The 72089-nt window shown below is 44.1% G+C and overlaps 2 protein-coding genes across 2 annotated transcripts; both read right to left on the bottom strand.

Annotated features, from left to right (window-relative positions):
- Nucleotides 1–4257: 4257 nt before the first annotated feature.
- LOC142750309 (histone H2A-like) lies at nucleotides 4258–4647 on the bottom strand. The gene has a single exon (XM_075859305.1). The coding sequence runs from the start codon at nucleotides 4645–4647 to the stop codon at nucleotides 4258–4260; it is 390 nt and encodes a 129-aa protein (XP_075715420.1).
- A 41795-nt stretch (nucleotides 4648–46442) lies between these two features.
- On the bottom strand, nucleotides 46443–46832 carry LOC142750308 (histone H2A-like). The gene has a single exon (XM_075859304.1). It carries the CDS (start codon nucleotides 46830–46832, stop codon nucleotides 46443–46445), a length of 390 nt encoding a protein of 129 aa, XP_075715419.1.
- Nucleotides 46833–72089: the final 25257 nt, after the last annotated feature.

Genomic DNA, 72089 nt, shown 5'->3' with positions numbered 1-72089 from the left:
TGAGACACGATATACCTGAATACGACTCCAGGAAAGATTGCCACATCTTGATGTTGTCTTTCAATACTTTAGGTAGTCTTATAAAATGATGTGGCAGCTTTGCACCCGCCGTTGCCATGGCCAACCTCCTGGAGAAAACTCTGCCCATAGCGAAAATTCTGCATGCAAAAGCCAATTGACCCAACAAAGACTGTAAGTCGTGCAACGTGATCTTTTTCGCTCGAATACATACGCTGATGGCCAGTCGCAATTTTGTAAGTTTATCTTCTGGGAGACTAAGAACCATCTTGGACGTATCAATTTTTATCCCCAAAAAGGAAAGGCAACAAATAGGGCCTTCCGTTTTGTCCTCCGCCAGGGGAACTCCGAACATGGACATTAGATACCGGAATGAGTTTAAAGTGTATAAACATGATGCCTCGCCTTGTGGACCAATGAACAAAAAATCATCCAAATAATGTATTATCGATGTGTTGCCCGTCTCCAAACGCAACACCCATTCCAAAAATGAGCTGAACATTTCAAAGTAGCGGCAGGAGATAGAGCAACCCATCGGCAAACACATATCCACGTAATACAAACCATTCAATTGACATCCCAACATGTGATAACAGTCAGGGTGAACAGGAAGGAGACGGAAAGCTGATTCAATGTCCGACTTGGCCAGCCAGAACAATGGTCCTGCTTTCGAAACTAAATGCATGGCCCTGTCGAAAGAGGTGTACGATACTGCCGACTCTTCCTTAGATATTCCATCATTGACTGATTCACCTGGAGGGAAAGACAAATGGTGTATGAGGCGAAACTTACCCGGTTCCTTTTTTGGCACGATACCCAACGGGGATATTCTTAGATTAACCAGTGAACGGGCCCGCCATGCACCCCAAGCTCACCTCTTTATCAATTTTTTCCTGAGCAATTTCTGGTTGGGATAACATGGATTTTAAATTAGACGCAAACGTAGCTGCTGTCTGGTACACATGCGGTATATGAAAACCATGTGTGAAACCGCTAATGAGCCGTTCTGCTTCCTGCCTCCTGGGGTACCTGTCTAACCAAGGGCGCATCTTTTGGACGTTCACCGGTGTCCTCCGGCTTACCTGCGACCACTGGTCTCGTGGGATTCTTACCTCTCTTGTAGCATCGCAAGGCCGAATGGGAACCCCCACAAATGGAGCATTCATGCTTGAACTTACATGAAGCGAAAAATCGACAATGCCCTTCATTGAGGAGCCAGCATGCCCCCGTTCTGCGACCCATAGCTGCTGACTGTGAGGGCGCAGGGGGGAGGTAAGAAAGGAATTCTGAGGTCTTTGCGTCATCATCAACTGTATCCACACATCCGTGGCCTTAGACGACCAACCTATGTCAGGCCGAATTGCTAAACGCCGCCTGAATTCCTCATCATACCTCCACCAAGCTGTTCCCCCGTGCAACTTGTGTGCTGAATAAATGGTATCCAAATATGTGAATAGCTCAAAGGCCTTTTCTGGTTTACCTTGACTCGTAATACTCGCCAACACAGCGAACGCCTGTAACCAATTACCGAAAGTTTTTGCCACTTTGGGCTTTTTATCATCGTTTTTTTAAAATCTCCTCTCTTTATCCACGGTTAGCTGCTCTGGTGACACTAACGCCCATCTAACGCCCATATATCAACATATTCACATTTTAGTATTTTTTCTCTCACTTCATTTGTTATGTGTGTTCCCAGAGGAGCAACCCCACAGAAATAAGAATCTCTGAGCAACATGCCCGTATTATCCACTGCCTGCACAGGCTGCAGTTCCGCCGCTCCTGGGACCTTAACCGGGATCTCATTCCCGCCCATTTTTTCCAATACGTTTTTTAACATACCAAAAATCTCATTACCAGTGTTCGCATTCTGGTTCCATGCCTGTACGCATGACAACTCACCACTCTGCTGAAAACCCGGCTGTACTTCTGGAGTCTGCGTCGTGGGCGGCGGAGAAACAACTGTTGTTGACTCTGCCGTTGCACTGGCCGTGGGTCGTCTTCGGTCAACGGATCTGCTTCTCCGCGTTGTCTGCTGACGCGCGACCTCCTACTGCGCCTGTCCATGGAATCCTTCGTGGACGCTGATGACGTGCGATACGCCGACCGGCTCCTCTGTGAGCCTCGGGAGTGATGCCTAACTCGTCTACTACCAGAGCGCTGCTTATGCCTACTCCTTCTCTCCCTATCATTAATGCGCCTGTGAGAACTACGCCTCCTCTGCTTTCTTCTCCCTGCGCTGTCCGAATCTGACTCTGAGCATGTGTCCGTTCCACGGCCCCCTCTCCTGCACCTGCGGGATCTGCCGGCGATAACACATCTACCCACTTGCTCACTGGCCCTATCCTGCGGCGTACCTGGTATACACTCAAAAAAGTCATCCTCACTCTCATCTACCATCTGACTCGTCCCTGCTATGCTGGGAGTAGAACCACCTTCCCCCTCCTTCTCTCTCACTTCTACTGTGTCTTTTTTACTAACGTTGGCAGGTTTCCTGCCAAACCACCTCGCAAGCCTGCCAGGTGGTCTCGGATCGGCCTGCTGCTGCACCGCGTCCTGTATCCTTCCGCCACTAGTTCCCGCCGTGCCGACTACACGCGGGGGCGTGCGTGGCTTCGCCATTAATGGCTGCCCGCCCTGTTGTTCCAAGGGGAGGGGGGCCTGGCGGCCATCTAAGGCTCGCCTGTCCTGCGTCCTCCGTGAGACCCCTGCCCTACTCTGCTCGTTCACCACGGCCTTCTCCTGCACCGTGTGATGAGAAGGAGCCCTCCCCCGCTTTTTGGGCCTAGTGGGGGAAGGACTCAGCCTTGTAGGCGGACGGCACCTCCTTGCAGGCCGCCCTCCGCTGGCTAACGGCTCTGACACCGTGCCATCCAACTGCTCCGACCCACCTCGTAGGAGCGGGGTAAGCCACGCTGAACCCTCCTTCTCTAACTTCTTTTTCAGAAGCGCCAGCAGCGCCTGCTCCGCCAAGATATCCGTGCCGACTCCTCAGTGTAGGACGCTTGAGGTAACGTTACTGCACTCTGCATATGAAGCGGGAAAGAGGCTATAACCAGGAAGTATCTCCCTTTTTATAAACTTAAACCCTCCCCCCCCACGTGGTCTGTCTGACCACTCAAAATAACCGCACCTCAGCGTGCCTTACGAGATCTTTTAAAGGGGACCTGACACACAGTCAGTGGCTCCCACGCTTAGGCAGCCTGTGAACCTTAAGTACTTCCATGGTGGACTGGAAGTAAGTGCAAGTACATCCACCTCATGGCCCAAGCTGTGGACAGAGATAGGATTATCTGCCTATAGACGTGGTATGGATCCTCCGTATGGTCTCTATCTGGCTTGGTATTTGCTGGACTGAAAAAGTTTGGCTATCACTGACCTAATGGAACAGTGGGGTAGACTTAATCATATTTAAATATACTTACATATTTAAAATAAGTTTAATATTACATATGAACTCTTAAAGGAATATCCCAGGAAATACTGAGGCATTGGGTTATACCAAGTGCAGAGCCGGAGGGGGACGTGCATGACACAGGAATAGAAAGACCTCTCAATAGAAAATCCCTGTGCCATGCACCCATAATAACACAAGTTTGTACATTTTGCCGGAGTGTTCCTTTAAGACTGATGATAGATAACTTCTCACCCAGAGGCTGTGTGGTACTAACAGGGAGGAGGGGGCTGTGTGGCACTACCTGGGGGGAGGGGGCTGTGTGGCACTACCTGGGAAGAGGGAGCAGTGTGGCACTACCTTGGAAGGGGGCTGTGTGGCACTATCTACAGAGGGCACTAAGTTTATGGGGGTACAAACTGGGGCTTAACTTTTCTATGGGGAAAAAAACAGGGCCTAACATCTATATGGGGTCACAAAGTGATGTTTTCTGCCATATTACTGCCCCCGTGAGTTCACCCGCAAAGGGGCCTACTAAGACTGTGTCGCCCAAGGGCCCACATAAAGCTGGAGCCAGCCCTGCACACACATAACATACATATTAAAACACACACATAGGTACACACACATAATAACACATACATAAAAAACACACACACACACACACACATACACACATACATACACATACAAATACACATTATAACAAACATAAAAAGACACACATGATAAAACACACACACACACACAATAGTCTTAATAACACACACACATAATAACACAGGTATCTGCTCTTTGGTACATGTGGGTGGCCCTTAAAAGGGCCTTTGGGTCAATAAGAGAGGCTTTTAGATGCCTGGAGAGCGTTGGTTTATCTGGACGTACCAGCGGGGCTCGGCCTGGATCTTAGGCACGATGCCCCCCTGCGCTACGATGACATTTTTAAGCAGCTCGTCCAGCTCTACATCTCGATGCATTGCCAGCTGTAGGTGACGAGGTGTAATGCGGCAGCTATTACGACGTAGGGCTGCGATGCCGGCGCCAACCAGGATCTCTGCAGTCATATACTCCATCACAGCGGCCAGGAACACTGGAGAATCAGAACTGAAGCGTCTGCCATAATTCCGTTTCCTCAGAAAGCGGTGTATACGGCCAACTGGAAACTTCAGGCCAGCCCTGGATGTTCTGCTCCTGGCTGTGGCTCTTCTCTTTCCTCTCAGACTTTCTCTTTCTGACATATTCACAAGGAACAAAAGGACTACTGCATAAAACAATAATCCAGAATGAGCAGAGCAGACGGCGGCTGCTATTTATACCCAGTGCTGCTCTCTGGTGCAATTCCAAGTCATTACCTCATAGTCAGCCTGACTATTACCTCAGGGGTAGTTCTAATTGGCTCTTCTGGGTGGTGCTGCTTTCTGATTGGTGGAATTCCAAGTCAAATTTATAATATTACAGTTAGAAAGAGATGTTTAATTTGCTTCATTTAAATGACCAGTAGTGCTGCCCTCTGATTGGTGGAAATTCAATTTAGCTTCAGGACATCACAAACAGCAGGAGATGTCCAGTTTTTTACCTCCTGATCCTTCAGTCTTGTATATTATCCACCATCCTGCTCCTTAACTTTAACTTTTCTTAGTAAAACAAAATAATTCACAAAAATCCTATAAATCAAACTAGAGCCGCCACGTACAATCGGATATGGATTTCTATTAAAATCCAAACCAGTAAATACAAAGTGTTTTACTTCATGGGATTCAGACACATTCAGTATAAATAATACACAGACAGGAATGGGGATAAATAAGAAAATATACATCACATTGTCCTGCAGTCTTCTTGATTTCTATAAATCGAGACATTTATCTCTTTCCCTCCATGTCCCTCACTATCATGGTTTCTGTTTCAATATGTCTTTATTAAACAGTTGATACATCAGAAAGTATATGTGTATAACAGTTCTACTCGCAGGTAGAAGTAAATAGTTAGTCTCAAATAATAATTAACCTATAAGTTTTAACATTTTGAGAAAATGGGATTCAAAATAATATGGATAATAAAAGAAAGGTAAATAAAATAAATGTTCATCATAAAGAAAAAATAAAATGTATACAATAGACAACGTATGAGCTCCCACTAGAAAGGGAGAGGTACGGCATATACAGAATTATTCCAACACATCCAATCTTTACAGAACCGGTCATGTCTTTGTATGCTACAGGCATAAATACATTCATATTGATAGTTTGTATTGACTTTTTTAATGATGTCTGTGATGGTCGGGATGTTACATGTTTTCCATCTGAACGCTACAGCTGATGTGGCAGATATTAAAATATGACATATTACAATTTGGAATTGTTTGGGAATAACATGAATTCCAAGCCGTAGTAACCCAAGTTCCGGCGTGAGGTTGATATTTTGAGTTGTAATCTCATTTAGTAGTGCGCTAATTGATTGCTAAAAGGTTAATAATAAAGGACATTCCCAAAATATGTGAAGTATGGATCCCAAATGGTTACAACCTCTCCAACATTGGGGCGATGCATCACTATATATTCTGAAAAGTTTATACGGAGTGAGATACCATCTATAGAATATTTTATAATATAATTTTTGATGATTAGTACAGGAAGAGGATTTAAGAGAGATGGAGAACGCTCTTAACCACTGGTCTCTTGAAAATTGGCCGTTCAGATCTCTATGCCATTTAGATATGTGTTTGATTTTCAAAGGTAAGTGATTGGGAACCAATCTGATAAAACGTGTGAATACCTTTAATTGTTTTTAATTGGTTATTTAAGTACGTAGAAGCCGGCATAGGTAGGGAGAGTAATGGATATGGAATCTCTCTCATAATCGTTCTTATCTGCAGAAATTTGTAGAATTGAGGTTTTTTTTGCATAAATTTTTTTTATTGAACATACAACATACCAAAAATAAAAGAAAAAGTGGCATCGCCCACCTCTTGTATAAGTGACCAGTGTTACAGAGTATGTCATTTAGGTTTTATCACATTGTTACTTGCGATTCATACAATATTTCCAAACGTTTACATTTCCTAATTAACTTTTGCAAAATGACAAACAGTTAACCTTTCAACTTTGGCAGACAATGTGCAAATCGTTTCAATTTCAAGTTTATATATCTTTCCCTTCTTCTCTCTTGCCAGTGAGCTATCTTCTCTTTTCTATTTAGACTCTCAGTTCTCCCGTCCTCAGCCTCCCTAACGTCCCTTTAATTTCTTCTGTGAGATACCATTTTGTGTATTGAAATCCCGCTACTACCTCCTCAATTTCTGCATCAGATAACTGCAAAAGGAACGGCCTCCACTTTTTAAAAAACCCTGCTGTCTTTTTCTCTTTAAATGTAATTGCATCATTTCTATCTGATCGGAGGCAAATCTTCAATTGCTGAACCAACTGGTCCAGCGTGGGTACACTGGCTTCCAGCCATTTCTTCAAGATACACCTCTTGGCCACCACCAATATCACATGTGCCAATGGCGGTACATATGTAAGATTCACTTCTTCCCCTGCCTCCAGTTAGGCTACCGAATGAAAGAGAAGTAACATGGGTGTCTTCGTTAGGGTCCGCTCCCAGAGTTTATGGATATACTTGAGTGTTATATCCCAAAACTCTTGTGCATAAGAACACTCCCAAATGCCATGGTACAGATCAGTGTGTTGTTGATTGCATTTAGGACATGCATGTAGTCTGTGTGGATTGTTAGCACTGACTGGTATGTTAAAAGCGTAAATAGCCGCATGCATCAATCTGAATTGGGTCTCCCTCCATATCTCATTGATTACATGTTTTCTCACCGCTTTCCATCCTTCCAACATACATGTGTTAATGTTTGGTATCTTGAGAGTGCGTCTCCAGTATGCAAACAGATCCTTTGAGTTGAGACTTACATATAAATCTTTAATTGTTTTATATAGAACTGATAATGTGTTCCTATGCTGTCTTTCGCCTACCATCTCATCAAATCTGTTGTCGATCACTTCTCCTTCCAGATCTCCCACTCTGGTATTACAAAAAGATTTGATCTGCAGGTATTGTAGATAGTGTGTTGGTAATATATCGAATTCCTCTACTAGTCCGAGAAGCGTTTTTAGCCTAGGTTCTGAGGCATGTATGATGTGTCCCACTGTTGCAATGCCCTGCTGCTTCCACCTGTTATACAGTCTACTGGACTGCCCCTCCGGAAATTCTATATGTGTCCATAAAGGTAAGTATTTGGATAGTCTAAAGGATAGGCCCTGCTTTTTCCTCACTTCCTTCCAGCACATAATAGTCTTTCAATACTACTGAACCTTTGACGTGCTGTGGGAGAGCACCCAATTTGGTATGTAGAAGAGCCACAAGGTCATATGTTCCCGCTAGTTCAGATTCAATTGTATAGTTAGAATAGTGATTGGTGTGGTGTATCCAGTCTAGGACATGTCTAAAAAGACTTGCGATGTTGTAACCTCTCAAATGAGGAAGGTTTACCCCCCCCCTGCCAATGATAGCCCTGCAACTTAACCAATGAAATGCGTGAGCGTTTCCCTGACCAAATAAATTTGGATATGGCCGTGTTAAAAGCTTTAACCTCCGTATGTTTCAATAGTAACGGCAAAGTCTGCAGTGGGTATAGTAACCTTGCAAATGAAATCATTTTAACCAGATGACATCTACCCAACATCGAGATTGGCAAGGAAGCCCATCTGGCAAGTTCTGATTTTATTTTATGAAATAGTGGTTCGTAATTTAGACGATATAAAGATCCCGCAGTGCTCCCTATCTGGATCCCTAAATAAGTTATGTGGGTTTTTGCAATCTTAATTCCCGTCTTTTTGATTTCTAACTCCCTCGAATGATTATGGGGTGTTAAACCCAACAACTCACTTTTGTTTGGATTAATTTTTAGTCCCGCAAACTTCCCGTATTCCCGAAACACTTCAAAAATGTTCTGTAAGTGTTGGTCTGGTTGCTTGAGAAACAGTAAGATATCATCTGCGAACACTGCAGTTTTTACTTCAGTTTTTCCTACTTGTATGCCTTCAAACTTATTTCCATGTTCTAATGCCTGAATCAAGGGCTCTAACGCTAAATCGAACAATAACGGTGACAGGGGGCAGCCCTGCCTCGTTCCTTTATGTAGTTTGAACACTGGCGATCTGACTCCCGGTGTACATACCGCTGCTGTGGGGTTATTATACAGAGTGTTAAGGTATGTTCTAAATCCCCCCTTGATGCGAAATTTATCCATGACCATATTCAACCATCGCCATTCCACATTGTCAAATGCCTTTTGAGCATCTAGTTGTATTAGTGCTGCTTTTTGGAATGACAATGGTCGGGCCTTAATCGCATCCATCACTCCCAGTACTTTTCTGATATTAGTAACAGCCGCTCTGCCTTTGATGAAGCCAACCTGTGATGGTCCTATCAGAAGCGGCATCAGTAATGCGAGCCTGGCTGCCATAATCTTTGATATTAATTTGATATCTTGATTTATGAGTGAAATGGGCCTATATGCGCTTGGTTGCAGTAGATCTTTTCCTGCTTTCGGAATCACCTTTATGTATGCCGTGTTGGCTGCGTGTGGAATGTTTGCACCATTCAATAACGAATTAAAATATGCCAATAGTGTCGGGGCTATCTGTTCCTGCAATATTTTATAAAATTCTGCCGGGTAACCGTCCGGTCCCGGCGCCTTCCCATTTGACAGAGCCGCGATAGCCGATTGCAACTCTTCTAACTCTATTGCCGTATTTAGGTTTTCTAGCTGCTCCGCTGATAATGTAGGCAGATTGATTTGTGTTAAGAACCGTGCCCCTGATGTATCGTCTATTGCGTTAGTAGGTTCATATAGACTTTGGTAAAAGGAATGAAAAATTTCATTTATCCTTCTGGGGTCAGAGTGCGTAACTCCCCTGTGGTCTGTCATTCGTGTTATATGCGTATGTGGTCGGAATCCTCTAGACAACCCCGCAAGAAATTTCCCTGCTTTGTTGCCAAATCGGAAAAGCTTATCCTCATAGATAGATCTGCCCAGTCTTTGCTTTTTTTCCAACCATGAATCGAAATGTTGTTTGGCCTCTATCCACTTATTCTGATTTTCAGAAGTCGGATCTGTAAGAAAAGTAGAGTAGGCCTCCCGTAGAATGTCGCTACCTTCTCTATATTTTTGGAATATTTGCTTTTTCTTGTATGTCACGTATGATATCAGTCTCTCCCTTATTACCGCCTTGGCCGCTTCCCAATACAACACTTGATCAGTTCTGTGCGCTGCGTTATCAGTGTCATATTCTAGCCACCATCCTTTTAGCATTGTTTGAAAATCTTCTTCCCTCGCTAACGCTGATGGAAATCTCCACTGAAAATCCCCCCCTTTAGGCTGGGCGTCTCTCAGTACTAATCTCACCGGTGCATGATCCGATATTACCATATTGGTGATGTCAATTTGTTCTATTCTCTGCAGTAAACTTGAACTCAGGAATATATAGTCTATCCTAGACCATGATTGATGGGCTGGCGAGAAATATGTAAAGTCCCTATCGTCTGGATGTGAGTATCGCCATCCATCACTCAACTGTGTGTCATGTGAGAGATCTGGTAAAACGTCGTCAGTGGCTACGTTTGTAGTGGGAGCTTTTCGTTTTCTATCTTCCGCCGCATACATGACTGAGTTGAAGTCACCCCCTACTATCTTCTGAATGCAGGTGTCTGCTAGGATTGAAGTCTGTAAATTTTGAAAATATGTGCGATTGCTGACGTTAGGTGCATATACATTATATACACTCAGTTCGCCCATTTGCGTGTCTAGCAGTACATGCAATAATCTTCCTTCAGTATCTGAGGATTTCGAGCGTAACGTAGACGTGAAGTTTTTGTGAACTAGCAGTATTACCCCATTTTTCCTGCCTTTTGCTGGAGATCCATGAACTTCTCCCACCCAATATTTGCGCATACGAAAAAAATCTTTCTCCTCCAGGTGTGTCTCCTGGAGAAGAGCCAGGTCCGCTTTCAACTTGCTGAGGTGTCTCAATACCAGAGATCTTTTATGTGGGGACTGGAGACCCTTAACGTTCCATGTCACTACTCTCATAAAACAACAGAATGCATTGTGTTACAGTAGTTGATTTTACACCATATATAAAGTCAAAACTGTATTGTATCTCACAGCCTAGCACCCTAGTAGAGAGATGTAAGTGTTCAGTTAAACTTTCATATGTTCTGCGTACATTTCTGTCCTTAACCCAACACCCCCAACTATGGTGAAATCTCTTCACCTTCCCTGGTTCAACCCGTAACCCCTTCCCCCCAACCTTTACTTTTTTGACTTCTCTTTTTTCTGACATGTGGCCTTCTCAGACCTGCCGTCAGATGTATCTAACATATAACGAATTTAAACCTTAACAAGATACCTTTGAAAAAGCAATCACTCCTTACTTGGGCTAACATTTGTGTATAAAACAAACCCTTTTTATATCTCGCGTCTTCCCCCTCTTATCAGGATATATCTGTCCAATCACCAGGAACAATTAGCACCAGTCCCGTGCCATACTCACGGCTCAATTCTTTCTTCTTGACCCAAAATAATCTGGTCTCCTCTGGATCTCTACCCATGCCTCGGAGTTTGTTGTAGTCTCTTTTCTTTGGGTGGCGATCCACTTGCATGGGCTCCATGCTGTTGTGAGTTTCTTTCTAAGGTTTCTTCTGTATGTGTAAGGGTAGTAGAATCTTTGAGCAGGTCTCTGAATACCGCTTCCGCTTCTTGATGTTCAGTGTAGGTTTGCATTGTGCCGCTTGGTGTGGTGACTTTCAGTATTGCCGGATATTGAAGTTGAAATTTTATTCCTTGGTTATGGAATGCCGTACAGATCTTGCTAAAAAGTTTACGCTTCTTCGATACTTCTGCCGAGTAATCCCCGAACAACGTCACAGTGGCGCCATTCAACTTTGTCGGTCCCCGTCGTGTTTTGTATGAACGCAATAGCGCCTCTTTATCTGAATAGTCCAGATACCGCACAATCACTTGTCTTGCTCTTTTTTGTGAACTCTGAGCTTGTTGTGAGTTCTGTGTGTCCGGGCCCACTCTGTGTGCCCTTTCCACCTTACACGGTCCTTCCATGTTCAGTATTTTCGGTATCTCATATTCGCAGATGCGCCTTAACTGTGAAACCGGCACTGTCTCCGGGATACCAACGACTCTGATGTTGTTTCGTCGTGACCTATTTTCAAGATCATCAATTTTGGATAGCATCCGCTGTTTCTCTGTCAGTAGCTCCTGTAACTTTCCATGTGTGTCAGCAGCATCATCTTCCAACATAGATATGCGTTGTTCCGCTTCATCTAGCCGAGCTCCATGTTGGGCAATATAATTTTGTATCGACTGCAACGAGGCAGATATCGTGGACGCTAAGGTGTCCTGTATGTCTGGCGTTATCCGCTTTGCTACCTCAATGGCTAATTTCTTGTAATTGAGCATCGTTGCTCCAGGTGACGATTCCTCTCCTTCCCCTTCAGACTCTATTTCATCATGATCTGATGCTGGTCTGCTAACCGTCTGCTTCTCCTGTTTCTCCTTTCTTTTGATCGGCGGCATGTTTTGTGCTCTGTCGTGGGGTATATGATCTGCAGCTATTATTCTAGTCTTTCTTGTCTCCACGCTGTCCAGCTCAGGGCGGGGCTAGAGGGGAGTAATGGCGATTCCCGTCTCTCCACCCGCTACCCCAGGATTTGGCGCCAAAAATAGTCTCCGGTGCGGTGTCTGGTCTGCGGGGACCCTCAAATCCCGTGCTACCACCCCGGGATTTCTGGATTTTCTCCCCCGGTTTATATAAGTGCCGTCACCGCTCCCCTCTCTCAATTCCGTGCCACGCTGCGATGCCCGACTCCAAAGTCGTCCCACGAGCTGACGGGCTTATATCTACCGCCTCGCCGGGGTCTTCTCTGCTGCCTTGCCAGTTAGGTACCTCTTATCTTGTATTTTCTGTAATATGTTGGATATGATTGTCGCTTTTTAGACACGGCAGGTCCGGAGAGCTCTCTTCTCCCTCCTTAACAGTCAGCGCCGGAACCGGAAGTCTAGAATTGAGTTTTATCTAGTTTGTATCTGAATGATAAGTCAGAGAAGCAACATAGGTTATTTTCCACATATAGATCATCTATATATGTTAAGCCTGCATTTATCCAGCTGTTTGTCTAGATCTGGAAGAAAGTCATTCAAGATTTGGAATGGGATTTTCTCTATTTTGGTAGGCATATCAAGATGCTTATTTGTAGTAAAATTGTTCCAAATTTGTAAAGTAGCGCGTACTGTAGATGTGGAGCCGTGTTCTGGCCTATATTTAATGGCTTTTGAGTACAATATATTTTTTAAGTTATCTACTCCTAGGGAAGCTTTTTTTATGTCTACCCATTTCTTATCAGAATGAGGGTCTAGTATGGCAGCATGGTGATATAACTTCAGATTCGGAACACTAAAACCTCCATCAGATTTATGTTGTGACATCGTTTTTAAAGCTATCCTTGGTTTTTTGCCCGACCAGATAAACTTAGACATTTGTTTATGTAGTTGGTTTATTATATGGAGGGGGATAAGAATGGGAATTGTTTGTAATTTATATAGTATAACAGGTAAGGTCATCATTTTATATAACGCAATTCTACCACACCAGGATGGTTCAGATTTACTCATATGATCTAAATCTTTCTGAAGTTGAACGATTAGAGGCCTAAAGAAAGTTCTTATCAATCAAGGCCTTGATTGACGAGGTTAGTAATATACCTAGATATGGGATAGATTGATCGTGCCATTTAAATGGAAAGGAATGGGTTATAATGTCCTTCATTTGCGGTTGTATGTTTAAACCTAGAAGTAATGATTTATTATCATTGACTTTATAGTAAGATATGGAGTTAAATATCTTGATTGTTTCTGATGCAGTTTGGAGGGAAGATAATGGATTTCTCAAGGCTATTATAATGTCATCTGCAAATAAGCCTATTTTATGAGAATTATTAATTTGTACACCTTGTATTTGAGTGTGTGATCTTATGAGTTCTGCAAAGGGTTCTATTACTAATACAAATATTAAAGGGGAAAGACGGCATCCTTGTCTTGTGCCATTGGATATGTCAAATGGTTTGGATAACATTCCATTTGTGAGTACCCTAGCTGAGGGGTTATAGTATAGTGCTTTAATTGCTTGTAAGATCAGGCCATGAAACCTAAACCTTTCTAGAGTCTGAAAAGTATATGTCCAGTTTATTCTATCAAATGCCTTCTCTGCATCTAAAGATAAGAGCAGAGAGGACGTTCTATTCCTCTCCACCCAATCTATTATCTCAATAAATCGCCTTGTAGCATCAGAGGCTTGTCTGTTTTTAATGAAGCCTACTTGGTCTGGGTTTATCAGACCAGGCAGTATAGTTTCCAATCTATGTGATAGAATTTTTGCATAGAGTTTAATGTCTCCATTTAGCAGAGAGATGGGTCTATAATTGGTGGTTAAAGTCGGGTCTTTATTAGGTTTAGGTATGGTTGTAATTGTAGCTAAAAGCATTTTTTTAGGAAATGATCCTAACTGCATTGCTTCATTAAACAAGGTTTCCATGTGAGGGGAAAGGATGTCTTTGAAGGTCGTATAGTATTCACTTATATAGCCATCTGGGCCTGGGGCTTTAGATCCTTTGAGTGTTGTGACAGCTCTAAGAATTTCTAAGTTTGTGATTGGTTTGTTTAGGTTATTCAGTTGATCGTTGGATAAAGTAGGAAGATTGACTTTGTCAAGAAATTTTTGAATATTTTCAGTAGTTGGTTGTGAAATTGTAGGGTCAGATTTTAAGTTCTATAATGAAGAGTAATACTCTCCAAAATTATCTGCTATTTCTTTTGGATTAAGAATTTTCTTAGATGTGGTCGGTGAGATCAGATGGGCAATTTTATTTTTCATCTGTATATTTTTAACTCTTTTGGCCATGAAAGCATTGGCTTTATTGTTTAGGCTATAGTATTTCATACGGAGTTTAGTTAAGTTATGTTCATATTTGTATAGTAGTAAGGATCTGAGTTTGTCTCTGGTATGAGTTAATTTTTGGTGGGTAAGAAATGATGGGTTATTTTTTTGTTGTGTTTCTAGACTTCTCAGTTCTGTGGTAATGTCATCCAATTGTTTTTTCCTCTTTTTATTGTGGAATGCTGATATTTTAATAAAAATACCTCGTATGTACGCCTTATGAGCGTTCCAGAGAGTAAATACACTGATATCAGGTGTGGCATTGAGTTCGAAGTAGTCCTTGATCTCTTTATGAATGAGTTTCTGGGTTTCGGTATGGGCTAGTAGAAAGTTGTTTAGTCTCCATACATTCTCTATTTGTGGAATATGAGGTTCATTCATTTTTATAACTAAAGGTGAATGATCAGACCAAGTTATGTCACCTATCTTGACCTCAGTGCATAGCTGTAGAGAATTTTTATCTGTGAGACAATAGTCTATTCTTGTGTATGTTCTATGTGGAGAAGAATAATATGTGTAGTCCTTTTCGTTGGCATGAAGACATCGCCAAGTATCATACAAGTCGTTACTATGTAACCATGACAATAATGTTGAGGGCGGTCTCTTGTGCTTAGCTGTTGTATCCATTAATGGATCTGAAATTAGATTTAAATCACCGCATAGAATTAAACTGCCTTTTTGTATTTTTTTAATTTTCCTAAGTACTTTATTAAGAAAATTGATTTGCTTGCTGTTAGGAGCATATATATTACAAATTGTGTATACTCTGTTATTTAGTTTGCATACCAGCACAAGGAACCTCCCTTTTGGGTCAGCTAATACATTTAATTCTTCAAATATTAACCCCTTAACGCTCCAGGACATACTATTATGTCATGGTAAGTGCATCGTTCATAATAGTATGTCATGGAGTAAACACGGCGCCGTTCGCGCGGGGCGCGTTCATGAGCTGTGATAGCTGCTGTTTCCGACAGCAGACTATCACTGCTCAATGTGCCGGGACCGATCGCGGAGCTCCCCCGCCGATTAACCCCTCAGAAGCCGCGTTCAATAGCGATCGCGGCTTCTTAGGGGTTAATCCGCCATCGCCGGCCTGCTACACGATAGCGGCCGGCGATGGTGACTATGGCAACCGGACACCAAACAATGGCGTCCGGCTATGCCATAGACGGAAACCTATGCTTGCTGTCAGTGAGTAGCTGACAGTTCTAATACACTGCACTACGCATGTAGTGCAGTGTATTAGAATAGCGATCAGGGCCTCCTGCCCTCAAGTCCCCTAGTGGGACAAAGTAATAAAGTTAAAAAAAAGTTAAAAAAAGTTGTGTAAAAATAAGAAAATAAAAGTTTTAAAAGTATTAAAAGTAAAAATCCCCCTTTTTCCCTTATCAGTCATTTATTATTAATAAAAATATATAAACAAACAAATAAACTATACATAATTGGTATTGCCGCGTCCGTAACGGCCTGAACTACAAAATTATTTTGTTATTTATCCCGCACGGTGAACGCCGTAAAAAAAATAAATAATAAACCGTACCACAATAACAATTGTTTGGTCACTTCACCTCCCAAAAAATTGAATAAAAAGAGATCAAAAAGTCGGATGTACCTAAAAATGGTACTGATGGAAACTACAGTTCGTTACGCAAAAAATAAGTCCTCGCACGGCTTTATTGATTGAAAAATAAAAACGTTCTGGCTCTTAGAATAAGGTAACACAAAAAGTGAATGATTGTTTACAAAACGTATTTTATTGTGCAAACGCCATAAGACATAAAAAAAAACTATAAACATCTGGTATCGCCGTAATCGTATCGCCCCGCAGAATAAAGTGAATATGTCATTTATAGCGCACTGTGAACGCTGTAAAAAAAATAGAATAAAAAAACAATAGTAGAATTGCTGTTTTTTAGTCACCGCGCCACCTAAAAATAGAATAAAAACTGATCAAAAAGCCGCATGCACCCCATGAAAACTGCAATGGATTCCTCAAGGGGTCTAGTTTCCAAATTGGGGTCACTTTTGGGGGGTTTCCAATGTTTTGGCACCACAAGACCTCTTCAAACCGGACATGGTGCCTAATAAAAAAGAGGCCTCAAAATCCACTAGGTGCTCCTTTGCTTCGGAGGCCGGCGCTTCAGTCCATTACCGCACTAGGGCCACATGTGGGATATTTCTCAAAACTGCAGAATCTGGGCAATACGTATTGAGTTGCGTTTCTCTGATAAATCCTTTTGTGTTATAAAAAAAATGGTATAAAGAGGATTTTCTGACAAAAAAAAAATATGTAAATTTCACCTCTACTTTGCCCTAAATTTCTGTGAAACACCTAAAGGGTTCATAAACTTTCTAAATGCTGTTGTGAATACTTTGAGGGGTCTAGTTTCTAAAATGGGGTATTTGATAGGGGTTTCTAATATATGGGCCCCTCAAAGCAACTTCAGAACTGAACTGGAACCTAAAAAAAGAAATAAATGAGACAATACTTCGCTTCTTACATTATACTGATAATAAGCCGTGCCCACCCCGAGATGACCCAAGTTTTGACCGTTTGTATAAACGGAGACCCCTATTAGACCGTTTCAGTGCCCGGTTTTCCCAAGCATACATCCCCGAGAAGTGTATTTCTATTGATGAGTCCCTGGTACATTTTAAAGGGAGGGTTCAATTCCGCCAGTACCTGCCGGGTAAGAGGGCAAGGTATGGCGTGAAGATGTATAAGCTGTGCGAGAGTGCATCAGGGTATACCTACAGATTTAGGATATATGAAGGAAAGGCCACCCCCAAACCAGACTGCATCCTGGACTACAATAGGTACATGGGAGGGATGGACTTGTCAAATCAAGTCCTGAAGCCCTACAGCGCCATGCGGTGTGGTATAAGAAGCTGCCCGGGCACATCATACAGATGGCTTTGTACAATGCGTACGTGCTACGTCGATGTGCAGGCCAGAGAGGAACTTTCCTGGAATTTCAAGATCTAATCTTTAGGGACCAGGAAGGGGGGGCACCCAGTACTTCTGGAAGCGAGGCCACACGCATCGTACCAGGGCAACACTTTCCAGGAGAAGTTCCCCAAACCGGTGGAAAGGGAAAGAGTCAAAAGAGGTGCAGAGTCTGCTATAAGAGGGGGATAAGGAAGGACACAATATACCAATGTGACACGTGTCCCAAAAAACCAGGGCTCTGTATAAAAGATTGTTTTAAAATGTATCATACATCCCTTGATTTTTAATTTACCCTGATGCACTCCGCACAGCTTACCCCCCTCATCTTTCCCTTCTGAGCCCTGCCGTATGCCCAGGCAGCTGATAACAGCCACATGTAGGGTATTGCCGTACCCAGGAGAACTCACATTACAATTTAAGGGGTGTATATCTCAGGTGGCGCATGCTGGGCACACTACATCAGACACTGACATGCCATATATATATATAAAATTGCAAATCTCACTCTGCACCATCTGCTGCGCATTATCTTTTACACAGTACCTGTGGGGTCAAAATGCTCACTACACCTCTAGATGAATGTCTTAAGGGGTGTAGTTTTTAAAATGGGGTCACTTCTTGGGGGTTTCAACTCTACTGGTACCTCAGGGGCTTCTGCATACATGACATAGCACCAGAAAAGCTCCAGTAGGCCAAATGGTGGTCCTTTCCTTCTGAGCCCTCCCATGGGCCCAAACGGCACTTTATCACCACAAATGGGGTATTGCCACACTAAGGACAAATCGGGCAACAAAATGGGGTATGTTGTTCCTTGTGAAAATAAGAAATTTTGATCAAAAATGACATCTTATTGGAAAAAATATAATTTTTTTCATTTCACAGCCCAATTCAAATAGGTGGTGTGAAAAAACTGTGTGGTCAAAATGATAACAAAAACCATAAATGAATTCCTTGAGGGGTGTAGTTTCCAAAATGGGGTCACTTCTGGTGGGTTTCCATTGTTTTGATACCTCAACACCTCTTCAAACCTGGCATGCTGCCTAAAATATATTCTAATAAAAAAGAGGCCTCAAAATGCACTAGGTGCTTCTTTGCTTCTGGGGCTTGTGTTTTAGTCCACGAGCGCAGTAGAGCCACATGTGGGACATTTCTAAAAACTGCAGAATCTGGACAATACATATTTAGTAGTATTTCTCTGGTAAAACCTTCTCTGTTACAGATTTTTTTTTCCACTTTGCTTTAATTCCTGTGAAATGCCTGAAGGGTTAAAAAACTTTCTATATGCTGTTTTGAATACTTTGAGGGGTCTAGTTTTTAAAATGGGGTGTTTTATGGGGGTTTCTAATACATAGGCCCCTCAAATCCACTTCAGAACTGAACTGGTACCTTCAAAAAAAGGCTTTTGAAATTTTCTTAAGAATATGAGAAATTGCTGTTTATGTTCTAAGCCTTGCAACGTCCAAGAAAAATAAAATAATGTTCAAAAAACTATGCCAATCTAAAGTAGACATATGGGAAATATGAACTAGTAACTATTTTGGGTGGTATAACCGTCTGTTTTTCAAGCAGATACATTTAAATTCTGAAAAATGCTATTTTTTGTAAATTTTCTCTAAATTTTGCAATTTTTCACAAATAAAGACTGAATATATCGACCAAATTTTACCACGAGCATGAAGCCCAAAGTGTCACGAGAAAACATTCTCAGAATCGCTTGGATAGGTTTAAGCATTCCGACGTTATTACCACATAAAGTGAAATATGTCAGATTTGAAAAATGGGCTCTGAGCCTTAAGGGGTTAAAGTACATTTAAAAGCAATCAATACTCCTGCCTTTTTCTGTGTGGTATGGGCATGGTATACATGTGGGAAATTGAGATGTTTGATTCTGTGGGCATCTGCTTCTAAAAGATGAGTCTCTTGAGCACATATAATGTCAACATTTTCTAACTTGCTTTCAGACCAAAGCGAGGATCTTTTGAAGGGGTGATTAAGACCCTTCGTGTTGAGTGATAAGATTTTAATAGTCATTTGTTTTGGAATACTTGACAGCTTTGTGTAGTGTAATATACTTGCAGTTTAGAGGAGTCTGCATCGGATTTGACCAATAGGATTTCATGTTGTATTGAGATGTGATGTTTGATTGACAGTTGGATGGAATATTACGTTCTGTTTTCCTGTGGTGTTCTTGTAGTATGGTGACCTGTTGAAAATAATCAAAACAACAAAAACAAAGAACAAGAAAGTTCAAACCATAAATGTCACAGTGTACAGCCAACATGGCTGAAATGATCGTGGGGTAAGAATTCCAGAGATGGGTGTAGGCCCCCAGCCCCACCTATATACGAAGTCTCAGTCAGGGTCTTTTGAATGTGGCGGTCTTTCATCTCGTTTAGGCCTTGCTTCTTGTATTTCCGGCTTGTCTTGTAGAGGTGATAGTTTAATGTTCCATTTTTTGAGCAGGTTCAGGCCATCTTCTACGTTCCGAATAACAAATGTGTTGTTTCCTTTGGTTATTATGACTTTAGTTGGAAAACCCCATTTATAGAGGATTTTATGTTCTCTCAGAAGCATAGTTAGCGGTTGCATCTTCTTCCTTTCTTGGATAGTGGCTTGTGATAGGTCTGTAAATAGAGAGATTGTTTGGAATGGATCTGGAAGAGGAGAGCATTTCCGTGCTGCCATTAGGATTTTCTCTTTTATGTGAAAGAAGTGTATTCTTGCCAAGACATCTCTGGGGATTTTTTCAGGTAATCCTTTGGGTTTAGGTAGCCTATGGGCTCTGTCGATGGTAAGATCTGACTTAGAGAGGTCCGGTTGTAGAATCAGCATTAACCGGTGAAGATATGAAACCAGTTCTGCTTGGGTGACAGATTCAGGTATTCCTCTGAATTTGATATTGTTTCGGCGTGACCGATCTTCCATATCTGCTAGTTTCATACGCATTGTAGTAAGTTCTTCTTCTAGATTATTATGTGCATCTACTAGGGAGTTATGTGCTGTGGTATATTCTCCCATTTTGTCTTCTATATGGTTAACTCTGTCTCCAAGGTCATCTATATGTGATGATATTTTATGTGCCATTTTAGACATATCCGATTGAATGGAGCTTTTTAGAGCTGTTAACATGTCTTTCATTAAGTTTACAGAAATTGCTTCTGTAGATGAGGGGATATGTGCAAAAACCGTTGCGCTAGGTGTAAAATCGACATCTGAAATGTCATCTGTTTCATATTCCCCATTTGAGTGCAATCTCTGCTTTTGTTTTGCAGGACTCCTGGTGGTTGGTGAGTCTAATGAGTCCTCTTCTGAAAACTGTTCTTTATATTTGGAGCTTGAGCAGTTATTTGCGCTGTTTAATTTGTAGTTTTTTATTTGGTTAATATCATGAGCATCTTCTCCTTCAGCGTGGACAGGAGATATTGTTCCTAAAGAGCGAGGAGATTGAGAATTTACCACATCTCTGTGTTTGGATTTGGCGCCATTTTCTTTTTTGTCTTTACCCATAAAGAAGTCTGCTAGGCGTTTTGGCGGTTCTTTGTTTCGCTTGCCTCTAGTCATATTCAAAAATGTAGCAGATGGCTGTAATAGTGGTTAATATGGTATGTGGCGCTGAGACTCTTCAGGTATTTAATTCCGTGCAGCATGCGGTCTCTTCCTCCGTGCGTGTCTTTTGTATAGTCACCACTTCAGTTACATTTATCTGAGGCGATACGTTTATATGTTTCTGTTTTAGGTCGCAGCTTCAGCACACCAAGTAGGTCTTAAAGTATAAAGTCTCCGAAACAAGAAATAAATATATCTTTGTGTTCTTAAGACCCTGGAGTGTGATGCTTGGTTTTGTTTAAACAAGGCAGACAGCAAGTACTGGGATGGCAGCTGATTAATATGGTATATGGAGCGGAGTTACACTCATTATTCAGCTCCTTGCAGCATGTGGTCTCTGCTTCAGTCTTAACCTTTGTATAGTCACCCCCTCAGTTGATTTTATCTGAGGTGGTCTGTGCACATGTTTTACTACAGGTCCAGGCTTCAGCCTGTCAGGTAGGCTTAAAATATATGTCTCTCAAACAAAGAAATAAAAGTACCTTTTGGTTCTGAAGATGATCTGGAGTGTGATGTGAAGTCTTGTTGAAGCAGGGGAGGCTGCCTGCACAAGGATGGTATCAGATTAGTCTTCTGGTATGTGGAGCTGAGTCTTATCTGGTTTTCAGCTCCCTGCACCATGTGGTCTCTGGGGATTCCAGGTCACAGTGCTGTTATCTGCTTGATTTCTCCTCCAGTAGTGAATGATTAACAGAGAGAATCTGTCTTCTGAGTTTAGGATGATTTGCTGATAAGATTTAACACCCTGAGAATGCTTTATCTGTCGCTTTAGTTGTAGGTGGAAGTGGAGCTAGCTCAACACACAGCCATCTCTGCTGCCATCAGGACACGCCCCCCCCCCACTATCATGGTTTCAGGGGCGCAATGAGGCCTCAGCAGACTGACAGATTTACCATCATTTATGACTGAAATTCATGCAAATTATGGTGCGACGTAACACCTGCTATTACACCACTTATTGTGCAAAAGTATAAAAAAAAATCTCCAAATGAAACGACCCATATAATAATGTTAACGTGTTATTGATACCGCATGGTGACAAGTAAATGGCGTAAATTTTGGGGAATGGGAAAAAAAGCAGTTCCAAAAAAACTATTCTGCCGTTTATTTTTTACCGTGCGGCATGAATAACATGTTGACTTCATTATATGGTTGTTACGATTGTGTATTTTTGTAATACTTTTGCACAATGGGGGACTTCACAATGTGATCTATTGATCGCGTCCATAATGCTTTGGCATACCTAATAGGCATATAGTCATGGCAGGCCTGGGGGCCATTGTTAGAGCCCCGGCTGCATGGAAACAAGGGAGTGACAGAGGGAGCCCCAGTCACTACTGAAAATGGCAGGAATCAGAACTCTCTCTATTTTACAGCCCACACACTGCAATATGGATTAATAATACGTCCAAGTGCAGGAAGGGGTTAAATGGATATAAGCTCTCCTGACATGTCTGTTTTGACACGATCCAATGGCAAGAGGAATCAAAATACCCAGTTCTCAATTATTCATACATTTTCAGGAAGAATTACAGAGGCACGGCACAGTACAGAGTTCTAAGCAAAGATGCTCCCGAATTGTTATTTTATTGCTAATGCCAGTATTTACTAAAACAAACATCTCCGGACACTTTTAGGTCTAAAATTCTGGCGGATTAATTTTTTACTATATCTGTATGGCAGTAAAAGCTCCGTTTTCATGATACAGAGCTCCGTAGATATGGATTTAAAAGACAACATGCTGGCTGTATGCAGCTGCCACTAGGGGGAGCTTAGGAGATTAAGCACCCCCTAGTGGTGCCTCAAGGCAACCAGAATGGCATAGTTCAAGGGTTGACATTCACTTTAAGGGCACCCTACAGCTTTAATTTTTAGCATTTATTTGACAGAATAGTAAAATGTTAGGGGGGATTCACACGAACGTGATTTGGCAGCGTGTAGGCCGCGTGGTTTTCGCACGGCACGCAATGCCCTATAGAAGTCAATGGGGCAGGACACACAGTCCGTGTATTTTGCGCAGCGTTTGTTCGCTGCGCAAAATACGCGACAGGTTCAATAACTCTGCGTATTTCACGCATCACGCACCCATTGAAGTCAATGGGTGCGTGAAAACCAGGCAGGTCGCACGGAAGCACTTCCGTGCGAACAGACTGAAACAGCGCACGAGCTGTCAAAAGGATGAATGGAAACAGAAAAGCACCACGTGCTTTTCTGTTTCCAAGCATCCAAACGGAGGGGCTTTGCGAGGAGCGAACCCCGACAACCGAAGCTACCTTCACCGGGTTCGGCCAAACTCGTTTTGGCCGAACCCGGCAAAAAAATTTCCGGTCCGCGACGTCGGGAGACATTCACTGTGCATGGTGCTGAAAGAGTTAAACTGTTTCAGCACCATGGACAGTGACTTTCGATCCCAAAATACATGAACCTGTAAAAAAAACCGAAGTTCTAACTTACCGATTACTCCTGTCTCCTTCCTGCAGTCCGACCTCCCGGGATGACACTTCAGTTCAAGTGACAGCTCCAGCCAATCACAGGCCAAGCACAGGCTGCAGCCAATCACAGGCTGCAGCGGTCACTTGGACTGCCGCGTCATCCAGGGAGGTGGGGCCCGATGTCGAGAGGCGCGTCACCAAGGACGCGTCACCAAGGCAACGGCCGGGAAGTTCTCGGTAAGTAGGAACTTTATCTTTTTTTTTTTACAGGTTTTTCGCTGTTCTGTTCGGCATTCACTGTCGAGGGTGCTGAAAGATTTAGCTCTTTCAGCACCTTGGACAGTGACGGGCGTTGACAAGCCTCATCTCTATGATGCCGGCTGCGCGAAAATCACGCAGCCGCGCATCAGACACGCATGACACACGCAGCTGTCAAATGGTTTTTGCGCTCGCAAAACGCCGCGTTGTTTGCGCGCGCAAAAACGCAATGTTCGTGTGAATCTGCCCTTATATAAGTTTGTTACGGACACTGCTTAAAAATTCAGACTGCCTCCTCCCTCGTTTCCCTGCATGCTCCTTCATTACAATGTTCAGAGTCTCTGTCTGGAGAAGGGAACAAGTCCTGGATCCTCTCCAAAAGTATCTCTGTACAGCAGTGCGAAGAAGGAAACCTAGCGATGCTGCTATTAAAGGGTAAACTCATGAAGTAAAAAATTTTTCAAATTAAAGTTGGATCGGTGATCATCTTATTGCCCGAAGTCCAACTTCAGAGACCCCTTCATATCTGCTGTTATTACCAGGAAGCCTGTGCCTAAGGCGACAGGAAGGAGGGGGCGACATCTCTATTCAAAGGAACGGAGATAAATCGGAAGTTATACATCACACTGTCCTGCAGTCCTCTTGATTTCTAAAAATGCAGACATTTATTTCTTTCCCTACAACACAGCTTTTTATGCTTTACTATTGGTGTTGCATCATAATACTAGCCTGTTGCACCATCTTTTTGGCAAAAAAACATTTAACACACATTTATCATTGAAATACGCTAAAAACAGATGTATGCGACTTGCCAAGCAATGGGGGCTTGCTTATCGGGACAGGGGGCGTCTTGAGATGAGCCAAATTGCACCAAAATTGTGGCGCAACAAAGTGGTCTACAGTGTCAGCCAAGCGGTGGTATAACGTTAGACAGAAGTGCGTGACATTTATCATCCAGCATGAGCCGCTATGATAAATTTGGTGCATCTAGTCTAATTGTTAGCTGTCTGAATTTAATGGGGTTCTTCAGGGGACCCGAAAAAAACCAAGATGGTATTCGTAAATCTGCCCCTTTGTGTTTCAATTCTTCACCATTTTCATTGTTAGCTGTCAGTGAATGGGAACACTCTTGTTTACATTCAAAGGCTGCAAACTCGTACATACCTTGTCCTGCTCGCAGCTGAGAAGTGGATACAATTGAGTTCAGTGTAGACAATGCTCTATGAGCTAAATACATCAGTAGCACAAATCTCTCTGGTAGTTTGCTACAATGTATCGGTCTCGGGTCCAGGCTGGATACAATTGTGTTAGTAAATGTGTCCAATTAAGATTTTAGCACACATATGGTTGAAGTGGTGAGGGAGATAATATAATTACTTATTTTTTTGTAGGGGAATGGGAAAAAAAAAATATTCCTCCATATTTCAGGCTGTAATACTGCGCTCTGTTGCTACGAGTGTGACGTCATTGTACAGTATGGAGCAGTGTAAGGAATGATGGGGATGCCGTGCTCACTAGAGCGCCACGGCCTCTTCAAACAGCTGATAGACGAAGGTGTTGAGAATAAGACCCCCACCGATCAGATATTGATGGTCTAACCTGGAGATATGTATAGGTTAACCGGATCCCATAATAGCCTATAGGTGACAGATGCCACGAGTAGACATTTGTCACAGGCATCCATCATCCATGGGCTATTATGGCATCCGTTTTACGTCATGAAAAGTAATTAAAAAGCCAATGACGTATATGTTGAACGAACGCTTGTAAAATATACCACAGAATGCGTTTGTTTTTTACTTATTTTCTTTTTGCTTGTACTACGGAATAGGATTGGAGTCAACCCTTGGAAGATGAGCACCCTTTAGGAGTATAACTCCAGCTTTGTCACAGCGCCACCTTACACCTTGTTTTCTATATACCATAGAGTGTCACACGTCACCCCGAGGCTCCATGTTAAACAATGTATACCACGCAGTATGCAACTTTTTGCAGGATCCCATTGTATGGCATAGCATAGTCTGCTACACATTTCCATACCTAAAAAAAAGTATACCGACGTATACCAACCCAAAAGGACATGCTCTTGGCTTCAATTAGCTAATGGAGAACTATGGACATGTTTAATGTGTACGACAAGAAGCCTTCCTAGCAATACACGAAAAATGTACATCACAAACGTGCCAAAAACTGGCCTTGACTGTTAGGGCAAATTTATGAAAACTGGCATCCTCTTATTCTTAAAAAAAAAAAAGGGCGACGTCCTCCATATCCTCCAACTGAATTTAATGGGAAAAAAACTGCAACAAAACTGAAGCGATTCCGCAGCATAAATTAACATGCTGGGGATTAAAATAACTGCCCCGCAGGTCAATATATGGACGGTTTTGCATCCGATTTTTTTTCCGCATCATGTGGATGAGATTTGTTCAAGTCTCGTGATCTTTGCAGCTACTATAAATGCTGCGGACTTTCCACACAGAATTCCATTGCGGAAATTCCTCAGCGTTTACGCTACGTGGAAACCCAGCCTAACAGGCGATTTGAAAATGGGTTCCCGTCCACAGGTGCTGATCTCCATAACCTCAAGGGGGGGCAACGCTGGTTTCAGACAGTTTTAAAAAAGGCGCCATGTATTCCTAGAGATCTGTGTATATAGCATCCTCATGGCAGTCTATGGTCTCTCTCAGCGTAGGCCTATTTTCTGGGATGATCATCTGGATTTCCCAATCCAGTCAAAATTATTTTCTTATACGTCATAGATTATTATACATGTAAGAAGATGACATTGGTAAAGTCTTGATCTTGAGTTATCACTGAATAAAAGAACTCTATAGAATGCTGAAACCACTGACACAGCTGAGAGATTTCGGTCGCTGGAAACCAGACCCAAAATTCTTAGTACAGAAATCTCGGAGTAGTGTGAATGGGTTGGAGTTCTCTAAAGACCCTCTTTTTCTGGAAATCACTGCTGACCAAATCACAGACTTTACTGATGTCATTCTCTCTCATTTATCTATGACCAGAAGATTATTTTGACAGGATTTACCTTTTAAAGAGGACCGGTCACCTCTCCTGATATGTCAGTTTTAGTGAATACTTGTATTCCCAATAAAACCCCAATTCTGGAGCGTCTTTTCTTAGAACTGCGATGTGTCGTTCCGCTGTTACTCCTAGAAGTTTATTAACCCCTTCCCGCTCCTTGACGTACTATTACGTCATGGCAGCTGTATAGTTCGCGCTCCATGCCGTAATAGTACGTCTCGGGAGTAACGGCCGTTTCGGCCGTCCTCCCGACACATACAGGAGCTGTGACGCTGCTGTCTCGTACAGCAGCTGTCACAGCTCCTACAGCGGGGACCGATCGCTGTGTCCCCGCTGATTAACCCCTTAAAAGCCGCGTTCTATAGAGATCGCGGCTTTTTAGGGGTTAAGCTGCCATCGCCGGCCTGCTACGCGATAGCGGCCGGCGATGGTGACTATGGCAACCGGACACCAAACAATGGCGTCCGGCTATGCCATAGACGGAAGCCTAGTGGGTCCTGACAACGTCAGGACCCACTATGCTTGCTGTCAGTGAGTAGCTGACAGTTCTAATACACTGCACTACGCATGTAGTGCAGTGTATTAGAATAGCGATCAGAGCCTCCTGCCCTCATGTCCCCTAGTGGGACAAAGTAATAAAGTGAAAAAAAAGTTAAAAAAAGATGTGTAAAAATTAGAAAATAAAAGATTTAAAAGTAATAAAAGTAAAAATCCCCCCTTTTCCCTTATCAGTCCTTTATTATTAATAAAAATATATAAACAAACAAATAAACTATACATAATTGGTATCGCCGCGTCCGTAACGGCCTGAACTACAAAATTATTTCATTATTTATCCCGCACGGTGAACGCCGTAAAATAAAATAATAATAAACCGAACCACAATCACAATTCTTTGGTCACTTCACCTCCCAAAAAATGGAATAAAAAGAGATCAAAAAGTCGCATGTACCTAAAAATGGTACTGATCAAAACTACAGTTCGTTACGCAAAAAATAAGTCCTCGCACGGCTTTATTGATTGAAAAATAAAAACGTTATGGCTCTTAGAATAAGGTAACACAAAAAGTGAATGATTGTTTACAAAACGTATTTTATTGTGCAAACGCCATAAGACATAAAAAAAAACTATAAACATCTGGTATCGCCGTAATCGTATCGCCCCGCAGAATAAAGTGAATATGTCATTTATAGCGCACGGTGAACGCTGTAAAAAAAAACGAAAAAAAAACAATAGTAGAATTGCTGTTTTTTAGTCACCACGCCACCTAAAAATAGAATAAAAACTGATCAAAAAGCCGCATGCACCCCAAGAAAACTACAATGGATTCCTCAAGGGGTCTAGTTTCCAAATTGGGGTCACTTTTGGGGGGTTCCCAATGTTTTGGCACCACAAGACCTCTTCAAACCGGACATGGTGCCTAATAAAAAAGAGGCCTCAAAATCCACTAGGTGCTCCTTTGCTTCGGAGGCCGATGCTTCCGTCCATTACCGCCCAAGGGCCACATGTGGGATATTTCTCTAAACTGCAGAATCTGGGCAATACGTATTAAGTTGTGTTTCTCTGATAAATCCTTTTGTGTTATAAAAAAAATGGTATAAAGAGGATTTTCTGACAAAAAAAAAATGTAAATTTCACCTCTACTTTGCTCTAAATTTTTGTGAAACACCTAAAGGGTTCATAAACTTTCTACATGCTGTTGTGAATACTTTGAGGGGTCTAGTTTCTAAAATGGGGTATTTGATAGGGGTTTCTAATATATGGGCCCCTCAAAGCAACTTCAGAACTGAACTGGAACCTAAAAAAATAAATAAATGAGGCAATACTTCGCTTCTTACATTATACTGATAATGAGCCGTGCCCACCCCGAAATTACCCCAGTTTTGACCGTTTGTCTAAACGGAGACCCTTATTAGACCGTTCCAGTGCCCGGTTTTCCCAAGCATACACCCCCGAGAAGTGTATTTCTATTGATGAGTCCCTGGTACATTTTAAAGGGAGGGTTCAATTCCGCGAGTACCTGCCGGGTAAGAGGGCAAGGTATGGCGTGAAGATGTATAAGCTGTGAGAGTGCATCAGGGTATACCTACAGGTTTAGGATATATGAAGGAAAGGCCACCCCCAAACCAGACTGCATCCTGGACTACAATAGGTACATGGGAGTGATGGACTTGTAAGATCAAGCCCTGAAGCCCTACAGCGCCATGCGGTGTGGTATAAGAAGCTGGCCGGGAACATCATATAGATGGCTTTGTACAATGCGTACGTGCTACGTCGATGTGCAGGCCAGACGGGAACTTTCCTGGAATTTCAAGAGGTGATTATCAAGAACCTAATCTTTAGGGACCAAGAAGGGGGGGCACCCAGTACTTCTGGAAGCGAGCCCACACGCATCGTACCAGGGCAACACTTTCCAGGGGAAGTTCCCCAAACTGGCAAGAAGGGAAAAAGTCAAAAGAGGTGCAAAGTCTGCTATAAGAGGGCGATAAGGGATGACACAATATATCAATGTGACACGTGTCCCGAATAACCAGAGCTCTGTATGAGTGTTTTAAAATTTATCATACATCCCTTGGTTTATAATTTACCCCAATTTTACTTACCCTGATGCACTCCGCACAGCTTATCCCCCCTAGTCTTTCCCCTCTGGGCCCTGCTGTGTGTCCAGGCAGCTGATAACAGCCCCATGTAGGGTATTGCCATACCCGGGAGAACCCACATTACAGTTTATGGGGTGTAGGTCTCCGGTCAAAATGGCCACTACACCTCTAGATGAATGCCTTAAGGGTGTAGTTTTTAAAACGGGGTCACTTCTTGCGGGTTTCAACTGTACTGGTACCTCAGGGGCTTCTGCATACATGACTTCGCACTAGAAAATCCCGAGTAGGCCAAATGGTGGTCCTTTCCTTCTGAGCCCTCCCATGGGCCCAAACGGCAGTTTATCACAACAAATGGGGTATTGCGGCACTCAGAACAAATTGCGCAACAGAATGGGGTATTTTGTTTCTTGTGAAAATAAGAAATTTTCAGCCAAAACTACATATTATTTGACAAAAATAATTTTGTTTTCATTCCCAGCCCAATTCAAATAAGTTCTGTGAAGAAACTATGGGGTCTAAATGGTCACATTACCCATAAATGAATTCCTTGAGGGGTGTAGTTTCCAAAATGGGGTCACTTCTGGTGGGTTTCCATTGCTTTGATACCTCTGGGGCTCTGCAAATGCGACATGGCACCCAAAAACCAATCCAGCAAAATCTGTACTCCAAAGAACACACAGCGCTCCTTCCCTTCTGAGGCCTCCCATGGGCCCAAACGGCAGTTTATTGCCACAAATGGGGTATTGATGCACTCAGGAGAAATTGGGCAACAAAATTGAGTATTTTGTTCCCTGTGAAAATAAGAAATTTTGGTAAAAAATTACATCTTATTGGAAAAAATGACATTTTTTTAATGTCACAGCCCAATTGAAATAGGTGCTGTGAAAAAACTGTGCGGTCAAAATGCTAACAACAACCATAAATGAATTCCTTGAGGGGTGTAGTTTCCAAAATGGGGTCACTTTTGGTGGGTTTCCATTGCTTTGATACCTCTGAGGCTCTGCAAATGCGACATGGCACCCGAAAACCAATCCAACAAAATCTGGACTCCAACAAACATATAGCGCTCCTTTCCTTCTGAGCCCTCCCATGGGCCCAAACGGCAGTTTATCACCACAAATGGGGTACTGCCACACTAAGGACAAATTGGGCAACAAAATGGGGTATTTTGTTCCCTGTGAAAATAAGAAATTTTGATCACAAATGACATTTTATTGGAAAAAAATACATTTTTTTCATCTCAGAGCCCAATTCAAATACGTGCTGTGAAAAAAATGTGCGGTCAAAATGGTAACAACAACCCTAAATGAATTCCTTGAGGGGTGTAGTTTACAAAATGGGGTCACTATTGGGGGATTCCTACTGTTTTGACACCTCAACACCTCTTCAAACCTGGCATGCTGCCTAAAATATATTCTAATAAAAAAGAGGACTCAAAATGCACTAGGTGCTTCTTTGCTTCTAGGGCTTGTCTTTTAGTCCAAGAGCGCAGTAGGGCCACATGTGGGACATTTCTAAAAAACGGCAGAATCTGGACAATACATATATAGTAGTGTTTCTCTGGTAAAACCTTCTTTGTTACAGAAAAAAAATTGAATAAAATTGAAATTCAGCAAGAAAAATGAAATTTGCAAATTTCACCTCCACTTTGCTTTAATTCCTGTGAAATGCCTGAAGGGTTAAAAAAACTTTCTAACTGCTGTTTTGAATACTTTGAGGGGTCTAGTTTTTAAAATGGGGTGTTTTATCAGGGTTTCTAATACATAGGCCCCACAAAGCCACTTCAGAACTCAAGAGGTACCTTAAAAAAAAGGCTTTTGAAATTTTCTTAAAAATATGAGAAATTGCTGTTTATGTTCTAAGCCTTGTAACGTCCAAGAAAAATAAAAGAATGTTCAAAAAACGATGCCAATCTAAAGTAGACATATGGGAAATGTGAACTAGTAACTATTTGGGGTGGTAAAACCGTCTGTTTTACAAGCAGATGCATTTAAATTCTGAAAAATGCAATTTTTTCAAAATTTTCTCTAAATTTTGCAATTTTTCACCAATAAACACTGAATATATCGACCAAATTTTACCACGAACATGAAGCCCAATGTGTCACGAGAAAACAATCTCAGAATCGCTTGGGTAGGTTTAAGCATTCCGACGTTATTACCACATAAAGTGAAATATGTCAGATTTGAAAAATGGGCTCTGAGCCTTAAGGCCAAAACTAGGCTGCGTCCTTAAGGGGTTAATAAATTGACAAGTGGGTGTTACCAGTCCGCTTGTCAAAGGGGCCTGTCTCTTCTCATGAGATCATTGCATAGAGAATTTTACAGAACCTGTTGAGTTCAATAGTTGTACAAATCCAAATGCTTCACCTAATAGTGGCGGCAGACTGTGAAGTCCGAGTAAGAACTAAATGTGGCCGTAGTAAAACTGTCTCAGCTGAGTACTGTAACGGTTTAGAAACTTTTTAGTGTTCACGGACCCGATATGGTTAGACCCGGAGTCTCTGTGGGTCCGTTTTACCCCGTGTGCCACCATACATGTACATGAGGCCCTAGTCTTCATAAAATGTAAAACTCTATGAGGTCTTATGAGTACAAATACAAAGGGTCAAGTGACAACCACATGTGAAGGTATTGAGATACCTTGAGATTACGATTCTTAGGGGCCTATCCTCCAGCTATAAAGAACAACTACATGTCCACTATTAATTGCATTCAAAGTTTATTTTTCATAAACAATTGGTTATTACAATCATCTCCAACCATAGATGAATTTTGTTCTACCAAACATTGTGTGTGCATTAGTTGTTACATAGAAAATAGTGAGCTTCATAGTTTCAATAGTTGGCCCATTCGATTTGTACTTGTGGGGGAACTTAAAGGCCATGGTGGATAAGAAAAAGATATATAAAACATGCAAGTACTTCCATGGTGGACTGGAAAAATATAAGAAACGTGCAAGTACATCCACCTCATGGGCCAAGCTGTGGACAGAGATAGGATTGATTATCTGCCCATAGACGTGGTATGGATCCTCCGTATGGTCTCTATCTGGCTTGGTATTTGCTGGACTGAAAAAGTTTGGGAATCACTGACCTAATGGAACAGTGGGGTAGACTTAATCATATTTAAATATACTTACATATTTTAAATAAGTTTAATATTACATATGAACTGTTAAAGGAATATCCCAGGAAATACTGAGGCATTGGGTAATACCAAGTCCAGAGCCAGAGGGGGATGTGCATGACACAGGAATAGAAAGACCTCTCAATAGAAAATCCCTGTGCCATGCACCCGTAATAACACAAGTTTGTACATTTTGCCAGAGTGTTCCTTTAAGGCTGATGATAGATAACTTCTTACCCAGAGGCTGTGTGGTACTAACAGGGAGGAGGGGGCTGTGTGGCACTACCTGGGAGGAGGGGGCTGTGTGGCACTACCTGGGAAGAGGGGGCAGTGTGGCACAACCTTGGAGGGGGCTGTGTGGCACTATGTACAGAGGGCACTAAGTTTATGGGGGTACAAACTGGGGGCCTAACTTTTCTATGGGGAAAAAAACAGGGCCTAACATCTATATGGGGTTACAAAGTGATGTTTTCTGCCATATTACTGCCCCGGTGAGTCCACCCGCAAAGGGGCCTACTAAGACTGTGTCGCCCAAGGGCCCACATAAAGCTGGAGCCAGCCCTGCACACACATAACATACATATTATTACACACACATAACACACACATAATAACACATACATAAAAAAACACACACACACACACATACACACACATACAAATACACATAATAACAAACATAAAAAGACACACACAAAAATACACACATGATAACACACACACACACACACACACACACAATAGTCTTAATAACACACACATAATAACACAGGTATTTGCTCTTTGGTACATGTGGGTGGCCCTTAAAAGGGCCTTTGGGTCAATAAGAGAGGCTTTTAGATGCCTGGAGAGCGTTGGTTTATCTGGACGTACCAGCGGGGCTCGGCCTGGATCTTGGGCATGATGCCCCCCTGCACTACGATGACATTTCTAAGCAGCTCGTCCAGCTCCACATCTCGATGCATTGCCAGCTGTAGGTGACGAGGTGTAATGCGGCAGCTACCAGGATCTCCGCGGTCATATACTCCATCACAGCGGCCAGGAACACTGGAGCATCAGAACTGAAGCGTCTGCCATAATTCCGTTTCCTCAGAAAGCGGTGTATACGGCCAACTGGAAACTTCAGGCCAGCCCTGGATGTTCTGCTCCTGGCTGTGGCTCTTCTCTTTCCTCTCAGACTTTCTCTTTCTGACATGTTCTCAAGAAACAAAAGGACTACTGCATAAAACAATAATCCAGAATGAACAGAGCAGGCGGCGGCTGCTATTTATACCCAGTGCTGCTCTCTGGTGCAATTCCAAGTCATGACCTCACAACCAGCCTGACTATTACCTCAGGGGTAGTTCTAATTGGCTCTTCTGGGTGGTACTGCTTTCTGATTGGTGGAATTCCAAGTCAGATTTATAATATTACAGTTAGAAAGAGATGTTTAATTTGCTTCATTTAAATGACCAGTAGTGCTGCCCTCTGATTGGTGGAAATTCAATTCAGCTTCAGGACATCACAAACAGCAGGAGATGTTCAGTTTTTTACCTCCTGACCCTTCAGTCCTGTATATTATCCACCATCCTGCTCCTTAACTTTAACTTTTCTTAGTAAATCAAAAGCTATAACTGGACACCAGAATTCACTAAAATCCTATAAATAAAACTAGAGCCGCCACGTACAATCGGATATGGATCTCTATTCAAATCCAAACCAGTAAATACAAAGTGTTTTACTTCATGGGATTCAGACACATTCAGTATAAAGAATACACAGACAGGAATGGGGATAAATAAGAAAATATACATCACATTGTCCTGCAGTCTTCTTGATTTCTATAAATGGAGACATTTATCTCTTTCCCTCCATGTCCCTCACTATCATGGTTTCATGGGCGCGATGAGGCCTCAGCAGACTGACAGATTTACCATAATTTATGACTGAAATTCACGCAAATTATAGTGCAACGTAACACCTGCTATTACACCACTTATTGTGCAAAAGTATACAAAAAAATCCTCAAACAAAACGACCCGTATAATAATGTTAACGTGTTATTGATACCGCATGGTGACAAGTAAATGGCGTAAATTTTGGGGGAATGGGAAAAAAAGCAGTTCCAAAAAAAGTATTCTGCCGTTTGTTTTTTACCGTGCGGCATGAATAACATGTTAACTTCATTATATGGTTGTTACGATTGTGTATTTTTGTAATACTTTTGCACAATGGGGAACTTCACAATGTGATCTATTGATCGCTTCCATAATGCTTTGGCATACCTAATAGGCATATAGTCATGGCAGGCCTGGGGGCCATTGTTAGAGCCCCGGCTGCATGGAAGCAAGGGAGTGACAGAGGGAGCCCCAGTCACTATTGAAAATGGCAGGAATCAGAACTCTCTCTATTTTACAGCCCACACACTGCAATATGGATTAATAATACGTCCAAGTGAAGGAAGGGGTTAAATAGACTTATAAGCTCTCCTGACATGTCTGTTTTGACACGCCCCAATGGTAAGGGGAATCAAAATACCCAGTTTTCAATTATTCATACATTTCCAGGAAGAATTACAGAGGTACGGCACAGTACAGAATTCTAAGCAAAGATGCTCCCGAATTGTTATTTTATTGCTAATGCCAGTATTTACTAAAACAAACATCTCCGGACACGTTTAGGTCTAAAATTCTGTGCAGATTTATTTTTTACTATATCTTTATGGCGGTCAGAGCTCCGTTTTCATGACACAGAGCTCCGTAGATATGGATTTAAAGGGAATGTGTCGCTAGAAATTTATTTTTATTTTTTCAGTGAAACAGTTAGTATTTAAGTGATTAAACATTGTTTTAATTTTTTTAATTATAAATTAAATTCTAATTTATAACATTTCCATGTGCTGGTCACTAGAGGGAGCAATTCCCAAAATTGCAGCATTGTAATGTGGTAAATCAACCTCATTGCTTTATGCTGCAAATTTGGTGTAGACACACACGCTCTAGGGAGCTCACACAATCCCCCCTCCCTTATCCTGGCTAGTGCCAGGAGAAGGAGGTGGTTGAATCTTCTAATCCTCCTACACTGTGCATTCGCTCAGAAAATGGCGGCACACAGTGTAGGAGGATTATATACAGTGTTAATCAGACATTATAACACGAACATAATACACACATCACATACACAAACATAACTTACCTGCTCCTGCCGCCGCTGCTGCCTTCGATCCTACTCCTCGCGTCTTCGCTGCCTGGAACATATGTCCGGAAGCCGCGACCAGAAGAAGTAATCTTACTTCCGGCCGCGGCATCCGGTCCACATGAAAATGGCGCCGGATGTCGCTCTGCCGAAGACCTTCCTTTTGGACTGTGTGGGAGCGGCGCATGCGCCGTTCCCACACAGACGGTGTACACTATAGTGAATGGAACGGCTCCCGTTTACATTCTCTATGGGGATGTATGTGCCGTATTCCATCTCTGTATGTGTCGTTAATCGGCACATACAGAGATGAAAAAAAAATGGCAGCCCCCATAGTGAAGTAAAAGTAAGAAAAAAGAAAAAAGTACAACACAAAAACACAAATAAATAAAATGTATTTTAATAACATACTAAAAGCAAATTTATATAAAAAAAAAAAAATTTGCGACACCTTCCCTTTAAAATACAACATGCTGGCTGTATGCAGCTGCCACTAGGCGGAGCTTAGGAGCTTCCTGCATACTGTGTTATTATGGAGTTCTATGTATAACAGGATGCAAGCTCCCCATAGTGGTGCCTCAAGGCAACCAGAATGGCATAATTTACTTTCCTTCACCGCTATTAAGATATAATTAGAAAATATTTCGAAAATAAATGGCCTTTAAGGGTTGACATTCACTTTAAGGGCAGCCTACAACTTTTAATTGTTATAATTTATTTTACAGAATAGTAAAAGGTTATATAAGTTTGTAACGGACACTGATTAAAAATTCAGACTGCCTCCTCCCTCGTTTCCCTGCATGCTCCTTCATTACAATGTTCAGAGTCTCTGTCTGAGGAAGGGAACAAGTCCTGGATCCTGTCCAAAAGTTTCTCTGTACAGCAGTGCGAAGAAGGAAACCTAGCGATGCTGCTATTAAAGGGTAAACTCATGAAGTCAACAAATTTTCAAATTAAAGTTGGATCGGTGATCATCTTATTGCCCGAAGTCCAACTTCAGAGACCCCTTCATATCTGCTGTTATTACCAGGAAGCCTGTGCCTAAGGCGACAGGAAGGAGGGGGCGACATCTCTATTCAAAGGAACGGAGTTAAATCGGAAGTTATACATCACACTGTCCTGCAGTCCTCTTGATTTCTAAAAATGCAGACATTTATTTCTTTCCCTACAACACAGCTTTTTATGCTTTACTATTGGTGTTGCATCATAATACTAGCCTGTTGCGCCAACTTTTTTGGGAAAAAAAACACATTTAAGACACATTTATCATTGAAATACGCTAAAAACAGATGTATGCGACTTGCCCAGCAATGGGGGCTTGCTTATCGGGACAGGGGGCGTCTTGAGATGAGCCAAATTGCACCAAAATTGTGGCGCAACAAAGTGGTCTACAGTGTCAGCCAAGCGGTGGTATAAAGTTAGACAGAAGTGCGTGACATTTATCATCCAGCATGAGCCGCTATGATAAATTTGGTGCATCTAGTCTAATTGATAGCTGTCTGAATTTAATGGGGTTCTTCAGGGGACCCGAAAAAAACCCAGATGGTATTAGTAAATCTGCCCCTTTGTGTTTCAATTCTTCACCGTTTTCATTGTCAGTGAATGGGAACACTTTTGTTTACATTCAAAGGCTGCAAACTCGTACATACACTGGCGTAGCTATAGGGGTCGCAGCGGTCGCAATTGCGACCGGGCCCCGAAGCCAGGGGGGCCCACGGCCCCCCGCACCACATCAATAAAAAGTTACTATAGTAACTCGGGCCGCGGGCCCCTGTTACTATAGTAACATACTTTACTTACCTTCCTGGTTCCGGATCGCAGCGGAGGTCCTGACGTCAGGCGCTGTGCGCAGCGCTTGACGTCACAGCACTATGCCGCCGCGCACAGCATCGAGACGACAGAACTCCCGCCGCGGCCGAAGAGGAAGGTAAGGTTATCCCTGACTGGCGGGGTCTGACTCCCGGGACCCGCCAATCAGCTGTTTTGAAGGGGCCGCAGCACTCGTACGAGAGCTGCTCCCCTTCATTCCTGTCACTTCATTCCGGTCACACTGTGAATCGGTGTCGGCGATTCACAGTGTGGGCGAGTAGTGAAATGAAGGGGAAGCAGCTCTCGTACGAGTGCTGCGGCCCCTTCAAAACAGCTGATTTGCGGGTCCCGGGCGACACATCAGCTATTGATGGCCTATCCTGTGGATAGGCCATCAATGTTTAGGGACTGCACAACCCCTAAGCCTACGATGTAGCAGGCTTAGGGGGCCCATGAGACAGGATCACAGATTGTGTGATCCTGTCTGCTGGGCTCTGTATCTAAGCCAATCACATGGTAGGCTTAGATACATGGCCCATGCGTGATCCTGTCTGCTGGGCCCTGTATCTAAGCCTACCACACTGTAGGTTTAGATACAGGGCCCCAGCACACAGTAATCTTATACTGTATAAGATTACTGTCTGCTGGACCCTGTATCTAAGCCTACCTTGTGGTAGGCTTAGATACAGGGTCCCACAGACAGTATCACACATGGGCCCTGTATCTAAGCCTTAGGGTATGTGCACAGACACTAATTACGTCCGTAATTGACGGACGTATTTCGGCCGCAAGTTTCCGGACCGAACACAGTGCAGGGAGCCGGGCTCCTAGCATTATAGTTATGTACGATGCTAGGAGTCCCTGCCTCGCTGCAGGACAACTGTCCCGTACTGTAATCATGTTTTCAGTACGGGACAGTTGTCCGGCAGCGAGGCAGGGACTCCTAGCGTCGTACATAAGTATGATGCTAGGAGCCTGGCTCCCTGCACTGTGTTCGGTCCGGTACTTGCGGCCGAAATACGTCGTCCATTACGGACGTAATTAGTGTGTGTGCACATACCCTAACACATGTGTTACTAATCATTTTTTGTGTGTTTTCTTACAGGTTCGGTCGTTGGACTACGGCGGATTCCAGGACTACTTCGATGACAGCTTTTTTTTTTATTAATAAAATGGTTAATGAGGGTTGTGTGGGTTTTTTTTTTATTTAAATAAAATATTTTTTCTATGTCTTTGTGGGTTTTTTTAAACTATATTACTACCGCCTTAGTAATGGCCGCCGGCTGATTGACAGCATCCATTGCTAAGGCGGGACTTAGTGTTAGCGGATGCAGAGGCTAACACTAACCCCCTTTATTACCCCGGTACCCACCGCCACTAGGGGTGCTGGGAAGAGCCGGGTACGATTCAGTACCTGACCATCTGTAGTGATGGTCGGCCACTGGGGTGGCCGCAGGCTGGTATTATCAGGAGGGGAAAGGCCAAAAACAGTGGCCCTTCCCATCCTGGTAATGCTGCCTGCTGCTGCTTTATTGTATCTGGCTGGTTATGAAAACTGTTTTTGGCCTTCCCCAGCCTAATACTACCAGCCTGCGGCCACCCCGGTGCCTGCCCGTCACTACAGATGGTCGGGTACTGGTTTGTACCCGGCTCTTCCCAGTACCCCTGGTGGCGGTGGGTACCGGGGTAATAATGGGGGTTAGTGTAGCCTCTGCACCGGCTAACATTAAGCCTCGCCTTAGTGATGGAGGTTGTCAATCAGCCAGCGGCCATTACTAAGGCGGTGATAATAAAGTTTAAAAAGATACAAGCACATAGAAAAAATATTTTATTGAAATAAAAAAACACAACCCTCATTAACCATTTTATTGAGAATAAAAAAAACGCCGTAATTGAAGTCCTCGTATCCGAAGTCCAACAACCGAACCTGTAAAAAAAACACAAACACACAAAAATAATCAGTAACACATAAAGAAGCAAAATTATTATTCTTACCTATCCTGGGTCCAGCGCTGGAGCCGCAATGTCAGCGAGCTGGGCCCTGTATCTAATCCTATCATGTGTGATACAGTCTGCTGAGCTGTGTATCTAATCCAATCATGTATGATACTGTCTGCTGGGCCCTATATCTAATCCGATCATGTGTGATACTGTCTGCTGAGCCACTGTATCTAATCCTATCATGTGTGATACTGTCTGCTGAGCCACTGTATCTAATCCTATCATGTGTGGTACTGTCTGCTGAGCCACTGTATCTAATCCTATCATGTGTGCTACTGTCTGCTGAGCCACTGTATCTAATCCTATCATGTGTGGTACTGTCTGCTGAGCCACTGTATCTAATCCTATCATGTGTGGTACTGTCTGCTGAGCCACTGTATCTAATCCTATCATGTGTGATACTGTCTGCTGGGCCACTGTATCTAATCCTATCATGTGTGATACTGTCTGCTGAGCTGTGTATCTAATCCTATCATGTGTGATACTGCCTTCTGAGCCACTGTATCTAATCCTATCATGTGTGATACTGTCTGCTCAGCCACTGTATCTAATCCTATCCATAGTTTATAGGGTCGTAGTGCTATAGATATGCTATGCTGTCTTATATACACACTTTTTTTTGGGGCGGACACATATGTATTGGGGCTATTTCCCGGACATTTTAAGCCCTGAGGGTATGTTCACACGGCAGCGTCTGTTACGGCTGAAATTACTGTGCTGTTTTCAGGAGAAAACAGCACCGTAATTTCAGCCGTAATGGCTTGTACTGGCGTCTTTTGCTGCGTCCATTACGGAAGTAATTGAAGCTGGTTTTCCATGGAGTCCATGGAAAACGGCTCCATTTACGTCTGAAGAAGTGACAGGCAGTTTTTTACGCGCCGCCTTTTGACAGCGGCACGTAAAAAAAAATGACCATCGGCACAGAACATCGTAAGACCCATTCAAATGAATGGGCAGATGTTTTCCGACGCTTTTGAGCCTCATTTTCGGACGTAATTCAATGCTAAAACGCCCGAATTACGTCCGTAAATAGGGTGTGTGAACCCAGCCTTAGTGACGCCCCGGCTGCTAGTGCTGCATTGTTGGGTCACTTAGGAGACCCAGCGATGCAGCTGAAAGCGGACCGTCGGCCATGAGAAGTTTGCGGGGGGGGGGGGGGGGGGCTTAGTAAGAATTTTTGCATCGGGGCCCATGAGCCTCTAGCTACGCCCCTGCGTACATACCTTGTCCTGCTAGCAGATGAGGAGTGGATACAATTGAGTTCAGTGTAGACAATGCTCTATGAGCTAAATACATCAGTAGCACAAATCTTTCTGGTAGTTTGCTACAATGTATCGGTCTCGGGTGCAGGCTGGATACAATTGTGTTAGTAAATGTGTCCAATTAAGATTTTAGCACACATATGGTTGAAGTGGTGAGGGAGATAATATAATTACTTATTTTTTTGTAGGGGAATGGAAAAAAAAAATATTCCTCCATATTTCAGGCTGTAATACTGCGCTCTGTTGCTACGAGTGTGACGTCATTGTACAGTATGGAGCAGTGTAAGGAATGATGGGGATGCCGTGCTCACTAGAGCGCCACGGCCTCTTCAAACAGCTGATAGACGAAGGTGTTGAGAATAAGACCCCCACCGATCAGATATTGATGGTCTAACCTGGAGATATGTATAGGTTAACCGGATCCCATAATAGCCTATAGGTGACAGATACCACGAGTAGACATTTGTCACAGGCATCCATCATCCATGGGCTATTATGACATCCGTTTTACGTCATGAAAAGTAATTAAAAAGCCAATGACGTATGTGTTGAACGAACGCTTGTAAAATATACCACAGAATGCGTTTGTTTGTGTTTTACTTATTTTCTTTTTGCTTGTACTACGGAATAGGATTGGAGTCAACCCTTGGAAGCTGAGCACACTTTAGGGGTATAACTCCAGCTTTGTCACAGCGCCACCTTACGCCTTGTTTTCTATATACCATAGAGCAGGGGTCTCAAACTCGGCCGGGTAAGTGGGCCGCATATAGAAAAAATGGGAAGTTGACGGGCCGCATTACTTTCAAATTTGATACAATACAAAATTATTATTAATCAATTAGTTATTTGAACTACTATAACACTACATTACTATAATAATACCGCTAGGTTTAAAATTTTAGATATTTCTCCACGTGCTTATTTCAACAATCCAGCTTTCCAGTTTAAGTGTCGCTAAATGCAGATGCTGCCGCAGAGTCCTCCGTAGATGCTGCCGCAGAGTCCTCCGCAGATGCTGCCGCAGAGTCCTCCGCAGATGCTGCCGCAGAGTCCTCCGCAGATGCTGCCGCTGTGTGCCCTCCGTAGATGCTGCCGCAGTGTGCCCTCCGTAGATGCTGCCGCAGTGTGCCCTCCGTAGATGCTGCCGCAGCGTGCCCTCCGTAGATGCTGCCGCAGCGTGCCCTCCGTAGATGCTGCCGCAGTGTGCCCTCCGTAGATGCTGCCGCAGTGTGCCCTCCGTAGATGCTGCCGCAGTGTGCCCTCCGTTGATGCTGCCGCAGTGTGCCCTCCGTTGATGCTGCCGCAGTGTGCCCTCCGTTGATGCTGCCGCAGTGTGCCCTCCGTTGATGCTGCCGCAGTGTGCCCTCCGTTGATGCTGCCGCAGTGCCCTCCGCAGATGCTGCCACAGTGCCGTCAGGGGCTTGCCTAGAGCTGGCGTCCCGGAGCAGAGCCGCTTCTGGCACTCTGCCTGGGATTCCAGCTCTGCTCCTGACATCACTGTCCATATATAGACAGAGATGTCAGGGGCAACCCCAGAGCTGGAGTCCCGGGCAGAGCGCTAGTAGGCTCTTCCTGGGACTCCAGCTGGGCTCCTGACATCACTGGGACTCCTGTCTGGGGAAGCCCCTGACATCATTGTCGATGTATGGACAGCGATGTCAGAGGCTTCCCCAGAGTCCCGGAGCAGAGCCGATAATAGAGCTCTGCCCGAGACTCCGCTCTGGGGAAGACCCTGACACACTGTCCACATATGGGCAGCGATGTCAGGGAATTCCACAGAGTCCCGGAGCAGAGGCGACACCAGCGCTCTGCTCGGGACTCCGGCTCTGGTGAAGCCCCAGACATCGCTGTTCATATGTGGACAGCGATGTCAGGGAATTCCACAGAGTCCAGGAGCAGAGCCGACACCAGCGCTCTGCTCCGCTCTGGGGAAGACCCTGACACACGGTCCACATATGGGCAGCGATGTCAGGGAATTCCACAGAGTCCCAGAGCAGAGCCGACACCAGCGCTCTGCTCGGGACTCCGGCTCTGGGGAAGCCCCAGACATCGCTGTTCATATGTGGACAGCGATGTCAGGGAATTCCACAGAGTCCAGGAGCAGAGCCGACACCAGCGCTCTGCTCCGCTCTGGGGAAGACCCTGACACACGGTCCACATATGGGCAGCGATGTCAGGGAATTCCACAGAGTCCCGGAGCAGAGCCTGTACTAGCGCTCTGCCCGGGACTCCGGCTCTGGGGAAGCCCCAGACATCGCTGTTCATATGTGGACAGCGATGTCAGGGAATTCCAGAGTCTCGGAGCAGAGCCGATACTAGCGGCTCTGTGTCCCGCGGGCCGCAGATGACAGCCCCAGGGGCCGCATGCGGCCCGCGGGCCGCGTGCTTGAGACCCCTGCCATAGAGTGTCACACGTCACCCCGAGGCTCCATGTTAAACAATGTATACCACGCAGTATGCAACTTTTTGCAGGATCCCATTGTATGGCATAGCATAGTCTGCTACACATTTCCATACCTAAAAAAAAGTATACCGACGTATACCAGCCCAGTAGGACACGCTCTTGGCCTCAATAAGCTAATGGAGACCTATGGACATGTTTAATGTGTACGACAAGAAGCCTTCCTAGCAGTACACGAAAAATATACATCACAAACGTGACAAAAACTGGTCTTGACTGTTAGGGCAAATTTATGAAAACTGGCATCATCTTATTCTTAAAAAAAAAAAGGCGACGTCCTCCATATCCTCCAACTGAATTTAATGGGAAAAAAACTCCAACAAAACTGAAGCGATTCCGCAGCATAAATTGACATGCTGTGGATTAAAATAACTGCACCGCAGGTCAATATATGAAAGGTTTTGCATCCAATTTTTTTCCGCATCATGTGGATGAGATTTGTTCAAGTCTCGTGATCTTTGCAGCTACTGTAAATGCTGCGGACTTTCCACACAGAATTCCATTGCGGAAATTCCTCAGCGTTTACGCTACGTGGAAACCCAGCCTAACAGACGCCATGTATTCCTAGAGATCTGTGTATATAGCATCCTTATAGCAGTCTATGGTCTCCCTCAGCGTAGGCCTGTTTTATGGGATGATCATCTGGATTTCCGAATCCAGTCAAAATTATTTTCTTATACAGAGGCGTAGCTAGGTTCTCCAGCACCCGGGGCAAAGATTCAGTTTGGCGCCCCCCCCCCCCACCCCCCACAACCTCTTTCCCGACATCTCCTTCCCCCTCGCCATGTTTGTTTTCTCTACCAATCGAAGTGTCATTGCTTTTTATGTAACACATTTGTACATCTTACAAGCAATATGGTTCTATACACAACACCAGAACCAAGCTCAGTACATAAATACAGCACCAGCACAAATACAGCTACATTTAGTGCAACCCCTGCTGTACAGGTTTGTACGGTGTAAAACTACAGCTCCCAGCATGGCCCGAACAATGGTGAGGATATGCTGGGAGATGCTGTTTCACAAAAATAAATCCTATCATAATCATACCACCCATCATCTGACTGCAGATCATAGAGTGACTACATTACTGATTAGAGGCAGAATAAACATTGACATTAAGTGACTCACCGGTGACGTCTCAGATTCTAGTTCTTTTTCTCCATCCGGTCCAGACCTCTATGATAACTTCTCCCGGTCCATTTCTTTACCAACATTTCTGCACCTATAAATAAATATAAAGTTATCATTATACCACACACTACACCCCTAAATATAATAGTGCCATACACTGCACCTCTAATTATAATAGCACCATACACCGTGTTCCACACACACACTGTGCCCCCTGTAGATAGTGCCTGTCATAGAGCCCCCTGTAGATAGTGCCCCCATATAGCCCACCCCTGTATATAGTGTCCCACAAATAACTCCTCCTATAGTGCTCTACAGATAGCCCACCCCTGTATATAGCCCTCTGTAGATATAGCCCAGCCCTGTATATAGTGCTCCACGTATAGCCCAACCCTGTATATAGCCCCCTGTAGATATAGCCTACCCCTGTATATAGTGCTCCACGTATAGCCCAACCCTGTATATAGCCCCCAGTAGATATAGCCTACTCCTGTATATAGTGCTCCACAGATAGCCCAATCATGCATGTAGCCCCCCTGTAGATATAGCCCACCCCTGTATATAGCCCCCCTGTAGATATAGCCCACCCCTGTACATAGGGCTCTACAGATAACCCACCCCTGTATATAGCCCCCTGTAGATATAGCCCACCCCTGTATATAGCCCCCCTGTAGATATAGCCCACCCCTGTATATATTGCTCCACAGATAGCCCAACCATGTATGTAGCCCCCCTGTAGATATAGCCCACCCCTGTATATAATGCTCCACATATAGCCCACCCCTGTATATAGCCCCCTGTACATATAGCCCACCCCTGTATATAGCCCCACTGTACATATAGTCCACCCCTGTATATAGTGCTCCACTAGATAGTCCACCCCTGTATATAGTGCTCCATAGATAGCCCACCCCTGTATATAGTGCTCCTCATATAGCCCACCCCTATATATAGCCCCCCTGTACATATAGTCCACCCCTGTATATAGTGCTCCACTAGATAGTCCACCCCTGTATATAGTGCTCCACAGATAGCCCACCCCTGTATATACGATATACTTTCATTGTAAGGATTTACCTTTTAAAGAGGACCGGTCACCTCTCCTGACATGTCTGTTGCAGTGAATACTTGTATTCCCAATAAAACCCCAATTCTGGAGCGTCTTTTCTTAGAACTGCGATGGTTATTACAATCATCTCCAACCATAGATGAATTTTGTTCTACCAAACATTGTGTGTGCATTAGTTGTTACATAGAAAATAGTGAGCTTCATAGTTTCCATAGTTGGCCCATTCGATTTGTACTTGTGGGGGAACTTAAAAGCAATGGTGGATAAGAAAAAGATATAAAAAACATGCAAGTACTTCAATGGTGGACTGGAAAAATATAAGAAACGTGCAAGTACATCCACCTCATGGGCCAAGCTGTGGACAGAGATAGGATTGATTATCTGCCCATAGACTTGGTATGGATCCTCCGTATGGTCTCTATCTGGCTTGGTATTTGCTGGACTGAAAAAGTTTGGGAATCACTGACCTAATGGAACAGTGGGGTAGACTTAATCATATTTAAATATACTTACATATTTTAAATAAGTTTAATATTACATATGAACTCTTAGGGTATGTGCACACACACTAATTACGTCCGTAATTGACGGACGTAATTCGGCCGCAAGTCCCGGACCGAACACAGTGCAGGGAGCCGGGCTCCTAGCATCATAGTTATGTACGATGCTAGGAGTCCCTGCCTCTCCGTGGAACTACTGTCCCGTACTGAAAACACGATTACAGTACGGGACAGTTGTCCTGCAGAGAGGCAGGGACTCCTAGCATCGAACACACACATAACATACATATTAAAACACACACATAGGTACACACACATAATTACACACACATAATAACACACACATAATAACACATACATAAAACACACACACACACACACACATACACACACCACACAATAACACACACATACAAATACTCATAATAACAAACATAAAAAGACACACACAAAAATACACACACACACACACACACACACACACACACACACAATAGTCTTAATAACACACACATAATAACACAGGTATCTGCTCTTTGGTACATGTGGGTGGCCCTTAAAAGGGCCTTTGGGTCAATAAGAGAGGCTTTTAGATGCCTGGAGAGCGTTGGTTTATCTGGACGTACCAGCGGGGCTCGGCCTGGATCTTAGGCACGATGCCCCCCTGCGCTACGATGATATTTTTAAGCAGCTCGTCCAGCTCCACATCTCGATGCATTGCCAGCTGTAGGTGACGAGGTGTAATGCGGCAGCTATTACGACGTAGGGCTGTGATGCCGGCGCCAACCAGGATCTCTGCAGTCATATACTCCATCACAGCGGCCAGGAACACTGGAGCATCAGAACTGAAGCGTCTGCCATAATTCCGTTTCCTCAGAAAGCGGTGTATACGGCCAACTGGAAACTTCAGGCCAGCCCTGGATGTTCTGCTCCTGGCTGTGGCTCTTCTCTTTCCTCTCAGACTTTCTCTTTCTGACATGTTCACAAGGAACAAAAGGACTACTGCATAAAACAATAATCCAGAATGAGCAGAGCAGGCGGCGGCTGCTATTTATACCCAGTGCTGCTCTCTGGTGCAATTCCAAGTCATGACCTCACAATCAGCCTGACTATTACCTCATGGGAGGTTCCAATTTGCTCTTCTGGGGGGTGCTGCTTTCTGATTGGTGGAATTCCAAGTCAGATTTATAATATTACAGTTTGAAAGAGATGTTTAATTTGCTTCATTTAAATGACCAGTAGTGCTGCACTCTGATTGGTGGAAATTAAATTTAGCTTCAGAACATCACAAACAGCAGGAGATGTCCAGTTTTTTACCTCCTGACCCTTCAGTCTTGTATATTATCCACCATCCTGCTCCTTAACTTTAACTTTTCTTAGTAAAACAAAAGCTATAACTGGACACCAGAATTCACAAAAATCCTATAAATCAAACTAGAGCCGCCACGTACAATCGGATATGGATCTCTATTCAAATCCAAACCAGTAAATACAAAGTGTTTTACCTCATGGGATTCAGACACATTCAGTATAAATAACTCACAGACAGGAATGGGGATAAATAAGAAAATATACATCACATTGTCCTGCAGTCTTCTTGATTTCTATAAATCGAGACATTTATCTCTTTCCCTCCATGTCCCTCACTATCATGGTTTCATGGGCGCGATGAGGCCTCAGCAGACTGACAGATTTACCATAATTTATGACTGAAATTCACGCAAATTATAGTGCAACGTAACACCTGCTATTACACCACTTATTGTGCAAAAGTATAAAAAAAAATCCCCAAACGAAACGACCCATATAATAAAGTTAACGTGTTATTGATACCGCATGGTGACAAGTAAACGGTGCAAATTTTGGGTGAATGGGAAAAAAAAGCAGTTCCAAAAAAACTATTCTGCCGTTTATTTTTTACCGTGCGGCATGAATAACATGTTGACTTCATTACATGGTTGTTACGATTGTGTATTTTTGTAATACTTTTGCACAATAGGGGACTTCACAATGTGATCTATTGATCACGTCCGTAATGCTTTGGCATACCTAATAGGCATATAGTCATGGCAGGCCTGGGGGCCATTGTTAGAGCCCCGGCTGCATGGAACCAAGGGAGTGACAGAGGGAGCCCCAGTCACTACTGAAAATGGCAGGAATCAGAACTCTCTCTATTTTACAGCCCACACACTGCAATATGGATTAATAATACGTCCAAGTGCAGGAAGGGGCTAAATAGACCTATAAGCTCTCCTGACATGTCTGTTTTGACACGCTCCAATGGCAAGGGGAATCAAAATACCCAGTTTTCAATTATTCGTACTTTTCCAGGAAGAATTACAGAGGCACAGTACAGAATTCTAAGCAAAGATGCTCCAGAATTGTTATTTTATTGCTAATGCCAGTATTTACTAAAACAAACATCTCCGGACAGATTTATTTTTTACTATATCTTTATGGCGGTCAGAGCTCCGTTTTCATGACACAGAGCTCCGTAGATATGGATTTAAAGGGATTGTGTCGCTAGAAATTTATTTTATTTTTTTCAGTGAAACAGTTAGTATTTAAGTGATTAAACATTGTTTTAATTTTTTTAATTATAAATTAGATTCTAATTTATAAAATTTCCATGTGCTGGTCACTGGATGGGGAGCAATTCCCAAAATTGCAGCATTGCAATGTGGTAAAGCAACCTCATTGCTTTATGCTGCAAATTTGGTGTAGACACACATGCTCTAGTGTGCTCACACAATCCCCCCTCCCTTATCCTGGCTAGTGCCAGGAGAAGGAGGTGGTTGAATCTTCTAATCCTCCTACACTGTGCATTCGCTCAGAAAATGGCGGCACACAGTGTAGGAGGATTAGATACAGTGGTAATCAGACAGTATAACACGAACATAATACACACATCACATACACAAACATAACTTACCTGCTCCTGCCACCGCTGCTGCCTCCGATCCTACTCCTCGCATCTTCGCTGCCTGGAACATATGTCCGGAAGCCGCGACCAGAAGAAGTCATCTTACTGTCCGGCCGCGGCTTCCGGTCCACATGAAAATGGCGCCGGATGTCGCTCTGCCGAAGACCTTCCTTCTGGACTGTGTGGGAGCGGCGCATGTGCCGTTCCCACACAGACGGCTTACACTATAGTGAATGGAACGGCTCCCGTTCGCATTCTCTATGGGGATGTATGTGCCGTATTCCATCTCTGTATGTGTCGTTAATCGACACATACAGAGATGAAAAAAAAATTGCAGCCCTCATAGTGAAGTAAAAGTAAGAAAAAAGAAAAAAATACAACACAAAAACACAAATAAATAAAATGTATTTTAATAACATACTAAAAGCTAATTTATATTAACCCCTTCCCGACATTTGCCGTACATGTACGTCACGGAAAGCATTCACTTCCCGCATCTTGCCGTACATGTACGCCGAATGTTTGGGACCGGCTCAGAAGCTGAGCCGGTGCCATCATCACCGGATCTCAGCTGTATCTTACAGCTGACATCCGGCTGTAACGGCGGGGACCGAAATTAGCTTCGATCCCCGCCATTAACCCCTTAAGTGCAGCGCTCAAACGCGATCGCTGCACTTAAGGTGTTTGCAGCTCATCGGAACCCCAGTAATGAAATTGCCGGGGTTCCGGTGGCTGCAATGGCAACCGGAGGCCTAATACTGGCCTCCCGGTCTGCCTAGCACCGAAGCCGGTAAAGATCCGCCCGGTGGCGGAGCCTGATCGGCTTCCGTAGCTGCCGGCAAGATGGCGCAGGGTCAGGAGCTGATCCGGCGTCATCAGCGGTGGAAGTCAGCTGTACTGTACAGCTGACATCCACCTGTAACGGCAGGAACTGGAGCTAGCTCCGATCCCTGCCATTAACCCCTTCGATGCAGCAATCGAAAGCGATTGCTGCATCGTAGCGGTTACTAGCAGATCGCCAGCCCTGACAGGCAATCAGGACTGGCGACTGCTGTTATGGCAACAGGAGACACAATGGTCTCCTGCTCTGCCATTATGGAAGCCGATTTAGGCCTCGCCGGGAGGCGAAGCCTAATCGGCTTGCTGTCAGTGAATGACTGACAGATCTAATACATTGCACTACATAGGTAGTGCAATGTATTAGAAAAAAAATAAATCTGACCATTGGACCTTCAAGTCCCCTAGTGGGACTTGAGAAAAAGTGTAAAAAAAGTATAAAAAAGTGTAAAAAAAAAGTGCAAATTATAAAAGTTTGAAAACAATAAAAGTTTCAAGTAATCGAATAAAACACAATCCCCCTTTTACTCTTATCAAGTCCTTTATTATTGAAAAATAATAATAAACCATATGTATTTGGTATCGCCGCGACCGTAACGACCTGAGGTATCAAAATATTATATTATTTATTGCAAGCGGTGAACAGCGTAAAAAAATACGTAAAAAACGTTACCAGAGTTTCTGTTTTTTAGTCACTTTGCCCTACAAATGTTAGAATAAAAAGTGATCAAAAAGTCGCACGTATCCAAAAATGGTACCTATAAAAACTATAGCTCGTCCCGCAAAAAACAAGCCCTCATACACCTCCGTCGACAAAAAAATTAAATTAGGTATCGCCGGAATCGTACTGACCCGCAGAATAAAGTTAACATGTAGTTTATAATGCGTGGTGAACGCTGTATAAAAAAACCCGAAAAAAGCTGTGCCAGAATTGCGTTTTTTTGTTTACCTGGCATCCCAAAAAATAGGATAAAAGGTGATCAAAAAGTTGCATGTACCCCAAAATGGTACCAACAGTGGCGGATTATCATATGGGCGATTCGGGCGGCCGCCCGGGGCCCGAGGCTCGCAGGGGGCCCATGGCAGCCCGAACCGCACATCGACATGTAAACCTATTCAGCGCGCTAGCGCTGCTAACTTCCGAAGATGGGGAGGAGCAGGGAATTGGCCGGAATCCAGGGGTAGGACACGCCTCCCTGACAGTGCTGGCGCCGCCATTGAGTAACAGAACAGCGACGGACGGCTGTTCTGTTACTCCAAAGCTGCAAGAGAAGAGCCGGGCGGGCGGTCACCGACGCTTAGGTTAGTTGACTTATCACGCCCAACTGGTTCCCGACCGCTGGCTATATTTTTACGGTCAGCGGTCAGGAACGGGTCCTTAAAACCCGAGCCATAGACTTTCTACGGCTCAGGTTTTAACTTGCTGCCCGCGCGATCGGGCAGCTGAATGTCGGTTCTCCGGCAGTCAGTGACTGCCGGGGACCCTGAGGAGAAGATAGAAGCAGCTTTCGCTGCTTCTATCTTCTCTGATATCTTTTTACACAGCGCTCAATAAACGCTGTGTAAAGGAATAGAGACAGCAGCAGCGGCGCTGTCTCTATTCCTCCCGGTGATCATGTGACTGGTCACATGATCGCCGGGTGCCGTTAGTGGCAGACTGTTGCTGGGTCTTACTAGACCCAGCACAGCCCTATCAGTGACAATCGTCACTATGAGAGGGCTGATTTCCCCTGTAACTGGGGCTGCTGTGCAGCCCCAGTTACAGTGGAAAAACATGGTGTAAAAGAAAGAAAAAAAATATCTAAAGTTCCCCAAAGGTCTTCTTTGACCTTTGGGGGACAGACCATAGTAATAAAAAAATAATAAAGTAAAGTGCAAAAAAAAATGTAAATAATAAATACACATAAAATACCCACCCCAAAAAAAAACGTTCCCCCCCGCCAATCATTGTTGTAACGCTAGCGCTGACCCAATTACCCTAATATAGACATGTAATATATAAAAATTTACGGTAGACAATGAAGATCACAAATAAAAGGTCTATTTTAGGGTAAAACTATGTTATTACCCAAAAAAATAGCTGAAACGTAAAAAAGCTTATTTTTTTACTATTATATTCAAACTTTATGAATAAAAGTTCTAAAATAGCAAAAAAGGTGTGTATAAAACGATAAAAAACGAAAGCTGCATTGTCTACGGAAAAAACGTCGCAAAAATCACGTCGGTTTTATTTTTTTTTAATAAAAATGTGTGTTTGGTGCAACTTTGTAATTACGTTTTATTAAAAAATATTTTTGCTTTTTGAGATACAGCTGCTTTGTATCCTGTATCCGTCAGGTCAGCAGGACTGACGGGACCAGTGAAACGGGCCCTGCGCTAAATTATAATCTTAGATGTGATAGATTTGAGGTGGATCCTGCGTGTCACTGATCCTGTCAGTCCTGCTGACCTGACGGATACAGGATACAAAGCAGCCGTATCTCAAAAAGTAAAAATATTTTTTAATAAAATCAATCAATCACACTGATACACACACATACTAATATATATATATATATATATATATATATATATATATATATATATATATATAATTATAATATAACGTTTTTAAATGTGTACATAACCTTGTGGCACTATATACAAGGGGGAGCGCTGTGTGGCACTATATACAAGGGGGAGCGCTGTGAGGCACTATATACAAGGGGGAGCGCTGTGTGGCACTATATACAAGAGTGAGCGCTGTGAGGTACTATATACAAGGGGGAGCGCTTTGAGGCACTATATACAAGGGGGAGCGCTGTGTGGCACTATATACAAGGGGGAGCGCTGTGTGGCACTATATACAAGGGGGGGCTGTGTAGTGCTATCCACAGTGGTATGTGTGTGGTGCTCTTTATAGGGGGGGCTTTTTGGTGCTATTTACAAGAGGGGGAGGGCTGTGTGGCGCTCTCTACAGGGGGGGCTGTATGGCACTATCTATAGGGGGCTGTGTGTAATGCTCTCTACGAGGGGATGTGTGATATATAGAGGGGGCTGTGTATGGCGATATCTATGGGGGTGTGTAATATCTACAGGGGCTGTGTGTATGTGGCGTTTTACAGTGTGTGGTATTATATTCAGACGCGCAGTGTTTGGTGCTATTATATTTAGGGGTACAGTATGTGGCACCATAATAACTTTATTTTCGTTTATAGGTGTTGAAATGTTGGAAAAGTGAGGAGACGTCTGAGTGGCAAATTCTGCAGAAATGAGTCATGGCCGGGAGAAGTCGTCATGAGCGCTGGACCGGATGGAGAAGAAAAGAGGAAAAAAACTACTAGAATCTGAGACGTCGTCACCTGTGAGTCACTAGATTTATAGAGAATCTGTCACCTCTCCTGACATGTTTATTATAGGAAATCCTTGTATTTCACAAAAAGTCTTTCTGCAGTCCAGGACTGATAGACAATTCCCCTTGTCAGGAGGTTGTGTCCCTGCCCAGTGTGATACTGTCAGTATGTAGGGACACCGCGCTGTGACAAGGGAAATCGTAACACTGTTAATGCTTGCCCAAAAAGGTAGTGTTAAAAATAGTTACGACGCGGCAGGACGCCGGTGAGGAAGGGGGGCCCAAGTTTGGATAACAGCCCAGGGCCCATGGTCTACTTAATCCGCCACTGGGTACCAATAATAACTACAGCTCGTCCCGCAACAAACCAGCCCTCATACCGCTACGTCTATGAAAAATAAAATTAGTTATGGCTCCAATAAGTCAGGAAATAAAAAATTATGCAGTTGTGCCCGAGGGGAACATTTCTTCTGTTTGAAGAGGCGATTTATCAAGGACCTAAAATTAGGGAACCAGGAAAGGGAGGGCCCAAACATATCCGCTGGAAGCGACGGTGCCCGTATTATACCAGGACAACACTTCCTAGCAAAATTCCCCAAACTACAAAGGCGCGGAGTGTGGATCAAAAGGGGGATAATAAAGGACGCCATATATCAGTGCGACACTGGCCTGTGCAGAAAGGATTGCTTCACAGCGTAACACACATCTATGGATTATTTTATTGTTTTTTTTTACCCCATTATTATACCACCTGACTATGCCCCTTATATACTCCGCCCGGCTTACATATGCCCTACTTTATAAACGGAAACACCAGTAAGACTCCAAACAAAACTACTACCAAGCAAAATCCACGCTCCAAAAGCCAAATGGCATTTCCTCCCATCTGAACCCTACAGCGTGCCCAAACAGCAGTTTCCTTCCACATATATGGCACCGTCATACCCGAGAGAACCCTTTTAGCAATTTTTGGGGTGTGTGTCTCCAGTGGCATAAGCTGGGCACGACATATTTGCCACTGAATGGCATATCTAGGGAAAAATATACATTTTTAATTTGCACCATCCACAGCACATTTATTTATGGAAAAGACCTGCACCCCTTAATAAATGCCTTGAGGGGTGCAGTTTCCATAATGGGGTCACTTCCCAGGGGTTTATTTTTATTATTTCACATCTGAGCCTCTGCAGTTGTGAACCAATACTTTGTAAATCGCCAAATTAGGCCTCAATTTTACATGGTACGCTTTCACTCCTGAGCCTGGTCGACTGTCCAGGCAAGAGATTAGGGCCACATGTAGGGTGTTTCTAAAACCAGGAAACCCAGCATAATAATTAGAGAGCTGTCTTGTTATGGTGGCACAAGCCGGGCACCACATATTGTCCACATATCTGTGGAAAAAATCCCATTTTCACTCTGCAACATCGAGTTCACACTAATTTCTACAAAACACCTGCAGGGTTAACATGCTCACTACACCCCTAGTGTAGTGAGTTCCAAAATTGGGTCACTTCTGCGGGGTTTCCACTGTTTTGGGCCCACAGGCGCCCAGAAACCAATCCAGCAACATCTGCACTCCAAATGGCGGTCCTTCCCTTCTGAGCCCTGCCGTGTGCCCAAACAGCAGTTTATGACCACATATGGGGTATTGCCGTACTCGGTAGAAATTGCTTTACAAATGTTGGGTTCTTTTTTCCCTTATTTGTTGCGAAAATGAAAAAAATTTCGCTAAAGCTACGTCTTATTGAAGAAAAAGGATTGTTTTTATTTTCACTGCCCAATTCTAATAAATTCTATGAAACATCTGTGGGGTCAAAATGCTCACTACGCCCATAGATGAATTCCTCAAGAGCTGTAGTTTCCTAAATGGTGTCACTTTTTGGGCGTTTTCATTGTTTTTTCCCCTCAGGGGCTTTGCAAATGCGACATGGCCTCCGCAAACCATTCCTGCTAAACTTGAGCTCCAAAAGCCAAATAGCGCTCTTTCCCTTCTCAGCCCTGCCGTGTTTCCAAACAACCGTTTATTACCACATGTGGGGTATTGTTTTACTCGGGAGAGATTGGTTTACAAATTTTACGGTGCTTTTTCTCCTTCAGTCCTTGTGGAAATGAGAAAAAATTAGCTAAACCTACATTTTCTTTGAAAAAATTTAGATTGTCATTTTCAGGGCCTATTTCCAATAATTTATGCAAAAAACCTGTTGGGTCAAAACGCTCACTATACCCCTAGATAATTTCCTCAATGGGTGTAGTTTCCAAAATGGGGTCACTTGTGGGGGGTTTCCACTGTTTTGTCCCCTCAGGGGCTTTGTAAATGTGACATGGCCTCCGCAAACCATTCCTGCTAAACTTGAGCTACAAAAGCCAAATAGCGCTCTTTCCCTTCTCAGCCCTGCCGTGTCTCCAAACAACCGTTTATTACCACATGTGGGGTATTGTTTTACTCAGGAGAAATTGCTTTACAAATTTTACGGTGCTTTTTCTCCAATAGTCCTTGTGGAAATGAGAAAAAAAATCGCTAAACCTACATTTTCTTTGAAGAAATGTTGATTTTAATTTTCACGGCCTACTTCCAATAATTTCTGTAAAAAATCTGTGCGGTCAAAATGCTCACTGTACCCCTAGAAAATTTCCTTGAGGTGTGTAGTTTCCCAGATGGGGTCACTTTTGGGGGATTTTGACTGTTTTGGCACCGCAAGAGCCCTTCAAACCTGACATGGTGCCTAAAATTTATTCTAACAAAAATAAGGCCCCAAAATCCACTAGGTGTTCCTTTGCTTCTGAGGCCGGTGCTTCAGTCCAGTAGCACGCTACAGCCACATGTGGGATATTTCCTAAAACTGCAGAAACTGGGCAACACATATTGAGTTGCATTTCTCTGGTAAAACCTTCTGTGTTATAAAAAAAATTGTACTAAAAATTTATTTCTGCAAAAAAATATGAAATTTGTACATTTCACCTCTACTTTGCTTTAATTCCTGTGACATGTGTGAAGGGTTAAGACATTTTCTAAATGCTGTTTTGAATACTTTGAGGGGTGAAGTTTTTAAAATGGGGTGACTTTTTTGGGGTTTCTAATATATAAGGCCCTCAAAGCCACTTCACAACTGAACTGGCCCCTGTAACAATGGCCTTTTGAAATTTTCTTGAAAATGTGAGAAATTGCTGCTAAAGTTTTAAGCCTTGTAACGTCATAGAAAAATAAAAGGATGTTCAAAAAACGATGCCAATCTAAAGTAGACATATGGGGGATGTTAATTAGCAACAATTTTGTGTGGTATAACTGCCTGTCTTACAAGCAGATACATTTAAATTGAGAAAAATGCAAATTTTTGCAATTTTTCGCTAAATTTTGGTGTTTTTCACAATTAAATAATGAACATATCGAGCAAATTTTGCCAGTAACTTAAAGTCCAATGTGTCACGAGAAAACAATCTCAGAATCGCTTGGATAGGTGAAAGCATTACGGAGTTATTACCACATAAAGTGACACATGTCAGATTTGAAAAATGAGGCTCGGTCAGAAAGGTCAAAAGTGGCTAAAGAGGGAAGGGGTTAAAAAAAAAAATCTGCGACACCTTCCCTTTAAAATACAACATGCTGGCTGTATGCAGCTGCCACTAGGGGGAGCTTAGGAGCTTCCTGCATACTGTGTTATTATGGAGTTCTATGTATAACAGGATGCAAGCTCCCCATAGTGGTGCCTCAAGGCAACCAGAATGGCATAATTTACTTTCCTTCACCGCAATTAAGATATAATTAGAAAATATTTCGAAAATAAATGGCCTTTAAGGGTTGACATTCACTTTAAGGGCACCCTACAACTTTTAATTGTTAGCATTTATTTTACAGAATAGTAAAATGTTATACAAGTTTGTAACGGACACGGATTAAAAATTCAGACTACCTCCTCCCTCGTTTCCCTGCATGCTCCTTCATCACAATGTTCAGAGTCTCTGTCTGAGGAAGGGAACAAGTCCTGGATCCCGTTCAAAAGTTTCTCTGTACAGCACTGCGAAGAAGGAAACCTAGCGATGCTGCTATTAAAGGGTAAACTCATGAAGTCAACACATTTTCAAATTAAAGTTGGATCGGTGATCATCTTATTGCCCGAAGTCCAACTACAGAGACCCCTTCATATTTGCTGTTATTACCAGGAAGCCTGTGCCTAAGGCGACAGGAAGGAGGGGGCGACATCTCTATTCAAAGGAACGGAGATAAATCGGAAGTTATACATCACACTGTCCTGCAGTCCTCTTGATTTCTAAAAATGCAGACATTTATTTCTTTCCCTACAACACAGCTTTTTATACTTTGGGGCCGATTTACTATTGGTGTTGCATCATAATAAAAAGCCTGTTGCCCCATCTTTTTGGCAAAAAAACTTTTAACACACATTTATCATTGAAATACGCTAAAAACAGATGTATGCGACTTTCCCAGCAATGGGGGCTTGCTTATCGGGACAGGGGGCGTCTTGAGATGAGCCAAATTGCACCAAAATTGTGGCGCAACAAAGTGGTCTACAGTGTCAGCCAAGCGGTGGTATAAAGTTAGACAGAAGTGCGTGACATTTATCATCCAGCATGAGCCGCTATGATAAATTTGGTGCATCTAGTCTAATTGATAGCTGTCTGAATTTAATGGGGTTCTTCAGGGGACCCGGAAAAAACCAAGATGGTATTAGTAAATCTGCCCCTTTGTGTTTCAATTCTTCACCATTTTCATTGTCAGTGAATGAGAACACTCTTGTTTAAATTCAAAGGCTGCAAACTCGTACATACCTTGTCCTGCTCGCAGCTGAGAAGTGGATACAATTGAGTTCAGTGTGGACAATACCCTATGAGCTAAATACATCAGTAGCACAAATCTCTCTGGTAGTTTGCTACAATGTATCGGTCTCGGGTCCAGGCTGTGTAGCTCACAGAGCATTGTCTAGACTCGATACAATTGTGTTAGTAAATGTGTCCAATTAAGATTTTAGCACACATATGGTTGAAGTGGTGAGGGAGATAGTATAATGACTTATTTTTTTGTAGGGGAATGGAAAAAAAAAAAAAATGCCTCCATTTTTCAGGCTGTAATACTGCCCTCTGTTGCTACGAGTGTGACGTCATTGTACAGTATGGAGCAGTGTAAGGAATGATGGGGATGCCGTGCTCACTAGAGCGCCACGGCCTCTTCAAACAGCGGCTAGACGAAGTTGTTGAGAAGAAGACCCCCACCGATCAGATATTGATGGTCTAACCTGGAGATACGTATAGGTTAACCGGATCCCATAGTAGCCTATAGGTGACAGATGCCACAAGTAGGCATTTGTCACAGGCATCCATCATTCATGGGCTATTATGACATCCGTTTTACGTCATGAAAAGTAATTAAAAAGCCGATGACGTATATGTTGAACGAACGCTTGTAAAATATACCACAGAATGCGTTTTTGTTTTTTTTTTACTTATTTTCTTTTTGCTTGTACTACGGAATAGGATTGGAGTCAACCCTTGGAAGCTGAGCACCCTTTAGGAGTATAACTCCAGCTTTGTCACAGCGCCACCTTACACCTCATTTTCTATATACCATAGAGTGTCACACGTCACCCCGAGGCTCCATGTTAAACAATGTATACCACGCAGTATGCAACTTTTTGCAGGATCCCATTGTAAGAAGAGGCTGGACGGCAGCGCGGAGGGCTTAATGGGAAGCCTCCATGACTGCCATAGGAGGGAAGAGAGCCAATAGGGGAAGAGGTAGTTGGGGAAGGGGAGGGAACGTATAGGGGAGGGGACGGGGGGAGTTATCTGTTCCTCCCGCTGTTTTCGGCATTGAGCCGGAAGCAGCGGGAGGAACAACAGGTAGCAAACTGAGCTGAGAGAGAACGTGGTGAGAGAGCTTGCCGTTCACTTACCTCCCACTGCAGTAGTAGTATGTCTTCCCCGGCCGCTTTGCTCGAGCAGCTGCAGGCTGCAGCTGTGTTCCATGATCCGGGCTGGCTGGAGGAAACAGTTGCAGCGCTAGCCCGGATCCCTCAGGCTGGCCCGTCGCGCTCTGTGTCGGCAGCCGGGACTGAGGCGCCCCCTTCCCCCGCCCTCCTCACAGGCGTTAGCAATATAGCAGCAGGGGGAGAGATGATCCCTGCGGCCCCTGCTCCAATAAAGCAGAGGGCGTCGTTGGGAGCAGTGGCTCAGGCCCGGTCACCCCGCCGATACCGTCCACCAGAGCGTCTGAGCCCAGACATGGCCCCGCGGGCCCGGCGTCGCCGGGGGAGCCCTTCTAAGGACGCTGCAGGCCAGGTTGCTGGGACGGGCGCCTCCTCCCGGGGCCTGCGTCCTGGCAGGAATCCCCAGCCGCGACGGGGCTTGGCGGCTAACAGGGAGTCGCAGGCCGGGCTCCCGATCACACCCCCGCCTTCAGCCGCAGTATTCAGTGTCCAATCCACGGGCGCTCCGCATGGTGATGTTCCGGCCAGGGGGCAGGCTTTCTCGAGATCGTCGGGGAGGACGACAAGATCAACGCCGACGTCGAGGCAACAAGTCCGGTCGGAGGTTTGGATCCCTGCGGTCGGGCGGCAGGGGGCCGGCCCCTTGGTCAGCATGTCGGGGTCCCCATGTCGGAGATGTCGGTGTGAGCACCAGTCAGCACCAAGAGAAGATTTGGAAGATGGAGAGCTGGATGAGACGCAGCGCGGTCAGGAATTTCCGGATGGCGGGAATACAGCACCTGGGCAGCCCGGTGAGTGTGTAACTCCAACGTTACCGTATCCAGCAATTTTCATGTCGGGTTGTGAGGGTGGGTTAGCAAGCGGGGAAGCTGCGGCTGTCGATAGTGGCGTGGTCGGGCGCGATGGTTTATCGGATTTGGTGGGTTGTTTGCGCGAGTTAGTTGGGCGTTTAGATAGGGCAGCGGCCCTTGTAGTTCCTGCGGTGTCCCCGGCGGCGGTATGGGAAGGTCATCGTGATGTAATGCCGCGGTCCGTGGGTAGTAATGTTGCGGGGGTGTCAAGTGAAGCGGTAGCTGTGTCGGTTCAAACTGAGGCGCAGAAGGATGGGGATAGAATTAGGCTTGATGATCGCGCACGGGGGGAGGTGTATGTCTGTTTTGAAGGTCCGTTAGGTGCTCACTTGAAGCAGGAGGTGAGGGACCGTATTTGGAAAGATGAATATGTGGAGATATTTTCTCTTCTGCCGCTTGCTAAGTTCAATTTGGATAAAGACAAGCGGGATGAGAGTAAAAAAGAGGAAGAGGAACGCCGGCGGTATAGGCTTATTCCGCAGACGTTCGTGAACTGGTCGCAAGCTTTCGCTATTTTGGCGAGCGTGATCGGAGAAAAGGCGCCGGAAAACTGCTCGGCGTTGTTCTGTTATTTCGATGCCATCGGGGAGGCGTATAGGGCGTACGGTGGGCAGGCGTGGTTGAGGTATGATGAGCAATTTCGCCAGCGGAAAGCGGTGTGGCCGGCTATCCGGTGGGATCAAAAAGATATTGCGCTATGGTTAAGGGTTACGGCCCCAGTTAAGCAGTCCTTTCCCGGGAGCATTGGCCAAGGAGGTCAGTCGGGTCAGTCCGGACAGGGTTCCGGTTCAAAGCTTGGGTTCTGCTGGCAGTTCAATGATGGCCAATGTAAGTTCGGGGCCTCATGCAAATGTAAACATGTCTGTTCGGAGTGTAACGGGTCCTCTCATGGGGCTGCAAAATGTATGCGGAAAGGGAAACGGTCAGGTCCTCAGTCCTCCTCCGCTGGCCAAGGGTCGGTCTCCGGTGAGGGTGGAAAGAATGGCACCGTATCTAACTGAATATCCGGATAGGGTTGCAGCCAAGTTGATTTTCGAGGGGTTTTCGTTTTGTTTTGTTATTCCCCCTCCTCCGTATGAGGTGTCGGTTATGCGGCGTAACCTTAAGTCGGCTTATTTGCACTCGACGGTTGTTTCAGAAAAACTGTTAAAGGAAGTTTCGCTGGGGCGCATGGCCGGTCCTTTTGTCGAGCCTCCGGTTGTGAATTTGGTTGTATCCCCCTTGGGAATCGTGCCGAAGCGGGAGCCCCATAAATTCCGTTTGATTCACCATCTGTCTTTTCCCAGGGGAGCGTCGGTAAATGAGGGGATAGATCACGATTTATGCTCGGTGGTTTACACGTCATTTGATAAAGCGGTGGCGTTGGTGCGAGGGGCGGGACAAGGGGCGTTGTTGGCAAAGACAGACATTGAGGCGGCTTTTCGTTTGCTGCCTGTACATCCAGAAAGCCAACGGCTGTTGGGTTGCTTCTGGAACGGGGGGTTCTACGTCGATAGGTGTCTTCCAATGGGGTGTTCTCTTTCGTGCGCATACTTTGAGGCGTTTAGTAGCTTCGTGGAATGGGTGACGAAGGGTGTAGCAGGGGTGGACTCGTTGATACATTATCTGGATGACTTCTTGTGTGTCGGCCCTAGCGGTTCTCCGGTTTGTGGTAACCTATTGTATTGCTTGCAGAAGGTTGCGTCGGATTTCGGAATTCCGTTGGCATCGGGAAAAGCTGAGGGCCCAGTTTCCACCATCTGTTTTTTAGGCATCGCAATTGATTCGGTCGCTATGGAGTGCAGGCTGCCTGAGGATAAATTACGACCATTGAGGCAGGAGGTGAGGCGGGCTTGCTGACTAAATAAGATCACTTTGCGCGAACTCCAGTCGCTGCTGGGGAAGTTGAACTTTGCCTGTAGGATTATGCCAATGAGTAGAATTTTTAGTAGGCGCTTGGCGGCAGCGACGGCGGGTATCAGGGCTTCACATCATTTTGTGAGGCTTGGTGTGGAGCACAAGGCAGATCTGCAGGTATGGGACGAGTTCCTCGGTCAGTATAATGGTAAATCGTTGTGGATGTCCCCGGTGCAAGAAATGAGTGACGTGGAGTTGTTTACTGATGCGGCGGAGTCCGGGGGTTTTGGCGCATATGCGGGGGGTCAATGGTGTGCGGGGAGCTGGCCGGACAGCTGGGTGATCTGTGGGCTGACGCGAAATCTGGCCCTGCTCGAGCTGTTTCCCATCGTGGTTGCAGTGACCATTTGGGGGGACAGGCTCAGGGATAAAAAGGTTCGTTTTCACTGTGATAACATGGGAGTGGTGTTAGCAATTAAAGGGAATGTGTTGCCAGAAAAACATGTTTTTGTTTTTTTAATTAAACATTTAGTGTGTAGGTGATTAACCCCTTAACGCTCCAGGACGTACTATTATGTCATGGTAAGTGCATCGTTCGCGCTCCATGACATAATAGTATGTCATGGAGTAAACACGGCGCCGTTCGCGCGGGGCGCGTTCATGAGCTGTGATAGCTGCTGTTTCCGACAGCAGACTATCACTGCTCAATGTGCCGGGACCGATCGCGGAGCTCCCCCGCCGATTAACCCCTCAGAAGCCGCGTTCAATAGCGATTGCGGCTTCTTAGGGGTTAATCCGCCATCCCCGGCCTGCTATACGATAGCGGCCGGCGATGGTGACTATGGCAACCGGACACCAAACAATGGCGTCCGGCTATGCCATAGACGGAAGCCTAGTGGGTCCTGACAACGTCAGGACCCACTATGCTTGCTGTCAGTGAGTAGCTGACAGTTCTAATACACTGCACTACGCATGTAGTGCAGTGTATTAGAATAGCGATCAGGGCCTCCTGCCCTCAAGTCCCCTAGTGGGACAAAGTAATAAAGTAAAAAAAAAGTTTAAAAAAGTTGTGTAAAAATAAGAAAATAAAAGTTTTAAAAGTATTAAAAGTAAAAATCCCCCTTTTCCCTTATCAGTCCTTTATTATTAATAAAAATATATAAACAAACAAATAAACTATACATAATTGGTATCGCCGCGTAAGTAACGGCCTGAACTACAAAATTATTTTGTTATTTATCCCGCACGGTGAACGCCGTAAAAAAAAATAATAATAAACCGTACCACAATAACAATTGTTTGGTCACTTCACCTCCCAAAAAATTGAAAAAAAAGAGATCAAAAAGTCGCATGTACCGAAAAATGGTACTGATCGAAACTACAGTTCGTTACGCAAAAAATAAGTCCTCGCACGGCTTTATTGATTGAAAAATAAAAACGTTCTGGCGCTTAGAATAAGGCAACACAAAAAGTAAATGATTGTTTACAAAACGTATTTTATTGTGCAAACGCCATAAGACATAAAAAAAAACTATAAACATCTGGTATCGCCGTAATCGTATCACCCCGCAGAATAAATTGAATGTGTCATTTATAGCGCACGGTGAACGCTGTAAAAAAAATAGAATAAAAAAACAATAGTAGAATTGCTGTTTTTTAGTCACCACGCCACCTAAAAATAGAATAAAAACTGATCAAAAAGCCGCATGCATGACATGAAAACTGCAATGGATTCCTCAAGGGGTCTAGTTTCCAAATTGGGGTCACTTTTGGGGGGTTTCCAATGTTTTGGCGCCACAAGACCTCTTCAAACCGGACATGGTGCCTAATAAAAAAGAGGCCTCAAAATCCACTAGGTGCTCCTTTGCTTCGGAGGCCGGTGCTTCAGTCCATTACCGCACTAGGGCCAAATGTGGGATATTTCTCTAAACTGCAGAATCTGGGCAATAAATATTGAGTTGCGTTTCCCTGATAAATCCTTTTGTGTTATAAAAAATGGTATAAAGAGGATTTTCTGACAAAAAAAAAAAGTAAATTTCACCTCTACTTTGCTCTAAATTTCTGTGAAACACCTAAAGGGTTCATAAACTTTCTAAATACTGTTGTGAATACTTTGAGGGGTCTAGTTTCTAAAATGGCGTGTTTGATAGGAGTTTCTAATATATGGGCCCCTCAAAGCAACTTCAGAACTGAACTGGAACCTAAAAAAATAAATAAATTAGGCAATACTTCACTTCTCACATTATACTGATAATGAGCAGTGCCCACCCCGAGATGACCCCAGTTTTGACCGTTTGTATAAACGGAGACCCCTATTAGACCGTTCCAGTGCCCGGTTTTCCCAAGAATACACCCCCGAGAAGTGTATTTCTATTGATGAGTCCCTGGTACATTTTAAAGGGAGGGTTCAATTCCGCGAGTACCTGCCGGGTAAGAGGGCAAGGTATGGCGTGAAGATGTATAAGCTGTGCGAGTGCATCAGGGTATACCTACAGGTTTAGGATATATGAAGGAAAGGCCACCCCCAAACCAGACTGCATCCTGGACTACAATAGGTACATGGGAGGGGTGGACTTGTCAAATCAAGCCCTACAGCGCCATGCGGTGTGGTATAAGAAGCTGGCCGGGCACATCATACAGATGGCTTTGTACAATGCGTACGTGCTACGTCGATGTGCAGGCCAGAGGGGAACTTTCTTGGAATTTCAAGATCTAATCTTTAGGGACCAGGAAGGGGGGGGCACCCAGTACTTCTGGAAGCGAGGCCACACGCATCGTACCAGGGCAACACTTTCCAGGAGAAGTTCCCAAAACCGGTGGAAAGAGAAAGAGTCAAAAGAGGTGCAGAGTCTGCTATAAGAGGGGGATAAGAAAGAACACAATATACCAATGTGACACGTGTCCCGAAAAACCAGGGCTCTGTATAAAAGATTGTTTTAAAATGTATCATACATCCCTTGATTTTTAATTTACCCTGATGCACTCCGCACAGCTTACCCCCCTCATCTTTCCCTTCTGAACCCTGCCGTATGCCCAGGCAGCTGATAACAGCCACATGTAGGGTATTGCCATACCCAGGAGAACCCACATTACAGTTTAAGGGGTGTATATCTCCAGTGGCGCATGCTGGGCACACTATATCAGACACTGACATGCCATATATATATATATATAAAATTGCAAATCTCACTCTGCACCATCTGCTGCGCATTATCTTTTACACAATACCTGTGGGGTCAAAATGCTCACTACACCTCTAGATGAATGTCTTAAGGGGTGTAGTTTTTAAAATGGGGTCACTTCTCGGGGGTTTCAACTTCTCAGGGGCTTCTCAGGGGCTTCTGCATACATGACTTAGCACCAGAAAAGCTCCAGTAGGCCAAATGGTGGTCCTTTCCTTCTGAGCCCTTCCATGGGCCCAAACGGCAGTTTATCACCACAAATGGGGTATTGCCGCACTAAGGACAAATCGGGCAACAAAATGGGGTATGTTGTTCCTTGTGAAAATAAGAAATTTTGATCAAAAATGACATCTTATTGGAAAAAATATCATTTTTTTCATTTCACAGCCCAATTCAAATAGGTGCTGTAAAAAAACTTTGCGGTCAAAATGATAACAAAAACCATAAATGAATTCCTTGAGGGGTGTAGTTTCCAAAATGGGGTCACTTCTGGTGGGTTTCCATTGCTTTGATACCTCTGGGGCTCTGCAAATGCGACATGGCACCCGAAAACCAATCCAGCAAAATCTGGACTCCAACAAACACATAGCGCTTCTTTCCTTCTGAGCCCTCCCATGGGCCCAAACGGCAGTTTATCACCACAAATTGGGTATTGCCGCACTAAGGACAAATTGGGCAACAAAATGGGGTATGTTGTTCCTTGTGAAAATAAGAAATTTTGATCAAAAATGACATCTTATTGGAAAAAATATCATTTTTTTCATTTCACAGCCCAATTCAAATAGGTGCTGTGAAAAAACTGTGCGGTCAAAATGATAACAAAAACCATAAATGAATTCCTTGAGGGGTGTAATTTCCAAAATGGGGTCACTTCTGGTGGGTTTCCATTGTTTTGATACCTCAACACCTCTTCAAACCTGGCATGCTGCCTAAAATATATTCTAATAAAAAAGAGGCCTCAAAATGCACTAGGTGCTTCTTTGCTTCTAGGGCTTGTGTTTTAGTCCACGAGCGCAGTAGGGCCACACGTGGGACATTTCTAAAAACTGCAGAATCTGGACAATACATATTTAGTAGTATTTCTCTGGTAAAACCTTCTTTGTTACAGAAAAATTTTGAAAAAAATTTAAATTCAGCAGAAAAAATGAAATTTGCAAATTTCATTTCCACTTTGCTTTAATTCCTGTGAAATGCCTGAAGGGTTAAAAAACTTTCTATATGCTGTTTTGAATACTTTGAGGGGTCTAGTTTTTAAAATGGGGTGTTTTATGGGGGTTTCTAATACATAGGCCCCTCAAATCCACTTCAGAACTGAACTGGTACCTTCAAAAAAAGGCTTTTGAAATTTTCTTAAGAATATGAGAAATTACTGTTTATGTTCTAAGCCTTGTAACGTCCAAGAAAAATAAAATAATGTTCAAAAAACGATGCCAATCTAAAGTAGACATATGGGAAATGTGAACTAGTAACTATTTTGGGTGGTATAACCGTCTGTTTTTCAAGCAGATGCATTTAAATTCTGAAAAATGCTATTTTTTGTAAATTTTCTCTACATTTTGCAATTTTTCACAAATAAAGACTGAATATATCGACCAAATTTTACCACGAACATGAAGCCCAAAGTGTCACGAGAAAACAATCTCAGAATCGCTTGGATAGGTTTAAGCATTCCGACGTTATTACCACATAAAGTGAAATATGTCAGATTTGAAAAATGGGCTCTGAGCCTTAAGGCCCAAACTAGGCTGCGTCCTTAAGGGGTTAAACATTGTTCAAATTTTTTTTATTTTTTTCACGAGTCAGGAAATATTATAAATTAGATTCTAATTTATAATATTTCCCATTGCTGGTCACTAAATGGAGCTATTCCCAAAATTGCAGCATTGCAAAATTGGGTAAAAAGCCCTCGCTCTAGTGAGCTCTCAGCATCCCCCCCTCCTTTATCCTGGCTAGTGCCGAGATAAACGAGGGGTTTGAACGGTCTATCCTCCTACACTGTGTGTCACCATTTTTTGAGCTAACACACAGTGTAGTAGGTTTACATACAGTAGTAAACGTACACAAACACGAACATACATTGAAATCTCTTACCTGCTCCTGCCGCCGCGGCTCCCTCCGGCCCGTCCGCTCCGTCTGCTGCCGCTGGTCCAAGTGCACAAGTCCGGAAGCCGCGACCGGAAGTAGTAATCTTAATGTCCGGCCGCGACTTCCGGTCCACAGGAAAATGGCGCCGGACGGCGCCAATTTCAAATTGGACTGTGTGGGAGCGGCGCATGCGCAGTTCCCACACATACGGCGTACACAGAAGTGGATGGGACGGGAGCCGTTCGCAGTCCCTATGGGACTGTGGCTGCCGTATTCCATGTCTGTATGTGTCGTTAATCGACACGTACAGAAATGGAACAAAAAATGGCAGCCCCCATAGGGAAGAAAAAGTGTAAAAATAAGAAAAAGTAAAACACAAACACACAAATAAATATAAACGTTTTTAATAAAGCACTAACATCTTTAACATATGAAAAAAAAAATTTGTGATGACACTGTTCCTTTAACAACTTATCGGCATCATCTCCACCGGTGATTCAGTTGCTGCGTCACCTAGTGTTGTTGTGTTTGTCGCTAAACGCGTGGGTGGTGGCGGTGCATGTGCCAGGGGTGTCCAACTGTATTGCTGATGCTCTTTCTCGCTCACAGTGGGATCGTTTTCGTCAATTGGCACCGGGAGCGGATGCGTCCGGCTTGGCTCTCCCGGAACATCTTTGGGAGCTGGTTTCGGTCCCGTGGAAGGGTTGATTGAGCGGTCGCTGGCTAGGGCGACTTGGAACGCTTATTCGGCTTGTTGGCAGCAATGGGAGGATTGGGTAAGAGTATTGGGCAACGTCTGTATGGAGCAAGACAGGTTGGTTGCATTGTTGTATTGGCTGGGTGATGCGTGGGAGGGGGGTTTTCGCTGGCTAAGGTGAATCGTTTCGTGGCTGGTTTGGCGTTCGGTCTCAAATTACGGGGTTTCCAGGATGTATCCAAGCATTTTCTAGTGAAGCAAGCTTTGAAAGGATTGCGTAGAGGCAGGGCCGAAGCGGATCAGAGGCGACCTGTGTCTTTTGCCCTCCTTGGTTCACTGGGCGCTGGGGGCAGTTTGTAAGTCACCTTATGAGGTAGATTTGTTTTGGTTGGCTTTTTCCCTCGCGTTTTTTGGGGCGCTCCGAATCGGGGAGTTGGTCTCCCCTAGTAAGGCTAAGGCTGGGGGTTGCGACAGGCGGATGTTTGTCTTTACCGGGATAGACTCGTTGTTGGTGCGGCGGTCTAAGACTGATCAGTTGGGCCGAGGTAAGCGGATAGTGTTGTTTGCTCTCCCGGGATCGACGATGTGTCCGGTCGCTTGCATGGGTGCGTTCAGGCCACTGGGAGAGGTGCCGGAGGCGCCATTGCTCCGTCATGAGAATGGCGCGTTTTTGTCTAAGTATCAATTTGATGCGATATTCAAAAAATGCTTGGCTGTGGTTGGTGTGGGGGACGGGTGCTACTCGTCTCACTCGTTCAGAATTGGCGCGGCTACGGAAGCTGGGCGTTGGGGATTGGATGACGAGGGCGTGCGTCGCATTGGCCGCTGGGAGTTCAATAGGTTTAGTCTTACGTGCACCCTCATTTGTTATGAGTTGTACGTTGTTTCTTATGATGTTCTGTGAGTTTCTTGTCCTTTCTTTCAAATCATGGCCCATGTTTAGTCTGGCTGTTGGGACATTCTTTTGTGCACTGGGGGGGCGCTGTGGGCGGATGTGCGCCCGGATGGCCGCCAGCTTCACATTCAGATGCGGTGTTACATTGGTTGGGATTTCGAGGTATGTTATGGAGCCGGGTATTGGCCGAGTTTCAAACATATGCTCGCCTGGATAGAGTCCCGGAGATTTTGGTGTTACATGTTGGGGGGAACGATCTAGGGGTACGCCCCTTTCGTGAGCTAGTGCGGGATATCAAGCATGATTTGCTGTGTTTGCGGGCGTCTCATCCGTCCTTGATGATTGTTTGGTCGGACATAGTTCCGAGGAAGGCTTGGCACCTGGCACGGTCGGTGGAAAGGGTCAACAAGGCCCGCATTAAGGTGAATCGGGCGGTGTCACGATTCGTTGCCAAGAATGGGGGCATTTGTGTTCGTCACAGGGATCTGGAGTCCGGGGTTGGGAACTGTTGGCGTAGTGATGGGGTGCACTTGACCGAGGTTGGAATTGATCTGTGGAGCTTGGCCTTAGCAGAAGGAATTGAGAGGGCGGTGGTGGTTTGGAGGAACTCACAGGCTTAAGGTAGTCAAGGCCTGTTTCGCTGTTGCGGGAGGAGTCCTTGAGGTTGGTCAGTACAAAATGGTGGGGGGGTCGCATCGGGGGTATGCGTCCCCCAAAATGGTATATCATTTGAAGACTTCATAGGGTGTTATCCCTTTGAAGTGGTCTTCTGGTGTTTGGAGCCATCTGCAGAGGTGAGCGGTGCCTCCGAGCTGGTTTACGGCTGGAGGTAAAGAGTTGGTGGTGGTTTGCAGATGGCTAATTTAAAGAAAAATCCGGTTTTAAAATGGCTTCAAGGACTTCCCCTGCTCTGTTAAAGTATTAAAATATGTTTATGGTTAATTCTGATTCTGACCCATGTTGGGTCATGTGAATTAGAGGTGGAGTTATCCGAATGTTTCGGATTTAATTGCATTTAAATAATGTAAATAAATAAACGGCTGCTGTGGCCATTTCATATCCAACCTCGGTTGTCACGTGTCGTTATTGGGAGATGGGCAGGAAAAAGGGGTGAACAGGTTCATTAGGTAAAACATGGCATGACTCTACTTAGGCCAGTCAAGAAGAGGCTGGACGGCAGCGCGGAGGGCTTAATGGGAAGCCTCCATGACTGCCATAGGAGGGAAGAGAGCCAATAGGGGAAGAGGTAGTTGGGGAAGGGGAGGGAACGTATAGGGGAGGGGACGGGGGGAGTTATCTGTTCCTCCCGCTGTTTTCGGCATTGAGCCGGAAGCAGCGGGAGGAACAACAGGTAGCAAACTGAGCTCCCACCCTCCCGCCCTAAAGTTAGGGGTTGGCCTGGGGATCGGGGTGGCTATGAATTTGTTATTTGATTTATGTTGTATAATTTCATAACTTGTGTTTCTCATTTTCTTTGGAGCAGGTTCGGATGTCATGGCAGCTGGCGGGGGGAGTCCTTGAGGTTGGTCAGTACAAAATGGTGGGGGGGTCGCATCGGGGGTATGCGTCCCCCAAAATGGCATATCATTTGAAGACTTCATAGGGTGTTATCCCTTTGAAGTGGTCTTCTAGTGGTTGGAGCCATCTGCAGAGGTGAGCGGTGCCTCCGAGCTGGTTTACGGCTGGAGGTAAAGAGTTGGTGGTGGTTTGCAGATGGCTAATTTAAAGAAAAATCCGGTTTTAAAATGGCTTCAAGGACTTCCCCTGCTCTGTTAAAGTATTAAAATATGTTTATGGTTAATTCTGATTCTGACCCATGTTGGGTCATGTGAATTAGAGGTTGAGTTAGCCGAATGTTTCGGATTTAATTGCATTTAAATAATGTAAATAAATAAACGGCTGCTGTGGCCATTTCATATCCAACCTCGGTTGTCACGTGTCGTTATTGGGAGATGGGCAGGAAAAAGGGGTGAACAGGTTCATTAGGTAAAACATGGCATGACTATACTTAGGCCAGTCATGGCATAGCATAGTCTGCTACACATTTCCATACCTAAAAAAAAAAAAAAAAAGTATACCGACATATACCAGCCCAATAGGACACGCTCTTGACCTCAATAAGCTAATGGAGACCTATGGACACGTTTAGCGTGTACGACAGGAAGCCTTCCTAGCAATACACGAAAAATATACATCACAAACGTAACAAAAACTGGCCTTGACTGTTAGGGCAAATTTATGAAAACGGTCATACTCTTATTCTTAAAAAGCAGGGCGACGTCCTCCATATCCTCCAACTGAATTTAATGGGAAAAAAACTGCAACAAAACTGAAGCGATTCCGCAGCATAAATTGACATGCTGGGGATTAAAATAACTGCACCGCAGGTCAATATATCAACGGTTTTGCATCCGATTTTTTTCCGCATCATGTGGATGAGATTTGTGCAAGTCTCGTGATCTTTGCAGCTACTGTAAATGCTGCGGACTTTCCACACAGAATTCCATTGCAGAAATTCCTCAGCGTTAACGCTACGTGGAAACCCAGCCTAAAAGGCGATTTGAAAATGGGTTCCCGTCCACAGGTGCTGATCTCCATAACCTCAAGGTGGGGCAACGCTTGTTTCAGACAGTTTTAAAAAAGACGCCATGTATTCCTAGAGATCTGTGTGTATAGCATCCTTATAGCAGTCTATGGTCTCTCCCAGCATAGGCCTATTTTATGGGATGATCATCTGGATTTCCCAATCCAGTCAAAATTATTTTCTTATACGTCATAGATTATTATACATGTAAGAAGATGACATTGGTAAAGTCTTGATCTTGGGTTATCACTGATTAAAAGAACTCTATAGAAAGCTTAAACCTCTGACACAGCTGAGAGATTTCGGTCGCTGGAAACCAGACCCAAAATTCTTAGTACAGAAATCTCGGAGTAGTGTGAATGGGTTGGAGTTCTCTAAAGACCCTCTCTTTCTGGAAATCAGTGCTGACCAGATCACAGACTTTACTGATGTCATTCTCTCTCATTTATCTATGACCAGAAGATTATTTTGACAGGATTTACCTTTTAAAGAGGACCGGTCACCTCTCCTGACATGTCTGATGCAGTGAATACTTGTATTCCCAATAAAACCCCAATTCTGGAGCGTCTTTTCTTAGAACTGCGATGTGCCGTTCCGCTGTTACTCCTAGAAGTTTATTAATAAATTGACAAGTGGGTGTTACCAGTCCGCTAGTCAAAGGGGCGTGTCTCTTCTCATGAGCTCATTGCATAGAGAATTTTACAGAACCTGTTGAGTTCAATAGTTGTACAAATCCAAATACTTCACCTAATAGTGGCGGCAGACTGTGAAGTCCGAGTAAGAACTAAATGTGGCCGTAGTAAAACTGTCTCAGCTGAGTACTGTAACGGTTTAGAGACTTTTTAGTGTTCACAGACCCGATATGGTTAGACCCGGAGTCTCTGTGGGTCCGTTTTACGCCGTGTGCCACCATACATGTACATGAGGCCCTAGTCTTCATAAAATGTAAAACCCTATGAGGTCTTATGAGTACAAATACAAATGGACAAGTGACAACCGTATGTGAAGGTATTGAGATACCTTGAGATTACGATTCTTAGGGGCCATCCTCCAGCTATAAAGAACAACTACATGTC

This window comes from Rhinoderma darwinii, chromosome 3 (genome assembly GCF_050947455.1).
Source record: "Rhinoderma darwinii isolate aRhiDar2 chromosome 3, aRhiDar2.hap1, whole genome shotgun sequence".
NCBI lineage: Eukaryota > Metazoa > Chordata > Amphibia > Anura > Rhinodermatidae > Rhinoderma > Rhinoderma darwinii.
The sequence above is the reverse complement of the archived record's forward strand: the minus strand, read 5'-3'. Positions and strand labels throughout refer to the sequence as shown.

What these genes read in the sequence shown, in the direction of transcription:
- LOC142750309 (XM_075859305.1), bottom strand. Translation starts at nt 4,647, where the DNA reads ATGTCAGAAAGAGAAAGTCTGAGAGGAAAGAGAAGAGCCACAGCCAGG.
- LOC142750308 (XM_075859304.1), bottom strand. Translation starts at nt 46,832, where the DNA reads ATGTCAGAAAGAGAAAGTCTGAGAGGAAAGAGAAGAGCCACAGCCAGG.